The following is a 72,089-nucleotide window of genomic DNA, read 5'->3' on the forward strand; positions in this document are numbered from 1 at the left end:
TACTCTGAGACTGAAAACCTGTGTTAGTCTCTTTCGGATTCACACTCGGAAACGATGAAAAACCACTGATGCTCTTGTTTGAACCCTGATCAGCTTTTTCTGATGAATCTCCAGCACTGAATGCAGTTTGTATTTTTGGACTTCTTTCAGATTCAGTAACTGGAACACTTCCTTTATAATACATTTTAACATCTTGTTGACCACCTGAGCTATTCATCCGGGCTATCTTTTGTTGTTCCAGATCTTGCCCCTCTAACTTCTCAATAAACTGCCCGATAGTTAGTCTATCATAAACACCTGTGTTCTTCAATATCATCAAATACGTTCCCCACTCTTTCTGAGGTAACGCATCAGCCAATTTTTCAACCCATTCCTCTCGACCTTTTTCAACTCCCAATATTGATAACGAACGCACTAAATGGCAATATCTCTCAATTAGCTTTTTAGTATCCTCTCCCGGCAAACTGCTAAATAAATCAAATTCCTTTTTAAGCAAAGCCTTCTTGCTTTTGAGCATGCTTTCACTACCCTCGAATTTTGCTTTAAGAGCATCCCAAATTGATTTAGCAGTTTTGTCATGCTGTAGCAAAATGAATATGTCTTCTTTAACTGCCTGCTGTAACAAGCTAATCATCATCTTTTCTGCCTTGTACATTGCCCGTTCTTGATCTGAAAATTCAGATATTTGTTTAGTAACTTGCAGTTCTGTTTTAGGCAATTTGTACTCTTCCAAAATGCATTCCCACGATCTGAGATGATTTGCCTGAACCCAGTTTTCAAACCGATCTTTCCATCCGAAGTATTCTTCTATACTCATCAGTTTCGGAGGTTTCTGGGTAGTTCCCGTTTCGTTTTCAATACTCATGGCTTGTGCAATTGTGGCTGGAGTTGTTGGTGTAGCAAAGGCGTTATAAAAACTAGAATCCATGTTGACTTAGCACGTATTTCAAAGTAACTGTCAGAAAAGCGATTCAACACTTATCACAAAAACGAACCAAACAAAATGTCAAATACGCGATCCACACTTTGTTCGAAAAAACGATCCTCGATGATCCAAATAAGCGATCCAGAAAACACTGTTTTGGAGCGGTCCAACAATTTTCCTTGGAGCGGTCCTGAGGTGTGAACTTAAAGGCGGTTCAAAGTGATGTATGAAACAGCGGTTCACAATTTTGCTGTTTGAGCGATTCAAGTAGTCCAAATCAGCGATCCAACAAATCGAATAAGCGAACTAAAACATCCCTATGAGCGGTTCAACTTGTCTGAATGAGCGATCCAATGAGTCAAATAAGCGGTTCCAGGTAATGAAATGTACGAATGAGCGGTTCCACCTAATACCTAAAAGCGATCCATGCTGATGTCATCTCGAGCGATCCACATTTCAAACTTGTTTTGAACTGTTTTTAAGCTGATATTTGATCTGGAACTTCTAAGGGTTTATCTCAGTACAATAATGAACAGTCTGTGAGAACTTGAACGATTTTTGACCGAGAAATCTTCTTGAAATTAGAAAAGAAGGTGTAGAAATAAGAAACAACACTGAAAACCGGCTATATTCTGTAGAAAATCTCCTCCGTGGCTCTGATACCAATTGTAGGATCGTATTCTGACCCGAACGAGTCGTTCAGAGGCTTTCTTCTTGGTTTCATGTGCGGAATAACAAGAAACTAAGATAGAAACAGCAGGCAAATCACTTTTAACTACTTGTTTATTGATTTCACACGTTTACAGATCAAATCTCGCACCGGCAGAACCTCGGCACGATTTCTACGCAACTGTTACCACCCCTTTACAACTGGAATCGCCCTAAAGGTATTTATAAAGATCTGGACCCGCTTATTGGACAGGCCCAATAAGCGGTCCACACATGATGTCACAAAAGCGGTCCAACCATGTGTCATATTAGCGGCCCAGATTGAATGTCACATGAGCGGTCCAGCTTGTTTGTCGTTCGAGCGGACCAGCATGTCCGTTCGAGCGGCCCAAGCTCTAAATGACCTAAAAGGCGATCCAACAACCTAATTTGACTCTAAGAGCGATCCAACTATCTAAAACCTATACAATCTCACTATTTCTCATATTTCGAGCCCAGATCTAACGTTCTAAGACAATGACTCGATACAAGACGTAATCAGCAGATGTAGTGCACCAACAATTGTATATTGAACTGTGGGCAAAGACGTAATTTTAAACTGTGGGAAAAACCGTAATTTTAAAGTGGGTATAAAATAATAAACTGGTGTAAAATTGTAATTTTGAGCCAGAGGAAAAACAAAATTTTATTTTGAACTGGGGCGAAAACGTAATTTCGACTGAGGGTAAAAGCGTAATTTTTTTACCGAGGGCGAAATTGTATTTTCGGTTTAGATGGGTGTAAAGTCATTTTTTATTTTGAACTGTGGGAAAATCATAATTTTGAAACGAGGGTAAAATCGTAATTTTGAGGTAGGGGGAAACCATAATTTTATTTTTAGCTGGGGGCAAAAAAATAATTTTAAGCTGAGGGTGAAATCGTAATTTTGACCCGAGGGAAAAATCGTAATTTTGAGTTGGAGACAAAAGCATAATTTTATTTTGAACTCGGGGCGAAGACGTAATTTTAAACTGGGGGCAAAACCGTAATTTTAAAGCGGGTATAAAATAAAAAGCTAAGGGTAAAATCATAATTTTTAAACTGATGAAAAAATCTGCTGGCAAAAGGGATATTATATTTTTTAGTTGGGAGAAAAGCGTAATTTTAAACTGGGGGCAAAACCGTAATTTTACAGTGAATATAAAATAATAAAATGGTTGGTCCAATAGAGGTGGGGCGGCCGCCCATTTCGACCAATGACAGGGAAACACTATTCCCTGCCATGCTTGATATCCCGCCTGCGTTGCGGGGCGATGGCCGAATAGTTCTCAATAAATTAAAAAAACACTACTATAATTTTGCTAGGAAAAAAACTAAAACGATGATAAGACCGTAATTTTGGGCTAAGGGCAAAACTGTAATTTTTCAGGACTAATAAGCGAGTGTTAGGCAGCTCCTTTAGACGGAAAAAAATTAAATCGAGTCAACCAATTAAAACTAAAAACTTTTATAGTTTTGCTACAAAAATTAAAACAATGGGGAAAACGTAACTTTGAACTAAGGGGGAAATCATAATTTTGTTTCAGGGATAAAATCGTAAATTAAATGGACCAATCGGGTTGAGGGCAAAATCGTAACTTGGCTGTGTGAGAAAAAAAACTAATGACAACACTGTAAATTTAAACGGGGCAAAATAGTAATTTTGAACCGAGGGCAAAATTGAAATTTTTAGCTGGGAGCAAAAGCGTAAATTTATTTTTAAATGGGGTAAAAACATATTTTTCAACAAATGGCAAAATTGTTATTATAAGGAAAAAAACCTAATGGCAAAACTGTAAAGTTAAACGGGACAAAATCATAATGTTTAACTGAGGGCAAAATTGAAATTTTTTTATTGTGAGCAAATTTATTTTTAAGTGAGGGTGAAAGCATAATTTTGAACTGATGGTAAAATCGTAGTTTTAAAACGGGATAAAATCGTAAATTTGTTGAGCCAATAAGGGAGTGTCATGCATGAATATAAATATAAACGGGGGAAATCGTAATTTGTCAAAAAAAAAAAAACAAAAACAAAAAATTGGGTGGCATATGGCCGCCCAAGTCAACAAATCCCAAAAGAACACTATTGTCGGGCATGAGTTTTGTATACGTTGAATAATGCCCCTCATGTGAGGGGCACATAGTTTTTAATCAAGGAGACGGGTGTGGTTAGTGATGGGAGCCAAAATGGTTAAAAAATATAACGTCAAAATCGTAATTTACTCCATTTATTTTGATTGATATATCTGGGGGAATATGAAGTTTTAGAAATTTCCGGCAACCCGTCTCATCAGCCCATTGGGCCAAAGATGATCGGTCATTTTATGATTCTCTATAAGATTATGTGTAGTGATGGGTTAGTTTCAAACCCTTCCATTGGGCATGATCTGACATGTGACAGTTCAGTAAGCAAAGAGGCATTTTGAAGTTAAAATGAGTGTAGTGATATAATGTCTCATAATGTCGCATGTATTGATTACCCAATTATTTATTTTTATTTATTTGAAAATTAAAACAAATAATATTTCATTAAATAAATAAAAATTACATTACCACTAATTAAAACACTAAAAAATAAAGATAAAAATGCAAAATCTAGATCTAAAATTTGTATTTGTCACGGATTTGGTGCCTACGCATTTGAGCTAGGATCAACGCGTCTCCATGAAGGTGATCGATCGGTTTAGACAGAAACTCGATATCTATCTCCATTTGCCTCGTTTCTTGTAGCACGACAAACTTTTTGTTTTCGGCGTTTCTTTCTTGCAATGTTTCCAAACGCCTATGGCCAAGGTCTCGTATGTCCTATATTCTTCGGTTCTTCTCTTCAAAATCTTGTTTCATTTCGACACTCGCCGAAGACGATTACGCCTTTCCCCCTTTTTCCCACTTATTCTTCTGAGAGGTCGGGACAACTCAACTTCCTCATCCTCGTCATACTCATTAATATTAATAGGATTGTTTAAATTTACATTTCGAGCGTCGAAAGTGGGTGTTTCCGGATCGACCGAATATAAGGTTTTGGACCGGTTCGCTTTACGCCTACTACTAGACGTCATGGTCGGTACGTTAGACCATTTAGGACTTCCACATAGAAGCTTCCAACACTTCATGTACGTGAATACCCCTCTCGTTGCGTTGAACTCCTCCAACGCTTTAGTTAATATATCTGCATCGCTTCGACCGCTACCCCAATTATCCTTCGTGCGTTGGAAAACTTCTTGAAAAGAATGCATTCAGAATGTGTATCGCTCTATTTGCTTGATAACGAATCCTTGTCCCGATATTCACCTTTACCCATCTCTTTAAAGAAAGTTTCTCAAATTTTTATCCAAAATAGAGGTAGCGTTTAATAGTTGACTACAAAAAATACCACATATATGTTGTATTAGGATCAAATACAAAGGCTCCTTAAAATAAGAAGTGTAAAAAGGCTCCTAAAAATAAACTCACTACACAAGAAAAAAAAACCTAAACACCCACCACCACCCAAAAACCTAAACCCCCACCCCATCACCCACCCAAAAAAAAAAAAAAAAAAAAATTTGCCGAGGTAGGGGTTTAGGTTTTTGCGTGGTGGTGGGGTGGGGGTGGGTGTTTAGGTTTTGGGTGGTGGTGTAGTAGGTTTAGGTTATTATTGAACACTTGTCACTCTATAAAGCTTTCTTACAATTAGGAGGCTTTGTAGAATAATTTAACCTCATTTATATATATATTATACTTTTTTTTAAAAAAATAGTACCAAAAATAAAAACTACTTTAAAAATGAATACAACTTATAAGAATAAATACTACAAAAAAATAACGCTTACCAACATCCGGATCCTTCGAGATGTCGAGCCACGCCCGTACTAACGTATACTCCTCGTCTTTGGTCCAAGCTAGATAACTTCTTTTCGTACGTGGAGCGTTAGGATCTTTTTTTTATGGGAGTGTTTTCCACGTTGAGAATTGCCTCCGGCTTCGGGCACCGGTTGTGTCTCCGGCACCTTCTCAATCTCGGGCTCGGCTTCTTCTTGAGTACCATGCGTACCGCCCATGCTTATGTTCACATTAGATGCAAAAACACGTAGCCCTTGAAAGTGTTTGTAGGGCATGTTTAATAGTTGCGTGTAACCCATCGTATTCGGGTCAATATCTTGATAATTGAAGGTTGGTAGCGGTTAGGTGGTGTTCGGGCGATAAGAATTTGGATTCATAGACCAAGATCGAACACCAAAAGAGAGGCGGAATGGATAAATGATATTATTTTTATAAAGAATGAGAAAGGGATTTATAAGATTAAGAGAAAGGTGTACAAAAATGAGATAGAGTTGGGGTTTTTATAGGTAAACAAATTGATTTTTTATTTGACCGTTGCCTAACGGTAATATTATGAAAACAATCAAAACATTGGCATTTTCATGGAAATGCCCAACCAAAATTTTCCAAAAAAATGCCCTAGGGGGCGGTGTTACCATGTGAACGAGGCCTTTTTTTACCCATCCACGCCCAAACAACAGACCACTACAGGTGGTCTAATTGGGGTTGTAAAAATTTGATTTAGATTTGGTAACAAAACATAATTTAAGAAATTACGCAACTAAGATGTATATAATTAGAATATACATTTTGTAATAATAGAACGATTTGATAAGCGGTGCTAGTCTTTATATCGAGTCATGGTTATCTTCGACACCTGATATACGCATCTCACAAACGTTAGCAGTTATTTTATGCTAAGTGAATATATGAATTTGAAACCCGAATATCATTTAAGATATTTATAAAACTTGTTTTCAATAGATTTTGGCAAAAACTTATGTTTATTGTAAACCTAGGATGAGTCGTCCATATCCTTATGATGGCTCCTTTGAGTGTAAAGTTTTCGTTAGGTTACACTGATAACACAAAGCTAAGCGTCTATGTAGGCCCGTTATCTGCCTTCGCTTATAGGGTTGTGTAGAAAACCTATACAACGCCATATTGAATATATGTCCCCAATTTTTCATCTAGTTTCAAATTTAAGCATTTTAAAAAGGAAACAATGTAATTATGTTAATTAACTTACCTTTCCCGGTACGTAAAATATAACAGATAAGATAAATACACCAAACAACAACAAATTGAGAAGTGAGATTTCAGTAAAGAATTTAGCAACTAGATTAGTACACTAAGACCACCCGTGGTGGGTTTTTTTTGCCGTTTTTCCAAAAAAAAAAAAAAACCGCCCAATCACACCCCATGACCCCCCCCCCCCCCCCGGGCTTTTTTTTTCCAAAAATTAGGACCGGAGCATTTTGGTTGAAAAGCCAAAATTTGCACCCCTTTAAAATAGTGTTTTTGCTTTCAACGGTAACAAACAATTTTATTTATTTAATTCCACTTTTTAACCTATAAAATACACCACTTTTCACACATTTTTTTATAAACTTTACACTACTCTCTTCTATACTACTTCAAATTTTATAAAAAAATTACATCATGAATCCCTTCCGACCCCCTTTCGGTGTTCCATCTAGACCCGGTAACCCCACTACATATCGCCCGACACCACCCAACCGCAACCAAACTTCAATTTTCAAGAGATGGACCTGAGTATGTTGCCGTACGCACAAATACTAGGCATCGGCGGTTCGCGACCGTTCTTTCACGGTCCACACGGCTTTGCATCCATGGGCGGTTCGCAACCGTCTCGAGAAGAAACCAAACCCGACGTAGAAACAGTACTGGAGACACAACCTGATCCCATTGTCGAGGCATCTCAACGTGGTAATCGGTCTCATAAAAAAGGAACCAAATGCTCCACGCCGGAATTGAACCTACCTAGCTTGGACAAAAGACGAGGAATACGCGTTAGCACGGGCATGGCTCGACATATCGGAGGACCCCGAAGTTGGTAAGCGTTATAAAAATATATTTGTTTAATTTTTTTAAATAATTGAGTTAATAGCCAAAATGGTCCCTGAGGTTTGCTCACTTTTGCCACTTTAGTCCAAAATCCAAATTTTTTAAATCTGGGTCCCTGAGGTTTACATTTTGTTGCCATTTTAGTCCAAATTTCAAAAACCCCCTTTTTTACTGTTGCAACCAGCCTATTTTGTCCTTTTATGTAGGGGTATTTTGGTCATTTTTATGATATATTATAACAACTGAATCATCATTATCTTCTCAAAAGCAGATCATCAAACAGCTAATTACAAACCCAGATCAAGAACCCAGATCATCTCTCAAAGCAAATCATCAAACAACTGAATCATCATCATCTTCTCAAACAACTGAGCATCAACACCTGCAACTATAACGAATCAACAACACTAATTAACCCCGAAAATATCAAGTCAAAACCCTTGATAAAAATAAAAACGAAAATATGAAAAGAAGAATTAGGAGGCTCATATCTGTTAATATCAATCAAAACAAAGAGGAACCAACCGCCATAGCTGCAAACATCGCGGCTGCTTCAACAGCCGTATATTACCCCGCCAAGATACGGTAAGTCTCAAAGCTTCACTTGATTCACTCAGACAACAAAAAAATCATCATCGCCTCTTTATGAGTTATTAACAAACAACTAATTACAAATCCAGATCAAGAACCCAGATCATCTCTCTCAAAGTAGATCATCAAACAACTGAATCATCATCATCATCTCAAACAACTGAACATCAACACCTGTAACTATGACCACCACCAGAACTCCGGCCACCCCCAAAATGGCAGTTTACTCACAGATATCCGTCCACACAACTCCCGTCTTCAAACCGCCACCACCACCGAACCCCTGACCTGCACCACCCCACCCCACCCCACCCCACCCACCCCACCCCACCCCACTGCACCAAGGAAACAATATTCATACCTTAATCGAAAAATTAAACAACAGAATTCCAAGACTACCACGAATCTCCGTAACCGTAGTAAATAGAATCGAACCCCTGACCTTCACGCTTCCCTCATCCGAACTAACAAACCCTAGATGTTCACCTCTATACTCAACCAAAACATTGAGCGACGATAATCGAGCGACTAAACATCTGGATTACGAACTTTGATTCGAACACCTGGCTCGATATCGACTGATACCGGAGCGGCGTGCACTTTGAGGCAATCGAGGCGGAGGACGGTGATGGCGATGGCGGAGGAGAGGTCGCGGTGAGAAGGAGGTGGTGGTGGCGGCTGTGATGAGGAGGTAGTGGTGGCGGTGGTGAGAAGGGGAGGAGGTGGCGGTGGTGGTGAAGAGAGAAAGAGAGACAGAGGGTGCTTTAAGAGAAAAAGAGAGTTAATCTGCAAATTAGTGGTCTGGGTTCTTGAAGATTGAAGAGGGTTTGTTATAATATATCATAAAAATAACCATTGATTTATAATAATGTAAAATGACAAATTTGCCCTTGTGAGAAATAAGGATAAAGACAAAATTCAGTAAAAAATTGATAAAATTTGGCTTTTTTGAAATTTGGACTAAAATGGCAAAAAAATGCAAACCTCAGGGACCCAGATTTAAAAAATTTGGATTTTGGATTAAAGTGGCAAAAGTGAGCAAACCTCAGGGACCATTTTGGCTATTAACTCTAAATAATTTTTAACCGTTTATTTTTATTTTTTAAGAATATAACATTATTTTTTTTATATTTTTGTAGCAAACTATCAAACATCACCAATTTTCTGGAATAAAATTCGTGAAACTTTTTTTAAAGCGATGGGTAAAGGTGAGTATCGGGACAAAGATTCGTTATCAAGCAAATGGACTGATATAAACCAGAAACGTCATCAGTTCCAAGAAGTTTTCCAACGCACGAGGGATAACTGGGGAAGAGTACAACCAAACGAAAGGCGTTTTCACATACTTGAAATGTTGGGAGCTTTTACGCGGAAGTCCTAAATGGTCTAACGTACCAAGCATGACGTCTAGTGGTAGACGTAAAGCAAAACAGTCCGAAACATCATCCTCCGTTGATCCGGAGACACCCACTACCGATGCTCGTAACGTCGACTTAAACATTAATTTGGACGACGACGAGGATGTGGAGTCGGCCCGACCGCCTGGTAGAAGAAGCGGGAAAAAAGGGGGAAAGGCGGAGTCATCTTCGGCTAATTTTGAAATGAAGGAAGATTTCGAACAGATGAACCGACGCTTACAAGACATTCGAGACATCGGTCATAGGCGTTTGGAGACAATGCAAGAAAGGAACACCGAAAACAAAAAAATTGTCGCGCTACAAGAAGCGAGGCAAATGGAGAAAGAAATAGAATTTTTGTCTAAACCGATTGATCATCTCGTGGGAGACGCGTTGAATAAGATTTTGAATTTATTACATTACTATGGATTCAATGTGATTAGTGGCTGGATTCTGATACGTCATACGCCTCGCGGGGGTCTCCGCTTGTGGTATTTTGGGGGTGTGAAATTTAGGCCTATAGTTTTATTTTTCTCTTGTAAATTTCATTCGTTAGTTTCGTTTTTATACAAAAACGAAATACCGGGTGCGTTTAATTTTTTTCTCAACATTCTGATTTAAATTTTATTGAAGATGGAGTTGTACTTGAAATAGCAGTATGGTGACGAAGCAAGCCGGTATCGACTGATCAACATCGGTACCGGTATCAGTATTTAATTTTATGGTTTTCTATTGATGTAAAACAGACTTTATTTGATAAGCTATATCATGCAACTTTTGTGTAATGAAAAGCCCTTGTTATATCTATTTATCATTATCCATTTGTACATGACAGGAAGAGCTTACCTGGAGTGAGATGTTAATCAATCGTTACATAGGAAGAGAGGTAAGCTGACCTGTTTTCATTCCTTTGTAAGAAATTTTGACAAATCTTGTGAATTTCTAAATCTGTTCCCTTGCCCAGGGTTGGGGTTTAAACCTGTAACCTTCTATCTAAGAGCCATGTGCTTGGAAACGAGTTTGCTCGGCACACTGGTTTTGAACCATAATGCTTGTTGGTTCACAACAGTTTATACTCTAGGAGCAAAAGCTAATCTTGTTTGAAGGGTATTAGTTGATGCAATTAGTTATAGATAAGTCGCAACATGTGTCGACTTATACAACTACCACCACGAGATATGTATTTTTGAAATTGATTCACCATAAACCCGAAGTGCATTATTTTATAGTTGTTTTTAGATTGATTTTATCGTTATTTCAGAACCTTAAAAAATAGAAAGTTTTATGGTGAGGATCGGAAATGGGTCACACCAAGTAATTTTGGATACGAGTGGTCGTCTTTTCAGCTAATTTTTATAAAAACAAAAAGATTAAAGATTAGAAACACTGTGTAAATATGATTACCAAAATACATTAAGCTTAATAATCTTAAAATTTAAGAGCTTGTAGATTTCATGTAAAACTTGGAATACTAATGTAGAAAAATGATTTGTAGAACTTAGAAGATCAACACACAATCAACTTTTTACATACTTATGCTAAACATTACACTAGATAAGGATTCTAAGTAGTTTTCTAGTTACTAATCTAAAAACATGATTTCATAACACCAACAAAAGCATGTTACTGAAAGTTTATCTTTAGGAGTTCTATTGAAATCCTCACCGTCCAAAAAGATCAAGTATTATACGACTTTGAGTTTTATGTGAATCCTCACCACCCAAACTATTTAAGTATGAACTTCAAATATTTAGAAGTATTTGCAAGCTTTTAATGTAATATTTTTATGTTCCTAATATTTTGGATTTTTATTTGTATAAAGAATTGTTTTCTCTTTTGTTTAATATGTGACTCATCCCACCATTTGGTAGAGTGGCAAAGGCAATAAAAATAAGAACTTTCGAATCCGGTCCAGTAGGGTCCATGGCTGTTTATATCAGTGAAGGAAATATCTTTTATATTATTTGAGTTCAACTCCAACATGTTTTTACATCATAATTATGCAACAATAGACCATGGATCAAAATACTTTTTTGTTAATCATTACTTGTTACCATTAGGGAACCCGGGGCGGTCCCGTGATGAAGCCCCAAAACGCGTGATGGGCGTTTTGTACACCGCCGCCACCATCAACAAAACGCGTTTTTTTTTTAACGCGTGCATTGTATAACGCGTTGTACAATCGAAAAATGGAACGTTATATTACCGTTGGTTGGTTCAACGGTTACTTTTTAAAAAAAAAAAAAAATTTATCCATTTTATCTATATATATATATCCACATTTCATCCATTTCACCCAATTTCACCCAATTTCACCCAATTTTATCTATATCTTTTAAACCCATTTCACCCAATTTTTTATATCTTTCTCAAATGGAATTCCCTACCGATTCGACGTTTCCGATGTCTAGCGATTCCGAGTCGTCTTCCGACAACGACACACTAAAGTATTTTGTGTCGGTGTATAACGAGCTTGATGCCGAGTCGTCCCGCCCAAAGAAGAAGATGGTCGGCCGTGATCGTATACGTGCCAACGAAGTTTTGATGAACGATTATTTTGTGGAAAACCCGCTATACAATTCCGAAACGTTTAGAGATCGTTTTCGTTTACCCAAAGAATTATTTTTAAAGATTGTTGGAGACATCGAGGCAAGCGAGGGATGGTTTCAAGAAGGTTACGATGCGAGGGGCAAACCAAGTTTCACGCCGATTCAAAAATGCACGTCCGCCATTCGCCAACTAGCGACGGGTAACCCACCCGATCAATATGATGAATACCTAGCTATGTCTGAAAGAACTTCACGTGAGTGTTTGCAATTTTTTTGCAATGCGGTTATTAAGTTGTATTCTAGCGAAATTTTTAATTTAGTGTTTTATTTTTATTTTCTAAATTTTTAATTTAGTGTTTTATTTTTATTTTCTAAATTTAAAATGAAAATTAAAAAAATTGGGAGGGAGTGATGGAATTCCATCACTAGTGATTCCACCCCTAGTCAATTTCTATCACTAGTGATGGAAATTGGATTGATGACATGGCATTAGTTGATTGGATAGTGGGAGTGATGGAATCCATCACTAGTGATTCCACCCCTAGTCCCCTTAGAGCTCTTAGGAAGGGGCACTCAAGGGTATGAATCTTTAACCCCGACAACACACGCCGTATCAAATTTCGCTTAAAGTACCTAGTAGCTAGTAAACGCTGGCGACACCTACCCATACCATAAACTATTTTATTTTATCTTCAATTTTAAAAAAGTTGAATGCCCCAACCAATCAAAACTCACTCACCAATCACAATGTCAACAACCTCCTCAAACAAACTCAACCCTTGCACTAGTAAAGCTACTAGCTTAACCAACCTGTCTACCCTAAAGAATGGCGACAATGTTATGACACTAGTTCGAACTCTTGATCCCCTACCCCCCCCCCCCCCCCCCCCGCGCCCCCGGCTCTACCATCAAAAAAGTAGTTGAATAACTAATAGCCAACTATCAAGGAAAATATTTAGTTTGGGGAAAAAGGTGCACTCAGATCTATTATTTAGTGACATAGCCAACGGCTAGAAGCCTAGAACGTGGGATTGCTTCCTTCCGTTCTTTTTATTTAACATAGGTCTTTATAGTAACTTGGTACAAATTTTAAATTAATCTTGTTTCTTCCCCTCAACAAATTGTAACTAATTTGAATATTTGTTTTCTTTTAAAGCAAGACTTTCATACACAGGCAAAACAATTAGACACATACGTTTGTTCAAATAAATACAATCAAAAAGCTAAAAATTAAATAAACTACTTTTTGTCAACGGGTAACTTACTATCGACAAATTATGTTTGTTGTAACAAAACTTTGGATCGAATCTTGTTGTTGGGTTGGACGGTTTCTAGCATCTCGAATCCAAATGGAGTCGAAACGATGAAACCCACCATATCTATCTGTACAGTCAATTCATCTTATATGTTAACATAATAACATGCAGGGGCGGACCTTTGTAGAGTGAGTCGAGGTTTCCGAACCCCAATGTTTTTTTAAAAAATTAGTAGAACCAGTATATGAAATTTTGTAAGAACCCCATACATACTATTAGGTGGACACCATAAAAAGAAAAGGAAAGTTAGTGTAGTGGTAAATCTCACTCTTTACCAACAAGGGGTCATGGGATCAATCTTTGTATAACTTGTTCTTTTTTTTAATTTAATTCAAACCTTCCTCTGACCCGAACAAGAACCGACCCGAAAATTTTAATGTTTTGTTATGAAAATTTTGAACACCTAAAAAAATAGACTCCATTAAAAAAAAAATTCTAAGTCTACCACTGATAACATATATAAACCCAAGCCATCCACTGATAACATGTATAAACCCAAGCCATCCAATTACATTTACCATATATAAATTTACATACATATTACATTTTTTCGTTTTTATATATTTTGAGAGAGAAACCATGATCTCCAATTCTCGATCCATTTACATTTACATTTAAATAAATTAAAAAACAAAACATTTTCAAACACGTTCTTGTACTTGCACTGAGTAATGTGACCCATTCAATTTGCGGAAACACAAAACTTGACACATACCAACAAGCAAAACACCACCCCCACCACCATACGGCGGCGCGTTCCGTCACCTCCTTGTATTTCCAAACGTCATAACCACCATTTAGCATTGCTTATCTATGGTTGTTCCGACACGCGCCAGAGCTTAACCGAATTATCCAAACTGCCACTATAAACCACCCATTCTTGATCTTTCCGATAATCATCATCATCTTCTTGTTCTTCAAACCGTCCTTGAACCGCTAGACACTTCACCGGTCCGGTGTGTCCGTATAAAACCGACAAACACGTGTGAATCCCGCCACCCTCTCTCCGCCACACGCAAATACTCTTATCCGCGGACCCACTAAACAACAAACTACCCGCGGTTGCTAGACAAAGAACCGCGAGTTTATGCCCCCGCAAAACGCCGCCATGGGACAGCGTTTGCTTCCCCCTTTCCCAAAAGTTTACCAACCCGTCTGAGGACCCAGCGTACACTATGGCGTCCGTGGTGTTCATGTTCACCACCACGGACGTCACCGCGCTGTCCTGATCCAAAAGTGTGTAAACGAGGAGGTGTTTGGTCGTTTTACCGACCAACTCTCTCCTCCACACTTTCACCGTCCCATCGGCGGACCCGGTGAAAACCAGTCCGTCAAACCCCACAACGACGCTGTTAATAGCGTCGTCATGGGCGTTTACTGATTCCAAACATTTGGAATCAGAAAGTCTCCAGACTTTCATCGACTTATCCCATGACCCCGAATACAACAACCCTTGTTGTTCATCCAAACTCATGCACGCAACGGCGTCGTAATGCCTAATCCATGGCACATTACGACGCCGCCTTACTTCAATGTAGTTATTCGGATTCATCGAGCTCTTTATATAATCTTTCGTGGTTGGTAAACTACCAACCCGTTTATAAGCTTTCCTCTTACTATCAAAATACTTCCAAACCCGTATTTTACCATCCTGGTGACCGGTAAATATCCGGTCACCAGATACAACAATTGCTTTCACCAATCCACTACTCGATTTGAAACCCGAAAACTCAACCAAATTCTTCCAAACCCGAATATTCTTCGAATCCGAACCCGTATATAACAAATCACCAGAACACGCTAACGAATAAATGTGTCCTTCTTCACGTACCAAAGACCCAATCAGGCCTGTATTATTATTATTAACAGCATTAATATTGTTAGGGTATGGAATACTCCAAGGAGATTTGGTATATGGTGAGGTTATATGATTAACCGGTGACATAAAATAATGAACCGGAGATGAAGATGAAGATGAAGATCTGTTGGGGCTTGGTAATGAAGCGTTGCTTTGACGGTGGTCGAAACTACCATCGTTGTTGTCTTGTTGATGTTTGGTTGTGATCATAATGTTTGGGTCGGAGCTGTGGAGGAGTACGGCGAGTTTTTGTCGCCGGAGAAGAGTGGAGTTGCCGGAATTTTGTTTCGTCATTTTTGTAGAGAGTGGTTTAATGAATGTGGGTGAATGAATTGAAGGAATGAATGATATCGAAAGTGAGGGAGAAGGTGAAGGGTCGTATATATAACGTGTGTTGTTGTGGGGGTGTGAAAAGGTGTGTTGTTGCATTGTGTGGGTTGGGTGAAAGTAGTTGTGTAACAGGTGAACACGTGTCCTTTGTAGTGACGTAATATTTTTCTAAAGTGTTTCTCGAAATGCATATGAAATTTAATTATTGAAGATTCCAAATATGCATAATATTTTTTTATTTATATTTTGGTGAACTTTGAGGCTATTCTCATATTTGTTTATGTATGAATATTATATAAGTTTAAGAAAATAGTTGTATAAGTTAATAAATATCTTCTTAAATAGTATGACACCTTCCAAATATGCTAAATAATTTTTTTATTTATATTTTGAATGATGTTACTAGACCATGACTAAGCTCGATATCTCCCACGTTATGTTTACGTTCTTTTACCAAACATGTGGTTTTACGTTCTCTTAACCACTGGCCTCTAAGAGCATTCATATCTCTTTTATCATACATTGTGTTTGTGGTTTTAGGAAGAGAGAAAATGTTATTGTTCATCTGTGTATTTTAGGGACACTGTTTACACTCTATAATTTTTTAATATAGGATCAGGATTTAGAGAAAACGGTGAAAAGTGTGAGAACGGTGAGAGCGATTTTGGTGTTGACATATGACATTGATGTTAAATTAAACTAAGCAGTAATATTGTCAAAAAAAACTCACTCACATGAACAGAGTGTTCAAATAAAACGCCATAAAAACACCCAATTAAAAAAACGCCATTAAAATAGCAAGTTAAAACGCCATAAAAACAACTAGTTCAGAAAAAACGCCATGAAAATACCTAGTTCAGAAAAACGCCATGAAAATACATAGTCTAAAACGCCATAAAAAACCTAGTTCAGAAAAACGCCATGAAAATACATAGTCTAAAACGCCATAAAACACCCAGTTCAGAAAAACGCCATAAAAACCCAGTTAATTTTTTTCGAAAAGTATATCAATAGTATATTCGTTGGAAATGATGAAACAATGGTTAACCGGGCAGGGTTAACTCACTGGTCTCGTCAAGAAGGGTTAATCCCTTCCTCTCGAGGATCGCTGGCTGGATCACCGGTGGTTGATCTCCTGCACAAGGAAACAAGCCGTGACTCGTAACAAGGAGGATGGGGTGGGGGGTGCTCCTTGTTACCACTCTCCGGCGTGAGAATCAGTAGTTTGCTTGGGAAGCAAAGTAAGATAGTAGTAGTAGTGAGAGAGTTGTGAGAAGATACCTCAAACCTGGTTTGGGGTTGGTATTTATAGCCGAGGAGTGGAGGAGGATGATGATGGATGGACTGACGACGTGTTGCCCCTTTTCAGGTGTGTCAGGCTCGTCGGTTATGGAGGTTACGCCACGTCAGTCCATTGCTTACGTAGCTCTGACAGGTAACTGTCATTGGTGCCACTTGCACTGTGGTGTCAGTACCACTTGCTTGAGTACATAGGATGCGGTGCAAGCCGCATCGCTACGTGCGGTAACATCTGAAGTTACCGCGTCTCTTACTTGTGATCAAGGAATACGCGAGATGCGGTGCTAGCCGCATCGTCGTCTTGCCTGCATCCCTTGTCGTGACGAAAATGTCCGTATGGTGCGGTGTCAGCCGTACCACTACGTTCATCTTCTTCTATGCCTAAGGTAAGGCTTTCCTGTATTGATAGAAGTGTTCACTGGACGTGGTGCGATGCCGCGTCGCTGTGAATACTTCCGTTTTCGTATACCAGATGTGATGCTATGTCGCATCACTCTACCGTTCTCCTGTTCCATGTAAGTCCTCCTTTGCTACTAGATAGATTGGATTCAACCCTTGTGTTGATGCGTTACCGCATGGGCACAAGTGGGTTGTTAGCTAGTGGGGGTTTTGATAAGGGTAATGGTCATTCGCGGTCGATGCTGACGCGAGATCTGGGACCATACCCCTTCAAGTCCCCCAGTCTAGTGTTGCTGCCACATACAAGGTGTATGTGGGAGGAGTACTGGACTATGGTGTTTGGAAGGTAGTTTGGAGTCTGGAGAAGATCCTAGACCATGTGTGGTCTTTTCTGTATGTAAATGAAGCTGGAGGTCCGGAAGGGTCATCTGACGCCTCTTCCGTATCGGTGAAGGAATCTCGTCTGATGCGAGATTCTCAGCCGATTTATGTCACCAGGTGGTCTGCCACCTGTTGTTGTGCCGAAGGTCTCTTAGAGACCTTGTTAGTAATGCTGCACAAACTTCGAACCAACCTCTGAGATGGTGTTTCGAAGGTGTGTGGAGGTTTCCCATCCTTTAAAGGTGGGCTTTTCTTCATACCAATTGTTGAATTGGTGTATGAAGAAGAAAAGAAAACTTTTGGACCAATCTTTGAGACTGGGATCAAAAGTTGTTGATGCTTGCAAGTGCTTTGCTCGAGCTCTATGTTCAGTATTGAGTTATGAGACGACGATCCCTTTTTTGTGGGGTTTTCGTGTTTATCGTCATAGCTCTCTAGTAACCGCACGTTCTTTGCGGTTACCTCGTTGCGTCATTGTTGGCCATGTTTGGTCGAACAATGTATATTCCTACTATGGGTAAATAAACATGGTCATAGGCAAGGGTATGCCCACCATTGTTTATTCTATGCGGCCCATAATCGGGTTAACAAAGTCATAAGCAGACTTGTTACCGCTGTTCGGACGCTTGTTATTCGACGAGAGTTTATTTAGAGCGCTGTTCTGCGTTCGTTTTGGAGCCACTTACCTTCCCGCTCCAATACCGAGTTTGCCATGCAGTAGCATGTGTTCGGTGATGTGGAGTGAGCTTGGCTCTTCCGTAGCAACCACTCTGCGGAAGCTATGGTTATGTCCGTAGCTCCTCGTGAGTGTCTGCGGTTTTGTATTACCACATTTGCTCGAAGTGGGTGTGGGTCGGATGTAGCTCTTGAAGGTTCAGGAGACAGGGTTGCTGATGTGCGTTCGTGTGCATACCCTTCCTTCCTTTTGTTAAAGAAGGTGTTCATGTACCCTCTGCGGTTGTGAACCGGGCAGGAGGGATTTGAAGCTTGAAGAAAATGAAGGCAATGCAGTTCCCCTATGTCTGAGATGCGGTTCAGTCCAACGGCCAGCGCTGGTTCTGAGCATCTGACACACCTGAACGGGCGCGTGTGTGGGAAGTCCGCATATTCCACGTGTGCTCGTGGGTAGTGCGGATAGGTATTATACCCCCTTATAGTGTAAAGATATATGTTTTTACCTATTTTTAGGGGTATGTTAAAAAACGACATGCGGTATGGGTTATGGTGCGGTATACCAGAGAAACCGCATGCCGCTTATAATTGGATAATGTAGTCGCTTTTTGTTGCATACGTGGCTGGACGCACGTGTGAGTTGGTGGAAGTTGGTGAGATCTTCCTGGCATGTGCTGAAATGAAAGGACGTTTGCACTGCCCGAGGCATTAAATGCACTGTAGCGAAGAGTGTAAACGTCTCTTGTGTCAGGCGCGTGGGCGGCCACGCGCGCGTGATAACCGTCAGCGGAAACGGCGCTCGACACGTGGTGTCTTATGATTCGCTCTTTTTGAACGTGATCATTTGTTTTCTCCCTCCGTATTAATTGCGATGGGTATATAAGGGGAAACCGTTCGTGGTTTCCCCTCACTTGTTCGAAAATTCAAAAAAAATTTGCCGTTTGAGAAAGAAACTGTTCTGTCTTCTCCGACTATTTTTTCTGAAATTCCGGTGAGGTTGCGGGTGTTTCCGTTCACCATCTTTTGTTTCTTGAATATTTTTTATGGCTGAACCATCGAATCCACACAATGTGGAGGGTGAAAACCCTGAACAGCCGATAGTGGCTGAGGAAGAAGACGAGGGGGCTGCCGGTGTTGGTTTACCGGCGTTAAGGTGGACCAAGAAGTCTTTTGACAATCTTATGCTTACTGTCCAAATGCCCCCTGAATATGGGGCTCAATATCCATCGGAGGGTGATACTGGTGCCAACGCTCCGGCAGGTTATGTGACCATGTGGACCGACTTTTTTGGTGACTGTAATCTCCGGTTACCGTTGACGGTGTTTGTCGTGGATGTCTTGGAGTGGTACAAGGTCCACATTTCTCAGGTGAGTCCGTTTGGTATGATTCGGATTCGAAATTTTGAGTTCACCTTCCGTGCTCTTGGTATAGAGCCTACCGTCGGAGATTTCCGACGGTTCTATCAGATGACAGTGTCCATGGGGTTCTTTTCTTTCCGTCAACGAGACGGTACCCCCAAGCTGATGACTCCCCCCAAGGGGATGACGATGTGGAAGAAGAAATTCTTCTACATCAAAGCTGCTGCCATTGTTGCAGATATGACGTTTCGGAACGTGACCGAGACGATCATCGCGGAGACCATTGCGGTCCCTAGCTCGAAATCAGTGGAATGGTTTCCTCAGTTGCAGACCATTGAGACCGTGAAGCTGACCAATACGCAACTATGGCTGTTGCGTATGATGCTGAGGAGGAGCAAGAACTCGAAACCCGTGGTGCGGGAGAAGAGCGGTGGTACGTACTTTTTATCTGTTTACGTTCCTTATTTTTGTGTGCGTTACTGATATTTGTGTTTGCTATCAGAAAATGCTCCTGCATGGAGGATGTTTGCCCCGGATTTCCTGGGTACGGTTGAGACCGTGGTTTGTGCGGATGGTGAAGAGGATCACAATACTATCATCCGTAGCAACTTCCGGGTGCCTACTGAGGCTGCGCTGGCAGTTGAGTTGCCGTCAGGCAAAGGTATAATATCCAAGCTTTGTCACTTGTGTTGATAATGTTGGTTTATTGACGTATTGATTCCATGCAGGTGATCTTGGGGCCTTGGGGGACCCCGAAGCGAAAGGTGTGCCAAAGAGGCAAACTGTGAAGGGCGTGCGCTTTCGCCAAAAGAAGATAAAGGAGGTCACTACTGTGCCTCATCTGGTGCCGCAGGCAGCAGGTATCTCTCATTCCTCTTTTCGTCGACACAAGGATTATGTGATAGTATCTGATACCCTTAAGGGTTTGGGTATAGCCGCGGAGTCACGTTCTGGTGCTGCAAAGAAGCAGGCAGAAGAGGCGGTTGCGGGAGGGACAGCTGCGGGTCCCCCTGTGATTGGTGAGAAGAGGAGGCCAGAGCAGAAAGCTGCTGGTGGTGTTGAAACCAAACGTCGGAGACTAGTAACCAAAAGGTCTGCTCCGACGCAGAAAAAACCTGCGGTTGTCGTTGGTAAGTGTAGGCTATCTAGTCTTAACTGTTGTGTAACTAGTTTTGATAGCTATTTGACTTTTTTGCAGAGCCTCAAGATGAAGATTTTTCTATCTTCGATGCTCCGGAGTCCCCCCCGCGTGCCACGGGTGCGGGTGCAACGGAGGTGCCGTCGACACCCCCTGCCAAGGTGGTGTCGGAGTCGACTGTGCGGACAAAGGGTACCGCAGAGAATGTGGCAACCCAGATTTTTGATACCGTGGATTCATCCAACAATCTTATTAGTCCCCCTGATGGGGATAATTTGGATCTGCGGTTTTCTGATGCTGGGAAAGGAAAGTCTGATGCGGAGGCGCAGAAGACTGATACTGAGCCACAGAGCTCTGCTGCTGGGGCGAAGGTTACCGGTGTTGGTGCCGGTGGTGCGGGTTTTGATGGGCCTCCAATTCAGCCTGGGGAGTCTGAGTTGGAGTATTATTACCGCACATACTCCCAGGGTCGCAGTACTATGTATCACCGACCCCCCTGGACTGTTATGCAGGGGGATGATATTTCGAATGATCCTGCGGCCTGTAAGGAGATTTTGGGTGGTCTGGGGACCCCCTTTGAAGTTGAGCGCGCCCGTGCCGCACCCCGAGAGCTGCGTATTAACCAGCTTTCATCGATGCTCTTGGGGACTTCCATTGTGGCTAATGCCATTTTGGAAGATTATAAGGTGCTGGGCCGCCGCGAGGAGGATGCTGCTCGTATGCGGGCAGAAGCGGAAAAGCTGGTCCAGGCTGCCCGTGCGGGTGCGGAGCAGCTGGAGAAGGACAAAGCTGCTTTTGAGAAGCAGAAGCAGACTTCTGAGTGGGCTGCCACTGCCCAGCTGAAACAGGTGCGTACACTTGCTAAACTCCTTGCTGATGAGCGCAAGAGTTGGAACGAAAAGTTGTCCAATGAGCGCAAGAAATGGAATGAATCTTGGGCTAAGCAGAATAACGTTCTGTTTCATACTCGGCAGGAGTTGGCGAATGTCAAGGCGGCAAACGTTGCCTTGGGCAGCGAGAAAGCTGCGGCGGAGGCCATTTCTTTTAAAGCGCTGCAGGCGAAGGCCGACGCCTTGAAAGCCCTTGAAGAGGCCAAAGAAGCCGGGGCTCGTGCCTCAAAGGCCCATGAAGAGGCCGCAGAGAAGGAGAGCCGTGCTTCTAAGGCTCTTGAAGAGGCGAATGCGGAGCGCATTCGTTTAGGCAAAGTTGTTGAAAGCCTGCAGGTACGTTTCTTTTAACGTTGTTGCTTTCGTCTTTATTGTTTTGAAAATATTCACCGAGTGAACTTTTTGCTGTTTTTGTAACAGGCTGAGGTTCAGGCCCGGGAGGTCGCAGTTACAGACCTTACTGCCCGCGTGTCTGCTGCGGAGAAGCGGGCCGACGCTGCTGCTGAGGCCAAGGATGCCTTGGTGTCCTCTTTTAACCAGCTGGAAGCTGACCGTGAGTGGTTGCGGACTCACGGTATCGCGCGTGTAAGTATCCCTTGCCTTTATATTTGCTTGGATTAGTATTCAAGACTTATGATCCTTTCATTGCAGATTGTCGAGGCTATCATGAACGCCCCTGAGACCTCATCTGGTCTGGACCTGGTTAAGGAACGTGCGCGCGATGCTGGCTTCAAGGCTGGTTATAACCGCTGCATTGGGCATATCAATGTGTTATCCGCAGGCGGCTATACTGATCAGGCATCCGGGTTCCGTGATGTGGATACCGAAGGTCGTCTGAAAGCGGCCGTAGCCTCCTTTTATGATACGCCCCTTGCCTGTGTAGGGGAGCTGGACGAGTGTTTGGAGGTTGCGGACTATGTTGACCGCTTGCGGATGCTTTATCCTGATGTGGAAGAGGAAGAACCCGCTGGTGGTGCCGGAGGAGACGCGGGTACCAGCGGTACAAAATAGGGTTTAGGTTGGCGAGTGTGCCTCCTTTTTGTATTCCTCTTGTATAGAATAGGAACTTTATGTAAATTCAGTAAGCATCATGTGGATACTTGAATTTTTTGAATATAAAGTTTCGTTGTTCAGTTTGTACAAGTGTTTTTAATTCTTGCATGTCTGAACGTGTGTATGCATAATCTTTAACCATTTATGAACGGGGTCAAGTACACTCCATACTTTTGTTGTATGGGTATGCATCAATTCTGTTATGTACCGTGTGAGGGTTTTAGAATTGCTTAAGCTTTGTAAAAGCTTATATTACCGGAACTCTACCCATTTGTGAATGGGGTCGAGTGTACTCCATACCTTTGTCGTATGAGTCCGCGTCAATTCCATTGTTTGCCGTTTTGGGCTCAGTAATTGTGTTAAGTGTTTAACAAAAACTTGTGTATCCGGCCGGATAAAACATGCAAGTCTGTTTGCCTTTTGCTGGCCTATTACAATATTTGTGTGTGGTTACCACTTTGTATGGGTATCGCGAATGAAGATTTTGCCAATCTGTTTTTGGGATACCGCAAAGTGGAACACGCATTTGTAATAGTAATAACAAACAATAATGTAAAAAATTGCTTATTTATTGATTTGCAAATGGCCTGCGGCCCGATAGGTTACATAGAGAAATGTAAGAACATGGCTTACATATAACAGCGTCGAAGCTGTTGTGCATTCCATGTGCGTGCGATAGGTTCGCCTTCTAGTGTTTGCAATCTGTACGCGCCTTTCCCTAAGACCTCTTTGATGAGGTAGGGTCCTTCCCACTTGGGGGCGAGTTTGCCTGGGCGATCGGCATTAGATGCCTCATTGTCGCGTAGGACGTAGTCTCCTGGGTTGAAAGTACAAACGCGGACGCGCGCGTTGTAGTACTTTTCAAGTTTGGATTTATATTTGGCCTCGTTGATGGCAGCGTTTTCGCGCCGTTCTTCCAAGAGGTCCAAATCGATCCTGCGTTCCATGTTGTTGTCTAGTTTTTCAATAGCCAACATTCTAGGAGAGGGGAGACCTACTTCTGCGGGGATCACCGCTTCTGAACCGTAGACTAGGCTGAAGGGTGTTTCCCCATTGCTTGTTTTTGGGCTTGTGCGGTGAGCCCATAAGATACTTGGGAGTTCATCGACCCAGCCATGCCTGGCCGTTCCCAACCGTGCCTTGATCCCTTCGACTAGGCTTTTATTGATACTCTCGACTTGGCCGTTCCCTTGCGGGTGTGCGACTGAGGAGAATATGTGCTCAATGTGTAGTTCCTCTAGCCATTTTTGAAATTCGTCGGCAGCGAAGTTGGTGCCGTTATCGGTGACAATGCACATTGGTAATCCGAAACGGCAGATGATGTGTTCCCAAATGAATTTTCTTGTTATCATAGCAGTGGTTGAGGCCAGTGGTTTTGCTTCTACCCATTTGGTGAAGTAGTCAACCGCCACTATGATAAATTTAACCGCACCTGGAGCGTCAGGGAAAGGTCCCACAACGTCAATTGCCCATTTCTGAAAGGGCCATGCGGTTGTGACGGGGACTAAGTTGTTTTTTGGCCGCAAGGTTTTTGGAGCATGACGTTGACAGTCGATGCACTTGCGCAACTCTTTGACGGCGTCCAGGTGCATGCCGGGCCAGTAATACCCGGCATTCATGATTTTGGCCACTACCATGCGTGGTCCAGCGTGTATGCCACATATGCCCTCGTGTATCTCTCGAATGAGGTATGTGGCATCCTGGGGGTTGACGCATCGTAGTAGTGGCCCAAGGTATGACTTGCGGTATAAGATACCGTCTCCTATTTGATAATGGCACGCTTTGTATTGTAGTTTGCGTGCTTCTGATTTGCTTTCGGGAGTCACACCGGATTGTAGATATGCGATAATAGGTGTCATCCATGATGTTGAACCGTATTGAATGACGTTGACTTGGCGCAGGGGTACCGAAGGATTTTGCAGGATTTCGATGCGTATCTCCTTTGCCAAGTGTTGGAAGCTGGTAGATGCAAGTTTTGATAGTGCATCTGCGGACTTGTTTTCGCTTCGATTAATATGGCGAATATTGAATGAAGCGAATTTGGATTTTAGTTGCAGGACTTGTTCGAGGTAGAGGATCATGATATCCCCCTTTGCGGCATAGTCGCCGCGTACTTGGCCTGCAACTAACAAAGAGTCGACGTGGGCTTCCAGATGTTGCACGCCGATTTTGACTGCTAAACGTAGCCCTGCTAACAGAGCCTCATACTCTGCCTCGTTGTTTGTGCTTTTGAATTCGAGGCGGATTGCATATGTGAGTTCTTGGCCGTCGGGGCTGACGAGTCGCAGACCTGCACCCGCTCCTTCATCGTTGGAGGCACCATCTGTGAAGAGTGCCCATGTCTCTGAGGAGGGTGGCGTTGGTGCAGGAGTTTGTGCTTCTTCGCATTCTTGGATGCGATTCACCGGTACTTCGGCGGCGAAATCAGCTAAGATCTGGCCTTTAATCGCGGGGCGCGGTTTATAATGTATCGTGTGCGCGCCCAGCTCAATGGCCCATTTCGCTAATCGCCCAGAGATGTCGGGTTTGGAGAGGATCGGGCTGATCCTGTAATTGGTTAGCACTGTGATGACGTGGTTTACGAAGTAGCGTCGCAACCGTCTTGAAGCGTGCACTAATGCTAGCACCAATTTCTCCATTATTGAGTACCTCGTCTCTGGGTCGTTGAGCATCTTGCTGATGTAGTAGATGGGTGTTTGAACCCCCTTTCGCTCCACAATTAGTACCGCACCCACCGCGTTGTCCGCGGCGGATAGGTATAGTATGAGTGGCTCATCCTTGCGTGGTGCGGTTAAAGTTGGGAGTTGTATCAAACACTCCTTCATTTCCCGGAAGGCCTGTTCAGCCTCTGCGGTCCACTGGAATTGTTCTTTCTTTGAACAGCTCCGCAGTGTCTTGATGAACGGATAAGACTTAGCTGCGTGGTTGGCTAAGAATCTGTTGAGTGCCGCTAGCCTGCCGGCTAGCCGTTGCATATCTTTCATCGATGAAGGCGATGGCATGCGCTCGATCGCCTGGACCTTCTCCGGGTTTACCTTGAATCCATCTTTAGTCACGATGAACCCAAGGAACTTGCCTTCTTCCATTCCAAACGAGCATTTCCCTGGATTGAGCTTTATGTTAACGCTTCGCAGAGTTTGGAATGTTCTTTCGATATCTGTGAGCATGGTATCTTCTTCCATGCTCATGACGACCAGGTCGTCCATGTAGATTTCGACACTTTTGCTTATTTGGCCGCGGAAAGTGTCGTTCATCAACTTTTGGTAGGTTGAGCCCGCGTTGCGCAACCCAAACGGCATTTTTGTATAGCAGTAATTTCCGGTGGGAGTCCGGAATGCCGTTTTGTCTTCATCCTCGATTGCCATTTGTACTTGATGGTATCCTTTGTAGCAATCGAGGAAACACTTCCACCTGAATGGTGCGAGATTATCGACCTTTTCGTCGATTTCTGGAAGCGCGTAACAATCCTTGGGGCAGGCTTTGTTAAGGTCTTTGTAATCGACGCACATGCGCCAGCCCCCGGACGGTTTTTCTACCATGACTGGGTTGGACAACCAAGTCTGGTATTTAACTTCCCGCAGGATGCCTGCGGAGAGCAGTTCTTCGATCTGCTCTTGCATCGCCTGATTTTTAGCTGACCCAAGGTGGCGTTGGCCTTGGATCACTGGCTTGATACCTGGCATGGTATTCAAGTGATGCTGCGCAATATCACGTGGGACCCCGGTCATGTCTGCGGGTGTCCACGCGAAGATGTCTTGGTTTCTGAAGAGGAGCTGCTTCAGTTGCGCTTTGGTGGTTGGGGACAAGGCGTGACCCAATGTGACCTTTTGTTCTGGGTATCTCGCGTTGAGAACCCATTTTTCTGGCTGGTCATTGGGGGTGGGCCTTGCGACCTTGGTCGGACGTACTTCGTCCGACATCATGACGTCCCTGCGGGCATAGATTATCGCGACCCCCGATTCGGTTGGGAAACCAACCGCAGAGTGGGGGACCGACGTAATCATATTGAAATCTCCTTGGGATTCTCTCCCGAGGAGTACGTCATATCTGGAGGTGTGAGGTAAAACCATGAAGTTCACCTCTTCTGTCCTTGTGCGGTTTCCGCTGGAAAGACGCACAGGAAAAGTAATCTGGCCTAGGGGAAAGACAGTTTCCCCTGCGAACCCGGTTAACGGGTAATCTACTGCTTGCAACCGATCTTTGTCCTCCTGGTCGAACTGGTTGAAGCATTGTTCGTAGATTATATCAGATGTACTGCCCGGGTCGATGAATAGACGCTCGGTGCAGTAGTGTGCCAGTTGGCCTGAAATGACGACGGCGCGCCTATCGCGCGGTCCGCCTCGGACTTTTGGAAAGACGACTTGTTCGTCCTTCCAGTCACATTCCGGCCTTCTTGCCGCTTTCCGCGGCCTGCCCTTGCCTCCGTGGATCATGTGGGTGGAAGCCACGTGCATGGTTCGTTTCCCGGAGGAGGTACCTTCGCCGTGAGGGGTGATGCGCTTGGTGGGTTTTTGCCCACCTGGCAAAAGATGTTGCAGTTTCCCCTCCTTTAAGGCGCGCTCAATCTCCAGTCGGAGACTGATGCAGCTGTTGGTGGTGTGGCCCGAGTCCTTGTGGTACTCACAGTAGAGTGTGAGGTCCTGATTTTTCTTGGACTTCATTGGTTGGGCCGGTCGCAAGAACTGTGGGTCCGCAAGGAGGACCTCACTTGGCGACATGGTGATCTCGGTCCAGTTGCGGTCCCGAGATTCTTTCTTGGACGCCCGATTGTCTCGGGCGGGGTTGTAGTTCTTTGGGTCGAACGTGTTGGTTTGTGGGAAGTATGGTTTGGAAATATCGCGATTTCCAACGTCCCGGTTGCGTTTATTGTTACGCTTGGACCCTTGTTGGGATGTTTTCGGCTTGGGGTTTTGCCTTTGCCACATGCGGTTCGAGTGACCGCTGTGTCTGGGCGTATTTCTTGACCGCAGTCATGACATCTTCCCATTTTTTGGGCAAGCCCTCCTTGCCAGAGATGGTCATGATCATCTCTCTGTCTTTGACGGCCCGGATGAAGTGGTTTCGTGCCATCTGGTCTGCCACGTCACCTATCTCCAGGCACTCTTTATTATAACGGACGACGAATGCTTCGAGCGATTCGTCGTTCCTTCGCCAGATGTTCATGACGTCACACGAATCTCGTTCGTGGCGTCGCTGCTGGCAAAAATGTGCGAGGAACTTGGTACGCAAGTCCTCGAATGAATCCAGTGATCCCACTGGCAAAGAATCGAACCATGCCCTGGCCAGGCCCGTAAGGGTCTGGGGGAAAAAATTGCACCAAGTGGGTTCGTCCCACTGGCCGTTGATGCCCGCGCCTATGAAGACGTTCATGTGGTCGTCCGGGTCGGTCGAACCATTGTATTTCCCAACGTTGAATGGGAACTTTGTCGTGGTGACCTGGGCGTTGGCAATCCGCGTGCCGAACTTGGAATTTTCGGCCGCTGCCTTTGGCCTGTATGGTTCGTTCGCAGGGCGCTTTGCCGCCCTAAGGTATGTGTTGCGGGGGTGACTGGGAGGAACATAGTTGCGTCCTCCCGGTCTGCTACTGGTGTCATGTGAATCACCGCGGTAGCTATGGTCGTCAGGGTCGGTATGACCGTACCCTTCGGTGTATGGTTGTGGGCCCAATCGGCTCTGAATGCCGGGGCCGCGTCTGGAGGTTGATCGCCTCCTGTCCTCGCCATGGGGGCCAAGGCGGGTATGTACCGGTCCTCTGGTGTGGGACCCGTATGAGGAATCATCCTCGTTGAGGGTGTGGACCGAACAGTAAGACGATCCCCTTTCTTCACGCCGGCTTCTTGAAGCCGGGCGTGAATGGATCCTGCCGTCGTATTGTAAAATACGCTCAATAGGGGTGTGCGGTGCTGGGGGAAGACCAGCTCGTATATTCGCTTCAGTACAAGCGCGGTTGTATGCTGCAGTCAGCGTAGCTGCCTGCTGCTCGTACCAGGCATGAATGGTCGTGCCTGGTGGGATCACAGATGGGAACTGTGATAAGTCATGTCCGAACATAAAGGAGGGGCTCCTTTGTGTGGACGTGCCAATGTGTCCGGGTTGGGAGGTCGAGGCATTGACCCCTACCGGGTTTGGGATTGGAGGATTTTGGTTATCCGCAGTATTGTTTTGGTGATCAGTCATGATCGTGAGAGGAAAAAGGGATGGATTAGAAAATGCTAAGAGTAGCGGTGGGCGCCAATGATGAAACAATGGTTAACCGGGCAGGGTTAACTCACTGGTCTCGTCAAGAAGGGTTAATCCCTTCCTCTCGAGGATCGCTGGCTGGATCACCGGTGGTTGATCTCCTGCACAAGGAAACAAGCCGTGACTCGTAACAAGGAGGATGGGGTGGGGGGTGCTCCTTGTTACCACTCTCCGGCGTGAGAATCAGTAGTTTGCTTGGGAAGCAAAGTAAGATAGTAGTAGTAGTGAGAGAGTTGTGAGAAGATACCTCAAACCTGGTTTGGGGTTGGTATTTATAGCCGAGGAGTGGAGGAGGATGATGATGGATGGACTGACGACGTGCTGCCCCTTTTCAGGTGTGTCAGGCTCGTCGGTTATGGAGGTTACGCCACGTCAGTCCATTGCTTACGTAGCTCTGACAGGTAACTGTCATTGGTGCCACTTGCACTGTGGTGTCAGTACCACTTGCTTGAGTACATAGGATGCGGTGCAAGCCGCATCGCTACGTGCGGTAACATCTGAAGTTACCGCGTCTCTTACTTGTGATCAAGGAATACGCGAGATGCGGTGCTAGCCGCATCGTCGTCTTGCCTGCATCCCTTGTCGTGACGAAAATGTCCGTATGGTGCGGTGTCAGCCGTACCACTACGTTCATCTTCTTCTATGCCTAAGGTAAGGCTTTCCTGTATTGATAGAAGTGTTCACTGGACGTGGTGCGATGCCGCGTCGCTGTGAATACTTCCGTTTTCGTATACCAGATGTGATGCTATGTCGCATCACTCTACCGTTCTCCTGTTCCATGTAAGTCCTCCTTTGCTACTAGATAGATTGGATTCAACCCTTGTGTTGATGCGTTACCGCATGGGCACAAGTGGGTTGTTAGCTAGTGGGGGTTTTGATAAGGGTAATGGTCATTCGCGGTCGATGCTGACGCGAGATCTGGGACCATACCCCTTCAGAAAGATAAAAAAACGCTGAGTTTTATTGTGTAATTTTTTTCGAAAAATAATCACGTATAAAAAATAATTGTCGTTTAAATATGATGAGGGAAAATGACATGTGATTAGCATGTGCACCTTTATTTTGATCTTCCTATTTTACCCCTTCTGGTAGTTCCAATGCCCCAATTATTTACAAAAATGTCACCGCATCAATCTCAGCCACAAACCACTAAGATCTTGTGGCTGAGAATCGTTCTCACCGTTCTCACACTTTGAGGCGTTCTTTCTTGATCCTGTTCCTATCTATACTTTTCTATAAAAGGAGAAAACCAAGTGACATAAGAAAAGCTGAGGTGGCAGCCATAAAGGCTGTCCAACAAGGCTTTTCTTATGTCATTACTGCACCATAAACCTTAATATATAAAATCACTTTAATTTTCAAAGGTCTGGCCCACATCAATACTTTCAGAGGCCTGTCCGTTATTAAAAATTTAAACATCTGCCCATATATAAAAGGGCAGCTGTTTATAGACACTTCAAACCTTTGCCCATAACTTCTACCCATATTCAAAATTTAAAATCCTGGCTCCAAATTCAAAATTCAAACTACATATCAATCTCGCTCCCTATAAATAACATATATGAATTTGGTTCCACATTCAAATTTCAATTTATCTCTCTCACTCATATTTGCGATCATATCTATCTAACTCAAATGCATAGCTCTCATGATTGAGCCGGTTAATCTTCTATTACAGTTCTGTGTTCAAACATTTGTTGACTCTGTTTACACATTATCCTTTCAATATCATTGTTCCAATATCGTTGTTTCATTAAAGCTCTGTTTCACACATCAACGTTTCACCTCAGCTTTTCTTATGTAATATATTATAATGGGTGTGGTTCAATTTGTGATAGATTCTAAAAAATATATATACATTGTAATGGTATAATCAAAAGTCTATAGAAACAAAGTATATTAAAAGATTATAAAAATATAAGGTAGTGTTTGGTATGCAGGAATGAGAGGCAAAATTGAATGGATGATTACGAGGAAATGAAGAAAATGGTGTTTGTTTGGTCAATTGAATGGAATCACCCATTTCAAAACTCATTCCATTCCCTCAAAATCATTCCATCCACCCCCCATGTTTTTTTTCCATTCCATATCCTCTTGCACCATTCATCAACAACACAACAACCCACCACCTTTGCCACAACCCACCACCACCACCACCCACCACCGACACCATCGCCGCCACCCGCCACCGCCTACTTTGCCACCCCGACAGCCACCGCCGCCATCGTTACCACCCATCGCCGCGACCAATTGCCAACGCCACTCGCCACCGCCACCCACCACCATCGTTGACGCCACCACCACCGCCACCACCAACCACCGACGCCACCTACCGCCACCTCCGCCGCCACCAACCACCAACGACCACCGTCGCCGCTGCACTGCCACTCGCCGCCGCCACCACCACCCATGTCACCGCCGCCACCCACCACCACCACCTATAACCACCCACAATCACTACCACCGACCACCACCACCACTCAACGCTGATTTTATTCATTCGGTTTTCTTGCCTACCAAACAATACACTAATAATTCATTTCATTCACACATGGTAACCAAACAAGATATGGAGCGGTAATGATCCACTGTATTCCCTCGTTCATTTCATTTCTTCGTCCATGCCATTACCCCATACCAAAAAGAGCCTAAATGTGTTCTAAAGTAAAAAAAAAATAAAAATTAAGGTGTTACACTGTTACTGTATTTTAGAACACGGAGAAGCGAAACTTTTTACAATATTGAATTATGAACTATGACGTTCAAAACGTGACTATGACGTCCATGCCTTTTAGAATAGATGCTTGACTTTTCTCGTTCAAAACGTGACTTGCTTGTTTTGGAAGTTTGGGGGTGGATCGTGGAGGTTGTTTGGGACCTTATAGAAATTTTTAATTCACACCCTTCAAAGTGTTTTCATCTTACACGTGAAACTTGTTAAGTTTTTTTTTCTTTTTTTTTAAATAAGGATGCTTTAATAATATTAATAACCTTCTAAATTGTCATACTAAATATCGTCGGCAGTGTTTAAACACACCGATGGTGGGATTGAATGACGTTACTAGACCATGACTAAACTTGATATCTCCTACGTTGTGTTTACGTTCTCTTAACCCCTGGCCTCTAAGAGCATTCACATCCCTTCCATTATACATTGTGTGTGTGGTTTTTGAGAAGAGAGAAAATGTTATTGTCTATTTGTGTATTTTAGGGACACTATTTACACTCTATATTTTTTTAATATATTCCGGAAGTAGTCGTAAGTGGAGAGAAGAAAAAATGTAATTATAAAAGTATAAAAAAAGATATTATTTATTTGAAAAGTAAAAAAAAAATAGTAATTTTTAATCTAATACTAATAAAATAGTCTACTTAATGCCACATGGCATTTTCATACTAATAAAAGAGTTTACATAATGCCACATGGCATTATTCTATCCTTCAATTCACTAATATTATTATTATTATTAATATTAATTACTTAATACAAAACAATAAAAAATTCCTTAACAACTAATAAATGTTTTTATTGTCTACTTAAATATTGATCATTTACTTTTGAATTATCTGAAATATATAATTAGTTATTAGTAACAATTCTACTTATAATAAACAATTTCAAATAATATTAATGTGACAATACATTCTTATTCTTTAAAAGGATTTTTTACTATATGTTTAAAACATCTATTAAATAAATTATTATTTTCCATTATAATAATAAAAATGGTAAAGAATAGGTTAGTCCGATACTTGAAAACCGGTTTACTTCCATGCTTTAAAAACACTTTTAATGTTATTAGACTCGTGTAATACACGGGTTTAAGGATAGAATATCTTCGTAATAATTTTGATGCAAGTCTACACTCACCGGATATCCTAAATAGAGTTATATTGATCGAAAGAATAGTTTATGTAATCGAACTCTACTACAGGTCATATCACTGGATAATCAGGTTATTGAGGCACTCATATTATCCGGAAGTAATACTGTCACTTAAATGTTTATCCCTAGATTTCGTTTAATACTGCCAAACAGAAGGATACGTATCGAAAAGAAGACAGTTTCCTCTCGTCCTATGTTTTGCCATGACGATAAATAAAAGTACAAGACAATCTCTATGTAAAGTTGGTTTGTTTCTAAAAGAATCGGTTTTTACGCATGACCAACTCGTACGTCATCTATGGTAAAAAAAAATTCACTTATATAAATTTTTGAAGACAACATAAAATTAAATAAGTTATAATTTTATATCCTTAAACCCGTGTAGTACACGGGTCTAATAATCTAGTATAATATAAAGTAAAAAATGATGAAAGAGATGTAAATGCTTAGAGTCTCATAAATCATAATCACAAAAAGCAAGGTGCATAACAAAAAGGAAACTTAACCTTTTAAGTATGGTCGTCCACTGGCCAAGTTAAAGTAGATGAAAAAGAATACTTTTTAATTTAAAAGGGCTGGTTTTGAATATTTGTAACGACTAACGAGTATAGGACCGTGTCCGTTATTTTCTGTTTGGGCACCTTAACGTTGACTAGAAAGAAACATCCAACGGAAAACATAGTATGGGTGGTCATCGAGCCACTAAGAATGACGTGCCACAATTTGTATTCTGGTACTCGGTTTTTCTTTTTTCTTCCAAAATTTTCATTATTCTTATTTTTTTAATTCTATAAAATGTTTTTCTTTTCATTGCTCACGGTCGATTTTTTTTTTTTTTTTTGAAAAGCAGATTTTATTGCAACACGGCCGGCCTCAAAAAACAGGACCGCATCAAACACCAACTACAACATATACAATGGGTAATTACACCAATCTCTCCAAACAATATTACGGTGTTTGGATCGATTTTTAACCAAAGAAAACCTAACGACCTAACTTCACCAAAGAATTCACCACTATCCCCTTTCCCGTCTGAAAAATTCTTCGCGTTCCTCGCTTTCCATATAGCCCAACACGTCACCAAAATAAGACCTTTGACAATATCCTTAGCTTTATAGTCCCCATCGACTCCTTTATGGACTTCCAGAAGGTCAAAAATAGAGAAGGCGTAGATATGAGGAATTTTCATCCACTCGCTTAACCGTTCCCAAACCCTCAAAGACTTATTACAAGCCGAAAACAAATGGTCCACCGTTTCAATCCCGTCTCCGCAAAGAACACAAAGATCCGATCCAACTGAAATATTTCTTTTTCTGAGCGCCACTCTTGTCGGAATACGATCAAGCACCGCCCTCCACATAAAAATTCTAACTTTCGAGGGCACCCAACCACATCCTTTTACCGTGAACTTGACCTCCTCAGTGTAAGCTTCCGAAAACAGGTTCTTAAAAGAGGATGTAGAGAACTTGACCTCCTCATGTTCGAATTATTTGATTGAAATACCGTTGCTTATAACTGAAAAAACGACCAAACTTAGTTAAGTGCATTGGCAAAAATGCAAAATTAATAATAATAATAATAATAATAATAATAATAAATTGATAAAAGTGACAATTCGAGTCTCACGAAACTATAAAGATGGAAATTGTAACTTCTTTCCCTAAGGCCGTCCGTAGTGGGCGGTATTTGTCATTGTTTAGTGAGCGGTATTTTTTCAAAATTTTCCCCCAAACACGTCCCATAACGCCGGACCCCCACCCCTTGAGGCTTTTTTGGCGTGATTTTCGAAAAAAGCTTGTCCAACGTGATTTAAAACACACCAAATTTGCACATTGTTTGAGAGTTAACCATTTTCAAACGGTAATATTCATCTAAATTTTTTTTTATTTTCCATTTAAATCTATAAATACCCTACTTTTCATCCAACTTTTTATAAAAAAATCTCACTTTCTATCAAACTTTCTCTCTACTTCTTCCAACTTTTATAAACTAATTAACTATGCATCCATTCCGAACCCCGTTTGGTGTTCCGTCAAGACCCGGGAACCCAAATACCACCCAACCGTAACAAAACTTTAACCCTCATGACATGGACCTGAATTTGTTTTCGTACGCAGCTTACTTGAGCGGCTCTACTCCTTTCATGCCACCCACTTATGGCTTTGCCCAACCGGGCGCTTCGCAACCATTCCAAGAACAAGCCGAACCCGAGGTGGATACCGTGCCGGAGACGCAACCCGAACCGATCGCGAGACACCCAAACGCGGTAGAAGGTCACATAAAAAAAGGACGCGAACCAACCTAGTCGTAAGCATACTTACGTTATTTGGACGAAGGACGAGGAATACACGTTGGTTCCGGCGTGGGTCAATGTTTCGGAGGACCCCGATGTGGGTAAGTGTTATCTTTTTACTTGTTTTTTTTTACACGTCAATTTTTTTTAACGTATCACTTATTTTTTTTTATTTTTTGTAGCAAACTTTCAAACCCTCCAGAATTTTGGAACATGATTCGTGAGTGTTTTTATAGTACGTGGAGAAAAGGTGAACATCTTGACAAAGATTCCATCTCTAGCAAATGGACCGATATCAACAACAAATGTCACGCATTCCAAGAAGTTTATCAACGAAACTACGATAATCGGTCAAACGGAGAAGGTGACGTTGGTGTTTTAACGAGGGCTATGGATCGAAAGGCATTTTCACGTACTATAGATGTTGGAAGCTTTTAAGAAAAAGTTCAAAGTGGGCTAGCGTACCGACCATGACGTCTAGTAGTAGACTTAAAGCTAAACGGTCGAAAACGTCATCCTCGGTTGACCCGGAAACACCAACTTTCGATGCCCGCAACGTCGATTTAAATGTTGTTTGTAACACCCCAAAAATAATCAATTTATTTATTTTACCTAAATGTTCTAAGTATGTAATGTCATAACTTTAGTTTGACTAAATAAGTTAAAGAAATGTGATGTTAGCAGGGGCGGACCCACATTGGTGCCATCGGGGTCCCCGGACCCCAATCTTTTTTAAAAAAAATAGTAGATTCGGTATATTAAATTGTATATGGACCCCATAAATACAATTAGGTGGACACCATAAAAATAAAAAGAAAGCTGGTGTAATGGTAAATCTCCTTCTTTTCCACCAAAAGGTCATGGGTTCAATCCTTGATAAGCACATTTTTCTTATTTTTTTTAAAAATCTAGTTCAAACTTCACTTTAACTCGACCCGAACGAGGACCGACCCGAAAATGGACCCCATTGAAATAAAATCCTGGGTCCGCCTCTGGATGTTAGTGTAGAAGGAATGAAAGATTTTGTGTTAATAAACAACAGTTGAAACTAGAGGGACTAAATGTGCATATAAGTGAATGAAAGTTTATTTTAAAACAAATAAAACACAAAGTGCAGGTCTGTGTGTGTATGTGTGTGCGTAGAAGAGAAAGAGAGAAGGAGAACCAAACCTAACTAAGACAAAAATCTGCAAAATTATCAAATCGAAGGATGAAATTGATGCCAATCTTATGCATGTGCCCGAATAAGTGATCATCTATGCTTGTCTAACGAGTGGTAAGTCGAAATTTCTGATTTGGTGATTTGTAGAAAGTGGGTTTTGACCCAATCATGAGTTCATATGAAGAATGTAGTAATTTTGAGTTAGGATCTTACCATAGAACATGATTTATGCTTGAAATTGGGTGAATTGATGACTAAAAGTGAAAACCCACTTGGGGTAACGCCTTTGTGTAGTGTAAGAGACGAATTATGTGCAAATTAGTGTCATAATCATGTATGAAGTTACTTACAATGAGTATTTGTTGGATGAGAATTAATTATGAATGAATGTTGTATGAAAACTTGATGATCTTGATATGAACTAGGGAAGATGTGCATATGATACTTGTACATTATGCTTTATTAATGTTATGCACGCCATGTGTTTGATGAAATGCTTAAGTATTGTCTAATGTGTGATCATCATGATTTCATATGCATATGATGAAAATGATTTGGATTGGTGAAATGATGAGTTAGTAACTCACTATGTAGATGTAAATATAAGAATGCAAGCGTGGATGGAACGGATTATGTATGTATATGAGTATGTGTATATAAGTAAGTGATCATGTAGTTGCAGATGTCATACAATACGAGTGTGTAATGCGTATAATGTAATATTATGGTCTACCCTATTAAGATGGATACATGTTCATAAGTTGAAAGTGTGTAAATAGGACATTTGACTTCCTGAAAGTCAACAATGAATGTATAGCATGTTAGCCCTTCAGACATGATTGTAATAGTAGAGAAGTCATGTGTATCGTAGTAGATGATCTACGTGTCGTGTATGATGATAATTGAGTTGTGTGAATATGGACCAAGGTGACTTTTAGTCTATGCCTTATGTATGTGGTATTTGGTTAATAAAAAGTCAAGTAATGTATGCATGGAAAGAAACGAATGTTAGTATGAATGAGCACATATGCTAACCATGATGTGGTTGTGATGACTTGAAAGGATAGGAATCACATTAGCATGGACTCAAGCATGAAAGGCTAACGGGTCAAGAGGAGACAAGGAAGTGGATACGGACACGGATGCACAAGGTAAGTGATTTCCGAATCACTTCTTAGTTTGTTAAGTAAGGTTATGTTCTAGTTAATTAGGCATGGTAATTGAAGTCAAATAAGAAGGGTTGTATGAAATTGATGATTTACGTTAAGTAGGCCGAATGGGTCAAAAATGTGGTTTTATTACTATCCCGGAAGGGTTGTATATATAATTGATTACGGTACTATAACCGGGTATGGGTAGAATTGTACATAAGTATGTTAATCAAGAATCGGATACGCGGATTAATAGTCTAAAGACTCGGTTGTGAGTCATGGTTAATAGACAAATACTTTCGCATTTGAAATTGTATTAACAAAGTTTGCTTTCGTATCAATGAATGACATGAATAGGTTTAACGCATACCGGGTAAGGAGTGCATAAGTCCCAAGTACGAACCCCAGATAATGTAAAAGTATTATAGTTATAACGTTTATGTAAGTTTTGGGTTAAAACAAATGAGTAGTTTGACGAAAACATGAACGGGTCGAATAAGTGAAAGCGGGTATATAAATCTGAGAGCCTTAAGTGAATATTTTCCTTAAACCGGATGTTGGATTTAAAGTTCATATGATAGAATGTGAATTTACAAGCATGTAGGAAGAAACGGGAGGTTAAACGGGTAAATGGTTCAAAAGTTATGCGCGTTTTAGTGCGTACGGACGACGAAACAGAGCTGCAGAAAAATGCATTTTCTAGAGGGCGTCGTCAACGGGCTCTAGAAAGTCAGTTTTTGACTGACGGGTTATTTGGCTGTCTACGGAAGTTTTGGGCTACGGGCACTTGCAAGGGCCATCGCCGACGGTGTAATACCCTGAATCTTAATGTGTTGGTTATAAACGTGTGAAATATGTAATTTATATTTCATATATTGTTAAACGAGTAAGATGATTGTGTGAAAGGTGAAATATCTTGACAAACCTTGGCTAATATAGGAGACCGTTAATAATAATAATTAAATATATTATTTTTTTTACCTTACTCCGTTTTTAATGAAACTTAGGTTAAAACGTAGATAAAAATATGCTCGTTCTAATGACATATTCGTTGTTTTATAAAACGTCATATTTTAAAAGTTATACAAGAAAAACGAGTTAAGCAGCTGATTAATATATATAAGCAAGCAAGCTAGCAGGTCAAGCAGGTAGGTAGGCACGTCAAATCCCAAGGGATTTGAGGTGCCTGCTTGCTTGCTTTAAATAAGAGTCTCAGTAGTTTGTTTAGGTATCAGTTTCTTTAACGGGAATGCTCTAGTATAGAGAATCCTAAGTATACGATACCCCGTTGGGTGTTGTTAGTAGTCGTTTTTGGAGCGCGAGTAGGAGCAGGAGTAGGGAAACTCTACATCAACGTGCCGTAGATAGTTTTGAGGTATACTCTCGTTTAAGTTTATGTTTAGTTATTTATTATTTATTTTTAGTAGTTAATATTAGTTTTATTATTAGTAATAATATATTAGTAGTAGTAGTGTTAGTATTATTTTTAGGTACTAGGGTTATTGTCAGGGACGGGTATTGGGTAGCCTAGCCTTAGTTAGGCATGGACTGATCACCCATGCTTAAACAAGGTAGGGTTAACCAATATCCAACCATGATAAAGACTAGTTAGGTGTACCATTACCTAACCTAGGATTATGTAATTACGTCAGGACCTTGAGACATAACCCAGTCGTACTAGCGGCAGTTAAGCAATTGCTAATCAGGTGAGTCATCATACTTGTCTTTTAAACTGTGATCGTATACTCGTCCATAACCGGTAATAATGAGAATGCTGCAGTATGCATGTGTCAGTAGGGGTATATGGGATCCTATTATGCTTAATGAGGTGTGTCACTCTGGGAAGGGTAATAAGGTATTGTACCCACAGGCACTTCGTGCTTATAAGGTCCAGCGACACACACTCATACCTATGTGACGGCCGTAGGGGGACACAGCTGGAGGACCAGTATGTCTCTTGTACGGTGGTTTGTGACAAGTCAAATGTGACCTATAAGGTTCAATGAGGCCCAACCTGACTATAATGTGGTCACATGCCCATATTGTGTATGCATATAATGTAAACTGCGGTCTGTCTTTATAAAAAATTGTATAGTATGAGCTCACCAGTATATATCTGACGTCGTTTTGAGTATACTTATCTCAGGTGAGTCATGAGGAAAGCTATAGAAACTACTTGACAGTTGTGGAGTTTTAGAAGATCAAGGAGTTCTTAGTTGCCAAAAATTTGTAAATAAATAAAGTGTTGTACTCAGACTATTATAAGTTTTAATGAAAGTTTAGTTTGTTTCCGCTGTAAGTGTATCAATTGTGCACAATCACTCGGGTTACGGGGTGGGTGTTACTGTCGGCCTCCCCATGTTCAAAAACCTGAAATTTGTTATCTAAGTTGTTTTGGGTATAGAAGGCTTGGGTTTGTTATCCGTGGACCACGGCGGGCCTCCCAAACATGATTTTGATCGTTCATTTGACGTTGATGGGCTATAAATCTAAGTCTAAGTACCATGCAACTAATGTATGGGTATATAATAGGTATGTAAGATCTTGAACGTGTATGTGGTAATGTATGTGCGTAAGCATATGTGTATTTATGTATATGTGAAGATACGTATGTGTATATGTTTGTATGAGGAGACGTAGTAATGAATGTGCGTATGTAGATGTGTATTAGGATTACATGAAGGTACGTATGAGTGTATGCATGTATGTAGAGATATAGGAAGGTATGTATGTATGTAGATGTGTAAGTATGCATATAAGAATGTATATATGCATGTAAGAATGTATGAGTAACACGTTATTAATAGTGTGCTTTGAGAATGAAAAGTAATGCAGGTACATTGCTGGAGCCTCACCAGGATATGGATACGCAGATGGAATGCTTAAAGATTATGAAAGATAACGAAATGGAAAGTTGTACGATAATGAATCTTGTTTATATATATTGTGTACTAATGTTATGAATGTATGTGGTGAGTGCAGGTGGTACAGAATCAGGGATCAACATGATGGAAGGCTAGTGATTGAAGATCGAGTGCAGGTGGTACAGAATGGGTGGTCATGTAATCTGTATTAGTATGTTATTATCATACGTTAATGAAAGATAAACAATGTAGTTCCTTACATAAAGATGTTTTTGTCACACCCCCAAAATCCACATGCGGAGTACCACCGCTTGGAGGCGTGACTGACCAGGATCTTAACCATCAATCACATTGAACTCATAAGTATAGGTGAACAGTACTTTCATTTATAAACAACAAGTGTTACAATATTACATTACAATATTTCACAGTTTTACAGCGGAAGCATATTTAACTCAATGAGTGTTTCTAAAACCACATGTAAGTTCTTAATTCTTGTGTTGCGTTTCCATGTGTCTCGACCCATGACCACTCCAGCTTCCCAGACAGCAAGTTCCCTGGATATGCACCTATAAGCCTGCAAGGCATGTAATAGAGAGTCAACAACTAGTTGAGCGAGTTCACAGTTTATAGTTCAGTAATAGTGTAGTGTGAGTAGTATGTTCGTTCGTTATGTCATGCATCGTATTAGTTTCCATCGCGGCCTCCCAGGCAGGTATGCGAAGATTAGGGGATGTCTTTCCCAAGTATTCTAGACTAGGTTTATTTGTATCGCGGCCTCCCAGGCAGGTGTGCGAAGATTAGTAAATTTAGTTCGCGGCCTTCCTAAGGCAGGTGTGCGAAGTCAGTCATAATATCGCGGCCAACCATTGGCAGGTGTGCGAAGATCAGTTCAATAAGTGTTACTAGTCTAGCCGTATCTTGTCGTTAGGTTCTATCATCTGAGTATATACAATAAGTCATCCAATCCCTTTCCTACCCGGGAACCCCATGCCTTTGCTGTGTGAACTCACCTTGGTTTGCTCGGTATGCTAAGTATGTGCTCACAAGAGATCAGTCAAATCCTATAGTGCACGTATACTCAATCAGTTCTTGTTCGTAATGTTTCACATGTAACTTGCATCATAGTATTATCACAAAGTGTGCCCAGCAGTTAGCATCTTGTATCATGTAAGCAGTTAATCCAATTCATGCAAATCCATCTTTCACATAAATGTCCATCATAGTTTTTACTAACTTGATTATTCATTAACCTACTTGAAAGTGTTAACAGTCTTAACGAAGTTAGCAATTCAACAAAGTTTATATACGTAACCGAAATAATAAACAAACACTGTTAGTTAACTAACAGAATTAACTAACAGAGTTAAACAAGAGTACCCACTTAACAGAGTATCATACATGAGTCTAACGGAGTTGATAAAGTTAATTGAGTTAATAACTTGGCCCAGTTAATAGGTTCGATCACTTAACAGACATAACAGTTGGGCCGAAAACTACTTTGTGACGAAAACACTTGGGCCCGAAATCCCTTGGCCCGAAAACACTTTGGGCCGAAAACCCCTTAACTGGCGAAAATATAATTGATGAAAACCCAAGGGTTTTCGTTGGACATGAGGCTTGGCGAAAACACTTTTGTGTTTTCGTCTGGGTCATCATCATCAACAGCAGTTACATGTTCCCAAAACTCTAACGCATCAACTAGAAATCATTCAACCAGACCGACTACGCAATCATATAATTTGCCCAATCACCAAACAATCATGACTATCACTCAATTATTATTCAATCACCCAACATCAGTTCGACCTACGCATATATATATATATGTATCATTCAGAGACAATAAATATCCGCAATCATTATGTCTAGGGTTTTCACAATTTTTCAACCATTAAGCATATAAACGTATATCATCCGGTCAATTAGCATAATCATATCAAATAATCAACACTATCGGCATGTTAATCTGTTTTCGAATCTGACCACATTCATATCATACAGGACAAATCACTCAACCCTATCATGTTTCGCATACGGTTACATAACTGATCGATCATATCCGGTTCTTTCATGAACACAAGCAACAACATAACAATATAATCAGATCTGAAACAACTAATTGTGAAAGTTACTAACCGACTCAGAATGATCAACCAGAGATCTGGCTTCGAACAATGGAAGAGCAGCCGTCGGGTTTCAAAAAAAAAACGAGAGAGAGAGCGATAGGTGTCTAGGGTTTGTCGAATATAACTCCTCGTAAAGGTTGTGATCAGAGTGTATATCTAAGTGATTCACTACTGGGCCTAAAGCCCATTTGGTTTTCGTTGAGGGAGTAGTGGACGAAAACACCAAGGTGTTTTCACCACAGGAGTGTTTTCGAGTGGAGAGGATTTCGTGGGTAAGGTTTTCAGCCAATGATCCATATTTAGTTATAACATACTAATCACAAGACATCTTATTAACATACACCACATACACACTTTATCCACACACCATCATATAAATCACAATACGATTTATCATACTACACCCGAGTATAGTTGTGAACGAATAATCGTGCCAACAAACGATCTATGCAATTAACGTGCAATAATACAAAGATGAAATCTCAGAAACTCGTTGTCACACTAAGGGTCCGCGTACAAGTGTAAAGCCCGAATGACTTGTGCGGTCGGGCGTTGGTGTTGTGCATTGTGCGATAGAGCTTGTTTGTATACATACATATAATACACATTGCACATAACATTCATTACTCACAATAGTTCACATAACCACATATCGTAATGTCATAACATTCAATAAGTCAATCAAGTTCACATACGTTACATACATCACAAAGACGGTTTCGAAATACGAGTTGTCACATTATCCCCAACTAAAAAGAAATTTCGTCCCGAAATTTGGTACGTACTCACTGAGGAAGCTAGGTAAGTTATATCGTTCATTGGTTTTCCTGGGGTGTCACATCCTCCCCCCGTTGATCTGGAATTTCGTCCGAAATTCCGCAGTAGTAGCTTCAGCCTCAGTAGTGGTTGCATTGGTTCCGAATAACTGGGGGTACTTTTCTGTCATCTGGTCTTCGCGTTCCCAGGTGTACTCTGGGCCACGTTTGGAGTTCCAACGAACTCGGACAAGAGGGATTCTCTTGTGTTTGAGGACCTTAACATCCCGGTCCGTGATTTCTACAGGTTCCTCGACGAAGTGCAACTGTTCGTCGATAGTGAGCTCTTTTAAGGGAATTATGAGGGTCTCATCTGACAGGCACTTATTCAGATTCGACACGTGGAAAACATTGTGAACTGCCCCGGGTTCAGCTAGTAGGTTCAGTCTGTAGGCTACTTTGCCTATTTTCTCTATAATCTCGAATGGTCCGACATACCGCAGATTGAGTTTGCCCCGTTTGCCAAAACAAACCACACCCTTCCAGGGTGAGACTTTAAGTAAAACCCGGTCCCCGACTTGAAATTCCAATGGCTTCCTACGCTTATCCGCGTAGCTTTTCTGACGGTCGCGAGCTGCCGCCATACGTTGTCGTATTTGTGCAATCTTTTCCGTGGTGTCCACTATAAGTCCTGGACCCGTGATCTGACTATCCCCCACCTCTGCCCAACAGAGAGGTGACCGGCATTTACGCCTGTACAATGCCTCGAATGGAGCGGCTTGTATGCTGGTGTGATAACTGTTATTATACGAGAACTCCACCAAAGGGAGATGCTTTTCCCAGCTGTTGCCAAAATCAATAATACATGCCCGAAGCATGCCTTCTAAGGTTTGAATCGTGCGTTCAGACTGCCCATCCGTCTGAGGGTGATATGCTGTGCTCATGTCTAATCGAGAGCCAAAAGCCTTATGCATTGCTTGCCCTAGTTCTGATGTGAATCGTGCATCGCGATCCGAAATGATAGAGGTGGGCACCCCGTGCCTTGAGACTACTTCCTTCAAGTATATGTCTGCTAGTGTGGAAAACTTGTCCGTTTCTTTGATTGCTAGGAAAGGAGCAGACTTGGTGAGTCGATCCACGATCACCCAAATAGTATCGTTCCCACACTGGGATCTAGGTAGGCTTGTAACAAAATCCACGGAAATTTCCTCCCATTTCCACTGTGGTATCTTTGGTTGCTGGAGTAGACCCGCTGGTTTCTGATACTCTGCCTTGACTCTTGCACAAGTCAAGCATTTGCTGACATAGGTAGCAAGGTGGGTCTTCATGCTAGGCCACCAATAAGTAGTTCTGATGTCGTGGTACATTTTATCCGACCCTGGATGTACCGAGTAGCGAGACTTGTGAGCTTCACCCATCACTAGCTCACGCAAGTTTCCCTAAAGTGAAACCCAAATATGCCCTGTTACATAGTAGGCACTGTCTTCCTTCTGTTCCAATCGTTGCCTTGAGCCGCGTAGGGCTCCAGCCCTAACGTTTTCCGGTTTTAATGCTTCTACCTGAGCATCTCGTATCTGTGCTGGAAGACTAGACTGAATTGTGAGCTGCAATGCTCGTACGCGCTTAGGTGTAGTGTCTTTCCGACTGAGGGCGTCAGCCACAACATTGGCTTTGCCTGGATGGTACTTGATAGCGCATTCGTAATCGTTCAAAAGTTCGACCCATCTTCGTTGACGCATGTTCAAATCCTAATGCTTGAAGATATGCTCGAGACTCCTGTGATCGGTGTAGATGGTGCCCTTGGTACCGTACAGGTAATGTCGCCATATCTCAAGCGCGAAAACAACAGCTCCCAGCTCTAAAGCGTGCGTCGTGTAATTCCGTTCGTGAGTTTAAGTTGGCGCGAAGCGTAAGCAATAACTTTATCCCGTTGCATCAATACACAACCAAGCCCCTGTATCGATAAGTCACAATAGACCACAAAATCGTCCGTGCCCTCTGGAAATGAGAGGATAGGTGCGCTGCAGAGCCTATCCTTTAAGCGCTGAAAAGCGGTTTCCTGGGGATTACCCCAACGATAGGTGACACCCTTCTGTGTCAGTAGTGTAAGCGGCTGTGCAATCTTTGAGTAATCTTTGGTGAACCGTCTGTAATATCCCGCCAAACCCAAAAATTGGCGTATTTCTGTTGGGGTACGCAGTGCAGACCAGTTCCTGATCGAATCTACCTTGGATGGATCAACATGGATCCCATCCTTGTTTACTACGTGGCCTAGAAAGTGGACTTCACGAAGCCAGAAGTCGCATTTTGAAAACTTGGTGTAAAGTTGTTCCTTTCGAAGAAGTTCTAAGATAAGTCGTAGATGCTGCTCGTGTTCCTCCTGGCTCTTGGAGTAGATCAGGATGTCGAAAACTATCACAAACTTGTCTAGGTAGGGTTTGCACACCCTGTTCATCAAACCCATGAAGACTGTGTGCGCGTTCGTTAGCCCGAATGGCATAACAAGAAACTCGTAGTGTCCGTAGCAAGTTCTGAATGCTGTTTTGGAGACGTCCTCATCCTGGACTCTCAGCTGATGGTAACCTGGCCTCTGGTCTATCTTGGAGTAGTAGCTCGGCCCTTGAAACTGGTCGAATAAATCATCAATTCGTGGAGGAGGATAGCGGTTCTTCACCGTCACTTTGTTGAGTTCTCGATAATCGTTACACATGCGGAATAAATTCTCTTCTTGAGTATAACGGGGCTCCTTAAAGCGAAAACTAGGTCCGACGAAGCTCGAGTCCAATAATTCCTGGAGTTGATTTGACAGTTCCTGCAACCTTCCTGGTGTAAGGTAGTAAGGTACACCAATAACGAGGGTTACTTCTAGCATGATACAGGTCTGACGTCCCTCCTGTCGATGTGTAGATAAACCTGACAGTTCTTCGGGTAACATTTAGGGGGAAGTCACGAATAATTGGTGGATCCTCGATCCTCCTTTCCTTGGTCTTGACATCTAGGTTGAGGGTCAACATTGCGGGGTAATCCTTCCTCAGACACTCCTGGTCCTTCTTGCTGAAATGAAGTTAACCGTTGTGCCACTCTGACACGCTGCAGTAGGTAATGTTTCTCTGCACAAAGTTTTCTCCTCATTGGGTGTATGCATACGATATCTGGTTAGCCAATCCACACGGCTACTGTATCAAATCTATCAAGGGTAGCAGAAGGATGGTCGACGTTGATCACTTGTCCCACAAGGTCGAGTTTGCATTCCTACACCCATATGAGGTTTCAATTGGCTCGCCATCTGCCGTTTCCATAGCAGGTTCGGTTTCGAGATGTACCAGGGTTGAGCTAAATGGTGACGAAGTGATTTATTACTAAGAGCATGAAGGCCACCATGTTGTTACAATCTTGGCGTTGCCCACACCAATCCTGAATGCCCATCGCGAATACCACATCCAGTGTTGTTGCTACTGTTACTAGAACTCCCAAAACTGTCATTGTTCCTTGGGTTGATGACGTTTTAACTTATCCCGTACTGAGGTCGGTAGGGTGCTACGCTCATCCTCCTGTCCGTCGTCGTTACGAGTGGTTCAAGGAGTTCACTGTCTGATACGAGGAGTGTTGCAGAAGTGGTCACACTTCGGGATCGGAGTCATCAATCCATGAGTTTCAGAAAACGAGGAGGAGTAGGAAAAATGTTGTTCAATCATTCGACGCGGGGACATCCAACTCAGGGATGTTCGTATAAGCACCTAACATTCTACACGGTCCGCTAGGTGTTCTGATGGATGTTCAGGTAATACTTGATAACTTCTAGTTTCGAAAGAATCCAACGATAAATGAGAGGTTCACGTTTGAGTTTAAGTATGGGACAATTACTACTATAGCCCCTATAGGTTGGTTATGTTTCATACTGATCGAATAACAGGACAGAACCCCTTTTCCACTTGTTAAGCCTAATTGGGACTCACATGCACCCCACATTATTATTATGTGTGCACCCACAATAATATTGTGATTTGCATGTTCATCTCAGCTCCTCTTAACTCATGTCAAATGGTTCCCCACACTCGAGTAGATTTAAAAGAGTATCAAGTAGTGTAAGTTATGAAGGTTTAGGGAATGACCACCCTATCGGTCTCTTATTACGTGAAAATGTACATGAATTCGTATCGTGGTGCTAAGCGTGCAATCACATGCAATATCGTATGTAGGTGTTCACTAGTTATGTAGTACAATGAGTATAAGAGAGACGAACCTTGCAATCTGGAGCTGAGTGTCATGGTCGTATTCTCGCTTTCAGAACTGTCCGGTTATAGTCTGGTTTTACAAAAACAGATTTCCCTTTTTTTAAAACCAAGTTCACTATAACCAATGGCTCTGATACCAATCTGTCACACCCCCAAAATCCACATGCGGAGTACCACCGCTTGGAGGCGTGACTGACCAGGATCTTAACCATCAATCACATTGAACTCATAAGTATAGGTGAACAGTACTTTCATTTATAAACAACAAGTGTTACAATATTACATTACAATATTTCACAGTTTTACAGCGGAAGCATATTTAACTCAATGAGTGTTTCTAAAACCACATGTAAGTTCTTAATTCTTGTGTTGCGTTTCCATGTGTCTCGACCCATGACCACTCCAGCTTCCCAGACAGCAAGTTCCCTGGATATGCACCTATAAGCCTGCAAGGCATGTAATAGAGAGTCAACAACTAGTTGAGCGAGTTCACAGTTTATAGTTCAGTAATAGTGTAGTGTGAGTAGTATGTTCGTTCGTTATGTCATGCATCGTATTAGTTTCCATCGCGGCCTCCCAGGCAGGTATGCGAAGATTAGGGGATGTCTTTCCCAAGTATTCTAGACTAGGTTTATTTGTATCGCGGCCTCCCAGGCAGGTGTGCGAAGATTAGTAAATTTAGTTCGCGGCCTTCCTAAGGCAGGTGTGCGAAGTCAGTCATAATATCGCGGCCAACCCTTGGCAGGTGTGCGAAGATTAGTTCAATAAGTGTTACTAGTCTAGCCGTATCTTGTCGTTAGGTTCTATCATCTGAGTATATACAATAAGTCATCCAATCCCTTTCCCGCCCGGGAACCCCATGCCTTGGCTGTGTGAACTCACCTTGGTTTGCTCGGTATGCTAAGTATGTGCTCACAAGAGATCAGTCAAATCCTATAGTGCACGTATACTCAATCAGTTCTTGTTCGTAATGTTTCACATGTAACTTGCATCACAGTATTATCACAAAGTGTGCCCAGCAGTTAGCATCTTGTATCATGTAAGCAGTTAATCCAATTCATGCAAATCCATCTTTCACATAAATGTCCATCATAGTTTTTACTAACTTGATTATTCATTAACCTACTTGAAAGTGTTAACAGTCTTAATGAAGTTAGCAATTCAACAAGGTTTATATACGTAACCGAAATAATAAACAAACACTGTTAGTTAACTAACAGAATTAACTAACAGAGTTAAACAAGAGTACCCACTTAACAGAGTATCATACATGAGTCTAACGGAGTTGATAAAGTTAATTGAGTTAATAACTTGGCCCAGTTAATAGGTTCGATCACTTAACAGACATAACAGTTGGGCCGAAAACTACTTTGTGACGAAAACACTTGGGCCCGAAATCCCTTGGGCCGAAAACACTTTGGGCCGAAAACCCCTTAACTGGCGAAAATATAATTGACGAAAACCCAAGGGTTTTCGTTGGACATGAGGCTTGGCGAAAACACTTTTGTGTTTTCGTCTGGGTCATCATCATCAACAGCAGTTACATGTTCCTGATGTGAGTAAAATGCAACATATAAATTACATCAAATAAGCCATAAAATTAACCCTTTTTAAGTACTAATGTTGGAAAAAGTGTACTTTTGTCTTCCTTTTGTATTTTCAGGGTTAAAAGAGCTTAAATGAACAAAAGAAGCAAAAATGCAGCCAAATCCAACATAAATACAAAGAAAAGGAAGAAACGTGGCATGCCCGACTCCTCGACAGCATCTCCCAAAGCGAAAACAAGAAGAAAGCTGAGCATGGGGTTGTGCCCAGCTGAGCATGGGGCTGTGCCCAGCTGAACACGGGGCTGTGTCCAGCGGACACGGGGCGTGTCCAGCTCAACACGGGGCCGTGCTCAGCGAGCACGGGGCAGTGTCCAGGATGGTCAGCCCTGGCACAAAAGACAAAGTGGTAGAAGCTTCTATTGCCCACCACGGGGCCATGCCCAGCGGACACGGGGGCGTGGTCAGAGTGCTGCAGGTGCATTTATTGTAATTGCGAATTACAATTAATGAAGAGAGAGAGTGTCAGACAGGCACGGGGCCGTGTCCAGCGGACACGGGGCCGTGCCCAGGCTTCTGTTCAGCCTATAAATAGGAGTGCTTGGCTTCATTTCAACTCATCCCTTGGCACACCACCTCTCTCACACTTCATCCACCACCCATCACCACCATAACACCATCATCCACCACCATCATCCATTGTCCATCATAGAGTGTGTGAGTCGTCTCGGGATCCAAGATTGATCGTAAGAGTTCTTGACAATCAAGGCCATGTTTGCCTAAGTCTCTTACATCACTTGGTGAAGACAAGTGTTTAGTATAATACTTTTTATTTTTAATCTTTTGCACTTTTTATTTGGTTTTGTATTAATGACTTTAATAACTAGTTACTTATGTTGAAGGTGATCTTTCCTTATCGTTTGTCCGTGGTGTCTTGGCATTATTTTACTGTCTATATAAAATAAAAGATTTTCACCATTCATATCTCCACGGTCTATATGGAGGTATGTTGGCTACCTGGTCGGGGGTTAAGGGAACGGTTTGGTAAAGGTCTTGCCCTTGTTCAGCGTTTAGAGGTCCTGCTTGGGACCTGGGTCAAATTTAGTAGGATCTCCTTCAATGCCCATAGGTATTGGATGGCGGGGATCCAAACTCTTTGACCCCCTCATAAGCTAACTACTATTAATACTATAACCCGGCTATTTAGGACTGTATCCCTGCTGACTCAGACTACTTAGCCGAGGGTAACGTCACCGCCGAAAGCGGGGCCTACCATAATTCGCATTAATAACTTAATTCATTATCTTTCAATAATCCGACCCTTTAGGATTGTATCCTTGCTGACTCAAACTACTGGGTTGAGGGTAACGTCGCCTTCGAAAAAGGGGCCTACTACAATAACTAAGATAATCTCTTAAACAAGTGCAAAAGTGCGAAAATAATCAAAGGTTATACTAATACACGTGTCGGATCCAAGTGATTCATCTTGTCTATCTGTTTTTATTTTATTTTTATTTTTCAGCATTTAGTTAGTTTTTATTTTTCTTAGTTTAAAACATTTTTCTAACTTTTTGATTTGATTAGACGTTGAGGATAAACCGGTATTAAAAGCTCTTGTGTCCTTGGACGACCTCGGTATCTTACCAACACTATACTACGTCCACGATGGGTGCACTTGCCCATATGTGTGCTTAGTGTTAGTAAATATCGTGTTTTATAAATTTAAAACTTGGCTAAAAGTGTAAAAAGGGCTTAAATATATATCCAAAAACATATATACACTAACACGCATCAAGTTTTTGGCGCCGTTGCCGGGGACACAAGGATTTTAAGAAAGCTTAAAATCGACGGCCTAATCAGTTTTTCAAAACCTTTTCAAAACGCGCGCATTTTTTTCTGCATTTTAGTTTAGTTTTGCATTTACAGTAGCTTGAACACGGGGCCGTGCTCGCTGAACACGCCCCCGTGCTGCATATTTTTAGAGTAGATACCCAGATACAGAGTCTGACCACGGGGCCGTGTTCACTCAACACGCCCCCGTGCTCAACGTGACCAGTTAATTTAATTAAAACGCCCAGATACAGTCCCTGAACACGGGGCCGTGTTCACCCAACACGGGGCCGTGTCCAGCTTCTGTTTCCGTCTTATTTTTTTGTTTTCTGGTCCCGAGACTCAGTTGTGATCTGTTGAGTGATTCTTATGGATCAATACTCAAGAGGTTACAACTACACCTATGATGAGGATGATTATAGGGGTAATTATTGCACTAATTGTCGTAATGCACGCTCGGTTCAATATAATAACTCATATCAACCATCCAATTCATACAACCATTATGAGGAGCCCAGGTACGAGCCACCAACTTCATACACATCCTATGAAGACCAAAGGTATGAACCTCCTCCCTCATACTCATATTTTGATGAACCAAGGTATGAGCCTTCATACTCATACTTTGAAGATTCAACATATGAGCCACCACCTTCATACACTTATTATGAGGAACCATGGCGTGAACAACCCACCTCATATGAGTACTATGAAGAACAAAGTTTCGACCCTTATCCATCATATACTTATAATGAAGAACAATGGTGTGAACCATCCACTTCATATGAGTACTATGAGGAACCAAGGATCGAACAACCGGATTCAAGCTTAGAGGATCCAAATTCTTTCAATCTCACCGAAGTAACTAATAGGATATTAGAACACATTAAAACTATCGAACGTTGCATGAAAGAATCTCGCGCAAGGGAAGAGGAATCCCGCGCAAGAGAAGAGTTAAAAAATGATAATAACGTAGAGATAGTTGAAAGTGTAAAAATGGAAGAACAAGAAAGTGAAAAACCGACACATGAGTTAAACAACGAAAATGGTGAGTCCGATAATGTTAAAATTCAAGAAGAGTCTAATTTTGAAGAAATTAACCTCTTGTCACCTACTTTCGAAAATCATTGTTTAATAACCCCTCATGCTAAGTTTTTAAAAGAGTTAAACACTAGTGCTAAAATCAAAGACTTAGTAAGTGTTAAGTTAACTAATGATCAAACCTCGCTAATAAAAGAAGATCCTTTTGAAATTAACATTACACCGGTTCCATGTTTCTTTCAAAATTCATTTATTAGTAATATCACCATTGATAAAGATCTTTGTGTTAACATAATGCCTAACTACATTTTCGAAAAATTAAGTATTAGTGATTTTTCTCCACTTCAAATACCCATTTTTCTATCCGATCGGAAAGTAATAAAATCAATCGGTGTAGTTGAGGATTTCTTGGTTCAAACAAATCAAATGGTTATTCCAACCGACTTTGTCATCCTCGATGACGCTCCTCTAGTCCTGGGAAAACCTTTTGTAAAAACTCATGAAGCTTTGAAAAACCGGAAGTTTAATAATCTACCTCTTCAATTAGGGGCATTCAAAAGGAGCATAGATCTTGAGCGCTCAATGAAATATCCTTTTGGCAATAATGACCCCCTAATTGAAGATGAGCCTGAGCCACCCGATAAGGAGGGTCTAGCCAAGGACCCTTATAAACGTGGCGCACCACGGAGGCATTCCGCGGAACTATCCTTAGTTTTAGATTAGTTTAACTTTTATGCTTTCTAGTTTAGTTTTAATTTGCAGAAATAAAACACACTCGGGATGGTGAAGGATACTAAGGGAAGCTTGAACCAACACCCCATGCGCAAAAACAGAGCCTCTTGACAATTTTTCTTCATTACTGCAAGTTCAGCACGGGGCCGTGCTCACCCAACACGCCCCCGTGCCCAAAAATCTGCAGCAATGCCCAGTTCAGGTACCTGGACACGGGGCCGTGCTCACTGAACACGCCCCCGTGCCCAGCCTTCTGTTTACTTTTGGTACTGGCAGTCTGGACATGGGGCCGTGTTCAGCCAACACCACCCCGTGTTCAGCTACCCAGTACCATAAAATCTTGTTTTTAACCCACTTTTACACATTTTAATCAACCGAAAAACTTATTTTTGGGACACATTGAGGACAATGTGTAATTTAAGTGTGGGGGGGATGCTAAAACCTTGAATTTTGCAAATCCTAATTACAAGCCTTACACAAAACTCTATTGGAACCGCTAAACACCCCAAATTTTTTCAAAAACTTTTCATTTTTTTACTTGTCTTGGTTTAATTTGGGAATTTCAAAATTCTAAAAAGGTTATATTTTTACAAATTTACAACCGATAACGTCGTGATAAAAAGAACCAAATAAGAAGATTATGAAACGGCATGACAATCTTAGTTAAAATTTGATTATATATACTTGATCACATAAAAACCCATTCCCACAAAAGTGAGTTTTGAGCCTTTATTGAGCATACAAATATACATCTTTAAACTAAATGCTCATTTTTCGTTTCTTGTGTGAATAGCCGCTTGGTTCTTACGACTCTAGAACTTGCCACGACGATACATTCCCGATCCTTACCAACTTAAACCCGAGTAAGTAAATGATGGAGGCATTAGGACTAACCCCTTTTTATTTCTACACCATTAATTTTCCTTTTTTTTTACCACCTACCCAAAAATCCCCCTAGTTAACCCCTTTGAGCCTAAACCTTTTCGTTTCTTTCCCCAAAACAAACACCCTTTACCCACCAAACCTTTTTCATTTTAAACCCTTTATTTTAGTAACAAAGCTCGGTTTTCTTGTGACACACAAAAAAAAAAAAAAAAAAGAGAGAAAAAAAAGAGATGAAGTTAGCAATAAACAAACAAGCTCATCAAAAGAAACCTTGTTTGAAAAATGCTTCATAAGAATAAAAAAAAAAAGTGAAGAAAAAAAAAGAAGAAAAAAGAAAAAAAAACAAAAAAAAAAAAACAAAGTGTTTTACGAAAACCGACGCTTTTTACGCTTTTCGCCCTTTTACTAACCACTAACCCAACCACCCACCTTTAGCCCAAGCCTAACCCTTCACCCAAAAAGTCCTCTTGATATTTACAAAGGTATAAAGTTAAAAAGGAGGAGGATTGATTGCTTGGCAAGCTTATGGTAGGAATAAGTTCCATGCAGCTCTCGAGTGATTCACTAAAAATACACCTTCGGCCGAGTGTTGAGTGATCCCCCGTGAGGTATGTGAACTTGTATATAAATGAAATTTTAAAAAGGCATGTTATGCCCAAATAAGTAATTTCTCTTATGAAACGTTCTAAATAAATCACAACGAATAGGATTGTAAATAGTATAAAAATAAAACCCAATAAAGATCTTGGATTCCCGACACTCAAGACAAGCCCAAAACCTTCTCTTCTACCCATTCCATTTGGGAGTGTAAGCCACATATTAAATAGTTTTGCTTGAGGACAAGCAAAGATTCAAGTGTGGGGGTATTTGATGTGAGTAAAATGCAACATATAAATTACATCAAATAAGCCATAAAATTAACCCTTTTTAAGTACTAATGTTGGAAAAAGTGTACTTTTGTCTTCCTTTTGTATTTTCAGGGTTAAAAGAGCTTAAATGAACAAAAGAAGCAAAAATGCAGCCAAATCCAACATAAATACAAAGAAAAGGAAGAAACGTGGCATGCCCGACTCCTCGACAGCATCTCCCAAAGCGAAAACAAGAAGAAAGCTGAGCATGGGGTTGTGCCCAGCTGAGCATGGGGCTGTGCCCAGCTGAACACGGGGCTGTGTCCAGCGGACACGGGGCGTGTCCAGCTCAACACGGGGCCGTGCTCAGCGAGCACGGGGCAGTGTCCAGGATGGTCAGCCCTGGCACAAAAGACAAAGTGGTAGAAGCTTCTATTGCCCACCACGGGGCCGTGCCCAGCGGACACGGGGGCGTGGTCAGAGTGCTGCAGGTGCATTTATTGTAATTGCGAATTACAATTAATGAAGAGAGAGAGTGTCAGACGGGCACGGGGCCGTGTCCAGCGGACACGGGGCCGTGCCCAGGCTTCTGTTCAGCCTATAAATAGGAGTGCTTGGCTTCATTTCAACTCATCCCTTGGCACACCACCTCTCTCACACTTCATCCACCACCCATCACCACCATAACACCATCATCCACCACCATCATCCATTGTCCATCATAGAGTGTGTGAGTCGTCTCGGGATCCAAGATTGATCGTAAGAGTTCTTGACAATCAAGGCCATGTTTGCCTAAGTCTCTTACATCACTTGGTGAAGACAAGTGTTTAGTATAATACTTTTTATTTTTAATCTTTTGCACTTTTTATTTGGTTTTGTATTAATGACTTTAATAACTAGTTACTTATGTTGAAGGTGATCTTTCCTTATCGTTTGTCCGTGGTGTCTTGGCATTATTTTACTGTCTATATAAAATAAAAGATTTTCACCATTCATATCTCCACGGTCTATATGGAGGTATGTTGGCTACCTGGTCGGGGGTTAAGGGAACGGTTTGGTAAAGGTCTTGCCCTTGTTCAGCGTTTAGAGGTCCTGCTTGGGACCTGGGTCAAATTTAGTAGGATCTCCTTCAATGCCCATAGGTATTGGATGGCGGGGATCCAAACTCTTTGACCCCCTCATAAGCTAACTACTATTAATACTATAACCCGGCTATTTAGGACTGTATCCCTGCTGACTCAGACTACTTAGCCGAGGGTAACGTCACCGCCGAAAGCGGGGCCTACCATAATTCGCATTAATAACTTAATTCATTATCTTTCAATAATCTGACCCTTTAGGATTGTATCCTTGCTGACTCAAACTACTGGGTTGAGGGTAACGTCGCCTTCGAAAAAGGGGCCTACTACAATAACTAAGATAATCTCTTAAACAAGTGCAAAAGTGCGAAAATAATCAAAGGTTATACTAATACACGTGTCGGATCCAAGTGATTCATCTTGTCTATCTGTTTTTATTTTATTTTTATTTTTCATCATTTAGTTAGTTTTTATTTTTCTTAGTTTAAAACATTTTTCTAACTTTTTGATTTGATTAGACGTTGAGGATAAACCGGTATTAAAAGCTCTTGTGTCCTTGGACGACCTCGGTATCTTACCAACACTATACTACGTCCACGATGGGTGCACTTGCCCATATGTGTGCTTAGTGTTAGTAAATATCGTGTTTTATAAATTTAAAACTTGGCTAAAAGTGTAAAAAGGGCTTAAATATATATCCAAAAACATATATACACTAACACGCATCAGTTCCCAAAACTCTAACGCATCAACTAGAAATCATTCAACCAGACCGACTACGCAATCATATAATTTGCCCAATCACCAAACAATCATGACTATCACTCAATTATTATTCAATCACCCAACATCAGTTCGACCTACGCATATATATATGTATCATTCAGAGACAATAAATATCCGCAATCATTATGTCTAGGGTTTTCACAATTTTTCAACCATTAAGCATATAAACGTATATCATCCGGTCAATTAGCATAATCATATCAAATAATCAACACTATCGGCATGTTAATCTGTTTTCGAATCTGACCACATTCATATCATACAGGACAAATCACTCAACCCTATCATGTTTCGCATACGGTTACATAACTGATCGATCATATCCGGTTCTTTCATGAACACAAGCAACAACATAACAATATAATCAGATCTGAAACAACTAATTGTGAAAGTTACTAACCGACTCAGAATGATCAACCAGAGATCTGGCTTCGAACAATGGGAGAGCAGCCGTCGGGTTTCAAAAAAAAAAAAAACGAGAGAGAGAGCGATAGGTGTCTAGGGTTTGTCGAATATAACTCATCGTAAAGGTTGTGATCAGAGTGTATATCTACGTGATTCACTACTGGGCCTAAAGCCCATTTGGTTTTCGTTGAGGGAGTAGTGGACGAAAACACCAAGGTGTTTTCGCCACAGGAGTGTTTTCGAGTGGAGAGGATTTCGTGGGTAAGGTTTTCAGCCAATGATCCATATTTAGTTATAACATACTAATTAACACAAGACATCTTATTAACATACACCACATACACACTTAATCCACACACCATCATATCAATCACAATACGATTTATCATACTACACCCGAGTATAGTTGTGAACGAATAATCGTGCCAACAAACGATCTATGCAATTAACGTGCAATAATACAAAGATGAAATCTCAGAAACTCGTTGTCACACTAAGGGTCCGCGTACAAGTGTAAAGCCCGAATGACTTGTGCGGTCGGGCGTTGGTGTTGTGCATTGTGCGATAGAGCTTGTTTGTATACATACATATAATACACATTGCACATAACATTCATTACTCACAATAGTTCACATAACCACATATCGTAATGTCATAACATTCAATAAGTCAATCAAGTTCACATACGTTACATACATCACAAAGACGGTTTCGAAATACGAGTTGTCACAGTTTTTAAATGATTTTCAAGTATAAAGGAATGTTTTAAGAAAGAAATTTTATGGCACGTATTTCCGCTGCGAGTTTTCGATAAAAACGTGTTAGGGTCTTACATTGTTGTGGACGATGACGAGGAAGTTGAAGAGTTGGCCCGACCGCCCGGTAGAAGAAAAGATAAGCGAACCGGGAAAAAACCGGTGGAGTCGCCTTCTGATAATCTCGAGTTGAAGGAAGATTTCGAGGAGATGAACCGTCGTCTCCAATACATTCGAGACCTCGGCCACAAGCTTTGAGAGACTATGAAAGAATGAGTCGCCGAAAACAAAAAGTTTAACGAGATGCAAGCGGCAAGGCAAACGGAAAAGGACATAGAGTTTTTGTCCAAACCGATCGATCACATCCAAGGCGACGCGTTGATCGTTGCGCAAATGCACCGCCAAAAACTTACGGAAAAATACGGCCTTTAGATTATCATATTTTTTTAGAGAAAAGTGCCCGGATAGTCCCTGTGGTTTGCCTATTTTTCATCTTTAGTCCATAACTTTTTAAAATTACATCAATAGTCCCCAACTTTTTCAATTTCGTTCCCGGATAGTCCCTAACGCATAACTGGGTTAGTTTTTGGTGTTAGGTGCGTGTGAAATGACAAAAATACCCTTACTGTCAAATTAATATCTAAAAAGTTAAAAAAAAATATAATTAATATTTTACAATTTATGTGAGGGCCACCACCGGCCCCACCCACTTCATCTTTCCCACTCCACACCACCACCACCACCAACTACCCCCCCCCTCACCATAACCACCACTTCCACTACCACACTGCCGCCATCAATCCCCTCCATCAAATCACCCGCTTTCATCTTTTACATTATATTATATTAAACATTAAATTGAAAGACTAATCCCAGATTACATTATATTAAACAGCAATTAAACACCATGAACATTCAAGATTTTGAAAGCCTAAAATATGTCATACAATCAAAAAATATTTTGAATGTCGTTGTCACCAACGGCAACGCTCCCGGCGGCGGACTGGCGCCGTCTAACGCCAACTACCGTCTCCGGTGGAACCCTAACCAAGACCACAGGGCGGATAACTACGATGATCTCGGTATGGAGTTCACTCCTCTGCTTTTCAGCTCTCTCGAGCGATATTTGCCGCCAAATCTCTTGGATGTTCCTCGCGATACGAAATATAAGTACATGTGTGATATTCTTAGACTGTATTCGACCGAAGGAGAACGTACTCGAGTGAGAATCTGCATTCTGTTATATGTTTTTCTATAACTTATGAACATTAGTTTGTGAATTAAACACCATGAACAAATTTATACACCCAAAATGATAAAACAGATAGAACATTAGTTTGTGGTGGTGGAGGTGAAGTATGGTGGTGGTGATTTGATTGTTTTAGACAGAAGAAAGAGGAAGAAAGAAAGAGGAGAGGGGGTGGGGTAGGAAAAAAGTGGGCCTTGTTTTTCTTTAAAATAATAAATTAGATTTTTTAATATTTTATTGTAATTTTTAATATTAAGGGTAATTTTGTAATTTGACATTCACTTAACATCAAAAAGTAACCTTCATCCGCACTAGGGACTATCCGCAAACGAAATTGCAAAAAGTTGGGGACTATAGCTGTAATTTTAGAAAGTTAGGGACTAAAGGTGAAAAATGGGCAAAGCACAGGGACTATCCAGGCATTTTTCTCTTTTTTTAAGTTTATTTGTTTTTTTATTTCCGGTTTTTTTAAGTTTAGTCGTTTTTATTATTTTTTTATTTTTAGTATTGTAATTTTTTTTATTTAATGAAGTATTTTCACTTTTTAATTTAAAAAAATTTAATAATTGTGTAATGATTGGATGAGACGTTATTGAGCATTATTTCACTACGCCCCGTTTGTAAAAACGCCCAATAATACCCCCTTCCTGACTGGACTGCCACGTGACAGAAAACGTTCAAGGACGGGGGCATTATTTATTAAACCAGTACATGATCTAATTTCATTAGTTGTTCATTGTAAAAAGTGGTATGGATTTAAATCTCACAAATTGAACAATAAGTGGATTTATGAGGAAGGTGTGTGTTTACTTACTACTTCAGATACCTCTATGTAGTAAAATGTTCATATGTTACTTGCATATATAAAATTATATTAACAGTTTTTAGACAATTGAACATTGTTCAGAAACTCAATTTACTCGCAATTTGACACGTATTAATTTATGAAACATGTACAACGTGATCTACACACATTCATGCATCTGGCTCTGGTTTAACAACAACGCTTAGAAAAATGACTGTATATTAACTCAGATTTTTTGTATATACTTGACACGTTGGAAATGTTAACTCTTCTAAAAATAAAATATATTATTTACCCTAAATTTTAAGAATCAACATAGTGAAAAAAACGTGACGAAATAACCAACAACGTGACAACTTCAAAATGTACTATTTTTAACACGTATTTTGTGGTCAATTTGTCCACGCATCTAAAGTTCAAATTTAAAAGGTAAAATATATAAGTTCAACGTGTCAGTCGTTTACTTCCCTCGTTTAAAACCGACTTATAATCCTTTGAAGGTGTTTACAACTTTATATCACCCACTTAGATAAATAGGCATGTTGGTTGCGTAAGATACATTCTTAGGTGTATCAAGTATAGAGTTGAGTTTTTCAACAACAAAAATTAAACACGTCGTATTTGAGTTTAGTGATATCAACAAAAATTATAACAGTCCAACCAATTATAAGTCACCCACTACTACCAATACCACCGGTGTTGAGACGCTTAAACGTTAATAATTAAAAAAACCTCTTACAAATCAAAATGCAGAAAAAAAAATCATGTCAAATTATAACAATAATCGTATCACATACATGGAAAACATTAGCGAAATGACAATACAATTCAGTTAAAAGTTATCAACTAGCATAGCTTATATGATCGTCAAAAGAGTTTATAATTGATCTATCACTAGTAATTTAGAGTTAATTACATAGTTAGTTCATGTGGTTTGCACAAAATAACATACTTAGGTACTAACAGTTTAAAATCACCTTCTAGGGTATTAACTTTTCATTTTGTAACGTTTGGAGGCATTAACTTGTACGGCATTAACATAGTTAGTCCTTGTGGTTTGCACAAAATAACATACTTAGGTACTAATAGAATGTGATTTTAAACCTACAAATAACGTTAATACCTCCAAACATTACAAAATGAAAAGTTAATATCCTAGAATGTGATTTTAAACTATTAGTACCTAAATATGTTACTTTGTGCAAATCACATGAACTAACTATGTAATTAACATGTATAACATTTTAAAACTAAACGGTTAATTAAATGGAGCCTAAATTGCAAAAAACAAGGTTCATGAAATTTAACAAATATATATATATATATATATATATATATATATATATATACTACTTTATAATACATATCCGAAGGACTTTAAAGTCATAAAAATTCCTTTAAAACACCCCTAAAGCATGATGTACAAGTCTTTTAAGCACTAGAAAACTTCACTTTCCACTTATACCCTTTCACTCAAACTATACCCTTTCACTCAAACAAAAGAAATGCGCGCCCCTGAATCCCATTTCAAATTTCAAACCTCCGTTCCATTCTCTCTCTTTCTATCTCCCACAGAAAACGATAAAAACCCCTGCACATTCACCACACACATCATCATCATCACGGCACCCTGGTGGTGCTGATACCGGTCTGGGAGATTCCGGCAAACTAGGGTTTGGTAGGTGGAGATTCCGGCCATCTAGGGCTTAAACAAGTACTCTCCGGCAACTGGGTAAGAACCGACAACTGTAGAATCATTTCTTTCTTCTGATTTCATGAATATGATGTTTGACTGTGGTTGCTATTTGTTTCTTTTAGACGGTGAAGGCACCAAGCTTTTCAGCTTCATATTTTATTAGACTACCTGTTAGTTTGTGGAGCATGTGACCTTTTCCTCTTTTCAACTAAAGAGGAAAATGGTTTCCTTGTGCTTTTTGAGAGGTGGAGGAAGATCTGGCCAGATCTAGGTCGAGAGGTGGGTTGTGATTTCCCAGACTTGGTGGAAGATCTGGGTTGCGTCTTTGTTTCTCAAGAGGTGGAGGAAGATCTGGCCAGATCCAGGTCGATTTATTGCAGTCATTGCTGAGTTGTTGGTGAGTTGACTCAGTTCGGTTGAAAGATTCAGTTGACTCATGTGTTGTTTTATGTTTACCTGCTGATTAAATGCTGGTTGTTTTACAGGTCTTTGGGTTTATCAACTATCAGACATTGTAATTTCCATGTAATAAGGTATACTAAAGCTTCAGGTATCTTTTAAATGTTGGTTGTTTTGATCTTGCTACTGATTATTTTGTTTTTGTTTTTGTTTCAGTTTATTGGATATTTTGATCTTGCTGTTGAATATTTTTCGTGAAATGTTGGATCACATCTGATTTTTAATGCTTCAGGTATCTTTTAATTTTTTTAATTTTCATGATTATTGATTTAAATTTTTTAATTTTCATTGATTATTGATTATTGATCTTGCTTCAGGTATCTTTTAAATGTTGGATCACATCTGATCTTGCTTCAGGTATCTTTTAAATTTTTTAATTTTCGTGAAATGTTTGGATTGGTCTTGATTTTTGTGGTTACATAATGATGAGCCAAAGGTCAGTTGAATGCGGAGCAATGGAAGGTTTTGAAAGAAGGCCCAAGCATGAGTCAAATGGGTTGAAAGTCAACCAAGCTTACTTTCTAATACACATGATTTATTGATGAAATGTTGCTTGAATCAACTCAAATCTGAATTGAAGGAATCCAAAGAAATATATGAATTGTTCAACGTTGTATGATGTAATTTCATTTTTCTTATATTATTTATATATTTATTATTTTTCTAATTTAAATTGCTCAACCCGTGTATTACACGTGTAGATAACCTAGCCCTAAAATAGTGTCATGTTGGCACTTGACAGGGCACCATATGAACTACATTGAATGCATCAATGTGGACTTCAAATCGACAAGAAAAGAATCATTTTATGGTATTGAATATGTGAAGCAGCTTGAGTGTGTTAGTTTACTTTGTATCTGTTGTTTTTGGTTGATTTTAGGTGTTAAAATCACGTTTTATATGATGAATTTGTTCAGATCTGCGTGGAAGGATGTGCGAACCGAGATCTAGGATGATTCTTCAATAAATGGGTGACTTTTACTCTGTTACATATTCTGACTTTAAGATTAAATACAACCCAGCTTGGCTGATTCTTCAATTAAATGGGTCGAAATTGCCCCATCAAATGCCAACATTCTTCATAACTTGTTACATGAGTTATGTATCATGCTCGTGCTAATTGTTGTTGTGAGTCTTTTTTTTCTTATAGTTTCATAATTTCCAACTGAGAAATATTTGTCTTTCGTGTTTCTACATTTTCCCAAGTTTCATTGTTTTTTAGAAGTGAGGATGTGCTTGACTCTATGTGAGCTCAGGAAGATAAAAAGATTAAAAGTTTGAGGTAAGTTCTTAATTTTAAAATGCTTGAGTTTTATTTTATTTTTTCAACACATTAGCCTGCTAATAGTTATATGATTGATGCAGCTTCTACCTAATCTTGATATGAACGCTGGGAAGCTATAACCTTACCGAATTATCATGCTCGGGTAATATTTTCATTACTCAAAAAGCCCATGGCCCGTAAAGCACCAGGCCTCAGCAAGATAAGAACTAAACAGGCATATATTTTCTATTTGTTTCATGGTTAATTAGTAATTAATCCATCATTTTTGTAGTAATGAATGCATTTTCCATTTGTGTGCCAGAGGTGTTGACTTTCACTCGATTTTACATAATGGTTTATTTGATCATGTCAGGTTGTATCAAGATGCCTTTTGTGGACTCAGACGTAATCAGACATAGCCACCTATTTGTACAGATGCTCTTGGAAACCAATAGATATGTTGATGCTGAATAGGCTCAAAGAATCTTAATTGTATTTATATATTTTAGGCTCGCGGGGAGAGCGGTTGTGGAATTTGTGGTCAAGAAAGGAGATGGTTCGATGTTTACTCCACAATCTGGTGGTGTACCAAGAAAAGCTGCTACAATCCAGGTATGCTGAATCTTTTCATCCTACGTTGGTATTGTGGCTTCAACTGATCTTTAACCGTATACGCAGGTTGTCTTGGATGGATATTTAGCACCACTGACAACGGGAAATTTTGCAAACACCTGAACTACAAACACGTGCAAGAACCATAATATTCACGAATATTCTCACTGGAAGTATAGAGCAAACAAACAAGAAGAAACCTGTTGTCAAGGTGACAGCTGTTGGTTCTGGTTTAGTAGACCCATCGAAAAAGAAGTCTGTTTTAAACTCACAAAAGGGCGATGGGCGATCCTCTACCGTTAAACTCGAAGGTTCTTCCAAAAAGCGAGCAGCAGTTTCATCCGTGCCAGAATTTTCAAGGAAAAAGAAAGTAGCAGATGGCTCTAAAAGCGTTTGACTTTCATCGACCAAAGGTAGAATTAGATACTTTCATTTGTTAGGTTTTTGATAAATCACGTTTTGAAATAGGATGGTGAAGAAACTATTTATATGGTTACTTTATATCTTGTTTCACCTGGTTCACTTTTCTCGTTTTTAACAATTCTCTAAATGCGTTTGGCAGAACGATTTCAACTTTGAGAAGAGGGATTAGATGACGGTTTCACCAAAAGGAATTGCCTTCTGGGTCTCGATTGGTAAAAATGAACCACATTAAATCGCTCGTGTTTTTACTTTTTTAGTTTATTGCTTTCTGTTTGTTTGTGTGTGATTAATTCTAACAGATGTTTGTTTCATTTTTTGCAGGTTATGGGACTAAATCCTCCATTTGGAAAAAATGTCGCGCTTGCAAATAAGTTCATTGACAGTGCTCTTAAATTTAAGCCTAAGCTTATCATTCTTATCGTTTCCCCAGAAACTGAAAGGTATAGATATAGTTATACACATATATACATGTGCGTGCGCCTATACATATGTACATGTGTCATGTGTGTATATGTGAGTGCCTTACAGAAATATAGTTATACACAGTAAAGTCCTGCACACTAAGCTTGATGTAGTAAAAGGACATCAAAATTGGGTTAAAGTTACCGACAAGTACCGTACATTTCCTGGTTGTGGTATATGTAGGGTCTTTTTTATGTTTAGGACTAGGGATGACAAATGATACCGGGTACCGGTCCCGAATTTCTCGAACCAAAACATTTTTGGTACTGATTTGACTCTCGTGCCTGTCGTCACCTGTGTTGTCATTGCCAGCGGGGTAACTAACATTTCTTCTTTCTCTTCTTGTTTTATTATTTAGTTTTAATAATAATAATTTGCTTGAAATAATGGTACATCACTGCAGTTAACATTTGTAAAGTGAATGGTAATAATTGTCTGAGTAGTAATTTGTGTTTTTTTTTAACAGATGTTAATTTTAATATATTAATTTGATGAAAAAAAAAATCGGGTTGAACAGGTTGGGTTCGGGTCAACCTGTGAATATTCGGGCCAGGTTCGGGTTCATATGTATGAAACGATTTTTGGGTTCGGGTCGGGTTTGGGTTCGTCTAAAATTTTTGGGTTCGGGTACCCGCCAACCTGCGAACATGACCCGTTTAGCACCCCTAGCTTTGACACTCCAGGTATGTATGCATGGATGTAATTCTGTATGTTTTACATTCCAGAAGCGTATAGTATCAGTTATGAAGATGTTTGTGTGAAATTGCAGGTGCTTGGAAATGCTAAAGGGGCGGTTGCTGTTGTGGTGTCGATATTGATATTCAAGAATCCAGTGTCGGTAACAGGGATGCTAGGTATTTGCTGACTTTGTTGGGAGTGATCCTCTATAGCGAAGCCAAGAAGAGGACAAAGTAAACCAAACATATCACTTCACTTGAGACCAAATTTTTTAGTTTATTCTTTTTGGGAGAAAACACACTTTTAAAGTCCATTTTTTAATTTGTATCTTGTGACGTGAATATGCGTCTACTATGATTGTATAAATACTGTAGAATTAAAACGCCTATACCTGACTGTTGCCTTCAATCTTATTGTTCAACTTCAGTACGTAGTTGCTAACTTTACCATAATTGGTTTTATCGGTCATAATTGAGTTACAGTTGTGATTACTGTGGGGAGGCAAGATTAATGGTTTATATTCGATTTAATGCAGCCTACTTATGTTTATCATGTGATCAAAATGTTCATTCCGCAAATCCACTATCCCAAAGCTACATGAGAACACTCGTGTGTGATGTGTGCAATTTGCAGCCTATGATCGTTAGATGAGAACCAACCTTTTGTCAGAATCGTGAGAATTGTGATTGGGTAAGTCACAATGAAGCTAATATGGATGCAAGTATGCATGACCTACAAACAAACTATTATTCAGGATGCCTTTTAGCTACTGAACTTTCGTTAATATGGTTTCTTATGTCGAATTGATTAACCGAAATTTGATTGGTTAATAAAATAGACTAGCCATTGATTTCGGCTTTAGTTGAGGAAAATAACTGAAAGTACCGAACCATGTAAACCACAATTAAAATGGGCTGACTGATGACTTCGCTTGTGACGTATATCCACCAGAATGATGGTAAAATAAATATTATACGAATAAGAAAACTATCAGAAATGAATACTGCAATTCAATGTGTCGCACCCTGTCACCTCACCCTTTTTAGCACCCCATGGTGCCCCTACACCACCCCACCTTCGCCAATGAGGGGGTTATCCTTGGCCTCCGCCAAAGGCATAGTGGGCGTGGTGGCGCTATCCTTGGTTTTGGTATGGCTCAAAACCGAACCCCCCGTACATAACCCTTAACTCACCAACTTAAGTGATATGTTTCCCGCCGCAACGCGCGGGTAAACGGCTAGTATATATATATATATATATAGTGGAGAGTTCAAATGAGAAGAAATTCTTTGTAAGAAGAAAAAAGAAGAAATTTCAACCAATAGAAATGTTTCATTAGACTTCATTTAATATTTGTACTTAATGTGACTATAAGGGTATATTGGTAAACTTACATACATCATTAATTGGTAGTTTCATATTTAATAACTAACTATATTAAATTTGTAACTTATTTTTAAGATATATATTTTCTCAAAAAATAAAACTAAAAATTCATTTATAGTGTAGGATAAATACGAGGCGTGTAAGATAAATTACGAGTTGTGTAGAATAAATTTCAATATGTGTAGGATAAATTTCGAAATGTGTAGGATAACTTTTGATGTGTGTAGGCAAAATTTTTTAGTGTGAAGGATGATAGACTTAATGACTAATTAATTAGTCAAACATAATAATAAATGAGATGGGAAAAAAACTATTTAGTGTTTTACAATTGTACCTTTTTGTTCTTTTTATTCTTAATAGAATTTTCTTCTCAGATGAACCTTCCCCTATATATATATATATATTGTAACTAAATTAACATTTAAAAATATGCCAGATGGAGTGACCGAATCAGCAATCTTCAACTTCGAATCATAGAAGATTTTTTTTAGAATTGTTTAACCTCTCTTCTTATAACAATTTAAATTTATAAAAGAAAAATACAAAAAGAACAACATTAAATACTCAACCTATTTTACGATTTAATCAACTAGAAACAAAATTTTAAAATATAACATGCCAATTGTTTATAAAACGTTATGACGAAAGCACTACACATAATAACTAATAAGCATCACAAAATTTAAAAATACAGATGAATCTTATTTTATTGTTCCCTTTTGTCAAGCCGAAATAAATACTGGTAGGTTACGAATTGACGAAAAGTGGTTATTTAATTATACCAAATAATAATAATTCAGCCAAAAATAATACCTCAGTTTGAAGAAGTCAAACCACTCCTGACAAAACTTTGAGTTTTCGGATTAGCGGTTTCTACGGATAAAGGTGTGATGCGGCATCACTGATGCCACGTAATATTATTTTTTTTATACGATTAGATACTGTATCACTCATCTTTTATATATTTTTTAGATACGATAATAGATACTGTATCACTCATCTTATATATTATTAATATTAATATTAATTATTGTTGTTTTTCCCCATATTTATAGTATTAATTTCTCTATGTTGCAATTTTTTATTGTTATATTTTTTTAACCGCAAATTTCTTTACTTCTACTGTGGGACTTGAATTCAAGACCTCATCTCCCAAGGTGTTTAAAGACATTGTCTTTACCAATGGACCACCGTATCATTGGTTTATATTTTTATTTAATTTCATTTAAATACGATAAAAATAACTTCCAACCACCATTAAGGTGGAAGGGGCACCTTCGGTGACCCAAGATTACCGCACGATAAGGTGGCACCGGTCTACAATCGGTGAGCGGAGAGTGGGTTTCTCGGTGACTACTTACTGAAGTGGGGAAGAGAAGAGATAGAGGAGAGAGAGGGGGTTAATGGTGGCCCTGAACCCCTTCCAACGAATTACACATTTATTTTTTATTTTTTTAAAATAAATTGTTTACAACTCTTAAAGTGTTCGAGCACCCCTAGTGATTGAGTGTAAAATAAGGAGTGAACCAAGGAGTTGATATGACATTACATTATTAGCTAGAGAAAAAGTTTACCACTCCTCATTTTGGAGCACTCGTTTCACCCTTACATGTGATTTGGCCTTCTACACATTATCTTATTGGTGACACGTGTTTGAGATTTATTAATATTCTAAACTTATAAATAAGAGATATTATTATATTATTTATGTTAAATAAATTATAGGAAGTATTTTTTTTGAACGGAAAACACACTTTATATATATATATATATATATATATATAGGGTAGGGTTCCAGCGTGAACAATCTCCCAAGAGTGAACTGCGTGAACAGATATGGACCCTTGATTTCCTTTTTAGTTGTTAAGGGTAGGATTGTAATTATATAAAAAATTAGAATTAGATCATTATTTTAATAATTGAATTAAGTTACATCTTTCCTAATTTAAATTCATTATCCACATTATGTCTATTTATTAATAAGATAATTATCAAAACAAACAACAAATCACCAGATTTCAATTTTAATTTTTATTTCAGATTTCATCATCAGAATTTAAATTTTGATTTTTAAGATCCACGTAACCTTCATATTTCAACGGTATACACATGTGTACTTGGATATAAATAGAACAGTACACATGTGTACTCAGCATCGTACATATGTGTACAGTAATTCACAGGTGTACATCAACATTCAATACAAAAAAATTATAAGATATCACAAAAACAGACGATATACACATGTGTACATCGCATTAAAAAGAGGAAAAAATCAAAATACACATGTGTACATCGCATTTAAACAAATAATTATTTTAATAATTGAATTAAGTTACATCTTTCTTAATCCTTGATTTGATTTGTGAGAGATTTATGCAATCAATTTAAGAGGATAATTGATTACTTGATTTGTGAGAGATTTATGCAATCAATTTAAGATTGAAATTACACATATACCCTTTTTGCATTTAATTAAATGGAAAAAATTAACCAAATAATTACCATCATGCCACTCACTTTAATCTCAAGATCATAAAAATCAAGGGCCCAGATCAGTTCACGCAGTTCATTCTTGGGATTTTGTTCACGTTTGAACCTAATCCTATATATATATATATATATATATATATATATATATATATATATATATATATATATAAAGCGCCAACAAGGGGCTGGAAACAACAACCAAACGGAACGACAACACACAAAAGCAAATTACAAAAGGTCTATAATATCAAAAACTTTCCACTTATCCCAAACCGGCTTCTTGAGCTGAGACCTGTTGCAAACCCACATAAATGCATCCTCCTTAATCCATTTCACTGACTTGCTAACTGGGATGAATAAACCATTAAAAGTCTTTTCGTTCCGAGCACTCCACAGTCTCCATATAGTCGCGAGGACCACCGTATTCACAATTCTTCTCCAAACCTTGTCTCCAGGCTGTTGATTGATATAGACAATGAGATCATTCAAATTGCTAATATTAATAAACTAATCCGCAGCCAAGCGAAGATGTTCCACCAAATACATTTAGCCCATAAACAACTGATAAAGATGTAATCCGTGTCTTCGTCCTGCAGACCGCATCGTGGACACTTGCTATCACCGAGGAGAATACCCCTCTGGATCAGCCCCATTTTTGTAGCGATTCGGCCCAGCAAAGCCCTCCAAAGCAGGAAGTTCGCTTTGGGGGTGGCCCAAGAATTCCACCGAAAAACTCTGTTACCCGGAACATCCTCAGCCGCAACCATATCAATGTCCAATCGGACGTTTTTGACCGAAAAGGAACCATTAGGGTCGCTATTTGATGTATTGCAAAATACATCATTTATTCGTGTACAGTTTGTATAGTTTTCGTTATATTTAGTTTTGTTTTTCGTTAGAATATGCAGACTATTGATAAAATCGTGTTTCGCAGGTCTTGATGCTTAAATTTGCGGGAAACCAAGTAAAATGAGTTAAAAGATTGAAACACCAAGTTCGGGAATGCGTTGGAAAGATCGGGAGCTCAAAATAAGTTAAAAAGCTGAAAAAATACTCTCTGGTACCCCCTGAGAAGTTTCTGGCACCCGGCGAGAGACTGAAGGAGGGATGCGTGCAAAGAAACAAGGTGGCACCCCGCCACCCATTCCCTGATATTGTGGCGCCCCGCCAGAAGGCTGTAGCTGGCGATTTTTGTTATGGAAAGTCATATATATCATCTAAAACTTGAAAGAAAAACCCTAGTGTCGATTTTGGGGATTCTTGGGGCAATTGTTGAGCATTCTTGGAGCAATTTTGGAGTTCTCGAAGCATAGGAATCATCGGTACGAGTTTGGGGAAGAAGACTTGAAGATCTAATCGGGTTTTCTAGTTCTTTATTCTTGACTTTTCTACGAAACTTGTTATGATGAATTCGTGTTTAGACATCTTTGATTTGTTTTCACGTTTTAACATGCTCGGCTAAATTTATTAACCACCTAGACTTGATGAATGGATTAATATAAAGTTTTTACCGTTTTTGTTAATTGCATGATTATTATGGATTAATTGTGATTTGTAAAGAGTTTGTCTTAATGATTTGATGTATATGCATGCTTTGAGTTGGTTTATTGTTATTATTTGCTTCATATGATTCTTAGTGACGGTCTATATCACAACATAGAGTCATATTAGGGTTTAGGATTTCGGTGAGTGTCTATATCACGTTAGAAAACCTTAACTCTTTAGGGTGAAATTGCGTAATAACCCCTAGAAGTAATTGGTAATAATTTGCTAAGTCTTAGTGTTCTACTAGTCCTAATACCTGGAAAGTGAGGGGCTATTGGTAGGTCTTACCCGGTGAATTGCTTTAGATAGTCCTTGGAAAAGGTCATGTCTTGGTTTACCTGTCGGTTTTATTAGTCTATCAAGTCAAATTAATTAATTCAAACAACCCTAGATCTATGATTGGGAAAGAGTATGTCAATATTAGGGTACTTACACAATAATTAGACAACTGGGAAGGCGTCTAATAACCGGTAGGATTAACAGCCTAGGTAGTTCCACAGGTTTCTCCTTGAGAAGGGTCGAGGGGCTTAGTTGGTTCTTAATAGGTTTAGTATCATATGATCCTGGTTCCATAATTCATGCATTTAACTTAATCGGTAATTCTTTAAAAGTAATCCAGGATTCTTGTCTAGGTGGTCTCGTTCTCATATAAGGAAAGTTCTCAGTCTTAATTTGTGTTTAATCCAGTTCTAGTTAATTTAGTAGTTTAATATAGATTTCCTAGATTTTCCGTAACCCCCCCCCCCCCAAACAAATAAACAAGTTAAGTCGTGTCTGTCAGCGTCTGTTAGAGTCTAGTTTACGTGATACGTAGAGTCTCGTGGTTCGGTATCCGGACTTCCTAGGTTATACTACATTGATCGGTACACTTGCCGATTGTGTGGTTTTAGGTCGAGTCTAGAATTAAAGCTTTGTAGTGTCTAGTTTAGAGAGTCTAACATAGTTAATTTTTATAGTCTGTTTAGCACACATCAAGTTTTTGGCGCCGTTGCCGGGGACTCTTGGCAATTGCGTTCATTAGCTTTGATAGACTTCATTGACAAATACGTGCTACGTGTTTATTTTGTTTTTGTGTCTTTTATATTCATCTTGAGTCTTAGTAACTAGTGTTTGTGTGCTTTTCTTGTGTTCAGGTTTTTGCTTGTAATGGATGCCACATTTGCGCTCGCACGGACCGCCACCACCAGTTAAGGAGTCATCATCTCAATTGGGTCAAGGACCTCAGGTTACTTCTTCATCCTCTTCTCGTTTTCCCACTTTCGATTCCACCCCGTTACCCACCCCACCTCCTACACCACCACCTTCGCCAAACCATTCACCTAAAACCTCACCTAAGGTTTCTCCACCCGATAGTCCTACTTCTAGTGCCTCTAGTAATCCAGAAAACTTAGAACCAATGGCCAACCCTAAGCAAACCGTCCATCAGCAAGCCACCCAAAATTTCACCGGCCTTGCTTCACCCATCACCGTTCCACCCATAGTCAACGAAAACTCATGGCAGATTCCATCTTATGCCATGCAAGCCATCACTAATACCATCCAATTCCATGGCCGAGACGATGAGGACGCCCCGGCCCACATCAACCGTTTCTCTCGTATGCTAGCTACCTTTAGCCTTCACGGTGCCCCTAACGATGCCACCTACCTACAGCTTTTCCCCTTTTCATT

General features: G+C 40.3%; 2 protein-coding genes across 2 annotated transcripts; both read right to left on the reverse strand.

Moving 5' to 3' along the window:
* Positions 1-13,844: 13,844 nt before the first annotated feature.
* LOC110916748 (protein JINGUBANG) lies at positions 13,845-15,577 on the reverse strand. The gene has a single exon (XM_022161428.2). The coding sequence runs from the start codon at positions 15,504-15,506 to the stop codon at positions 14,166-14,168; it is 1,341 nt and encodes a 446-aa protein (XP_022017120.2). The 5' UTR covers positions 15,507-15,577; the 3' UTR covers positions 13,845-14,165.
* Positions 15,578-33,708: 18,131 nt separating this feature from the next.
* LOC110919072 lies at positions 33,709-34,215 on the reverse strand. The gene has a single exon (XM_022163348.1). The coding sequence runs from the start codon at positions 34,213-34,215 to the stop codon at positions 33,709-33,711; it is 507 nt and encodes a 168-aa protein (XP_022019040.1).
* Positions 34,216-72,089: the final 37,874 nt, after the last annotated feature.

Source organism: Helianthus annuus, chromosome 16 (genome assembly GCF_002127325.2).
Source record: "Helianthus annuus cultivar XRQ/B chromosome 16, HanXRQr2.0-SUNRISE, whole genome shotgun sequence".
NCBI lineage: Eukaryota > Viridiplantae > Streptophyta > Magnoliopsida > Asterales > Asteraceae > Helianthus > Helianthus annuus.

What these genes read in the sequence shown, in the direction of transcription:
- LOC110919072 (XM_022163348.1), bottom strand. Translation starts at nt 34,215, where the DNA reads ATGTGGAGGGCGGTGCTTGATCGTATTCCGACAAGAGTGGCGCTCAGA.
- LOC110916748 (XM_022161428.2), bottom strand. Translation starts at nt 15,506, where the DNA reads ATGACGAAACAAAATTCCGGCAACTCCACTCTTCTCCGGCGACAAAAA.